The 72,089-nt window shown below is 35.0% G+C and overlaps 1 protein-coding gene across 1 annotated transcript; it reads left to right on the top strand.

Annotated features, from left to right (window-relative positions):
- The first annotated feature begins 29,906 nt into the window (after window positions 1-29,906).
- LOC114306648 (cysteine-rich receptor-like protein kinase 15) lies at window positions 29,907-54,420 on the top strand. Its single transcript, XM_082889624.1, has 7 exons — window positions 29,907-30,994; window positions 35,228-35,350; window positions 35,442-35,670; window positions 52,891-53,101; window positions 53,233-53,470; window positions 53,665-53,815; window positions 53,902-54,420. Exons 1-7 carry the CDS (start codon window positions 30,123-30,125, stop codon window positions 54,208-54,210), a joined length of 2,133 nt encoding a protein of 710 aa, XP_082745750.1. The 5' UTR covers window positions 29,907-30,122; the 3' UTR covers window positions 54,211-54,420.
- Window positions 54,421-72,089: the final 17,669 nt, after the last annotated feature.

The raw sequence follows: 72,089 nt of genomic DNA on the forward strand, positions 1-72,089 counted from the left end.
ACACGGGTCTAGAGTGTTTCGGGGGTAACTGAACTGTCCAAAGCAATTGTGATAAACTACCTTGCAAAAAGAAATAAAGCAAAAGGAAAACAAAAATCAAAAACCGCACAACACCTCAGCTCGAATGTGAACAACACAGATGTAATCAAAGCTGTTAAGACTGCACTCAACACTGATTTTTGCCCCCTAATCTGATACCCAAACTTGCAACTGATACGCACATTCCTGTAGAGTTTCACTCCAAAAGCACATACCAGTTAAGTGAGAGGCAAAATACCCCTATGAGGGGGGAGGGTTACCTTGTCCTAGTTTCGTCAGGAACTAGGGTTCACTATTCAAACAATGCGGTTTCACGCAATCCTGTACTCGGGTGAGCATCAAGTCCTAGTTTGGAATAGTCTCTATGGCATATGCAACTAAGCCAAATGGTCGAAAAGGGTACCTCAGCAAGACTACCTAGTATACCTCTCACACCTAACATTGAAAAGTGAAAGGCAGATCAAACGGTACAACGGTAATCCCGATCCAAGGGTCGGGTTCCCATCATGGTAGTGCCTGTGACCGATCAGCCTTTTGGCAAGCTTTTCCAAGAAAGCCTCCGGCAAACTATCCAGGAATAGCAAATGGAAAACACAGTGACTTAGACGCACCAATGCAAATGCAAATGCAAATGCAAATGCAAAGAACACATAAGCTTAGATAAAATTTCATATCATGAATTTCAAGTCAAGTTCTCTATGTCCCTAATGGAGTCGCCAGAAACTATAATTCGACTTTTTTGCGCCCTCTTTCGGAAGGTTCAAAAGAAGCCCTACAGTTTAGACTCCCACGGTTTTGAATCTAATCTCACAAGTGCAATGTGAAATCGACAAACACCAAAGAGTCCAAATCCGGCAAATCTTTTGGAAAATCATTTTTAAATCAAATTGCCAAAAATGGACTGCTTTGCTACATACAGAGTCGCTACCTAAATATTTTATTTTCGAGAAATTTAGGAAACCCATTACTCGTGCCAAAGGCCACATGTCCATCATCACCAAGATTGTCTCGGCTCAGGAGCTTAGGTACGAGAGCGGAAGGTCATGAATTGAGCACCCCTGCTCGCCCGATCAAAGATCGGGCTCTACTAATCATGATATGATTTTTATCGACATTATATGCTCTTATTCCGGTTTATTAGGCTAGCATTTACTATGTGATGTGCGCACACAAGGTATAGACTAGTTTGCTCAAATTAGTACAATTCAATTTTATGTTTGTTTTTCGTAAAGGGTTTTTGATTTTTCCACTTAACAAAGTGGGCTTAAAGTTTGTGAATTTGCCACTTGAAAAAGTGAGCTTAAATGTACATTCATTGAATCATTCCAATTCAAGCACCAAGCCTTCATCCACAGGCACTCAAACATTTTAACAAGTAAGCATTTAGCCTCATGGCAAGCATGTTAGTCATGGCAATCACTCACACTCATGCAAGTATGCTAAAGCACTAAAAACTCACCTAGTACTCCAAACTAAGATAAATCAAAAGAGTTAGAAAAATGCATGTTCCTAACTATGCCAAATGTTTAATGCAATGCATGCAATATGCAATTACTAGGTTCGGCTACTAATATGGCATATGCAACAATTTGGTAACATGAATTCTAAGCACGTATTCAAATAATATAACTAAACAACAGTGTAGCTAGAATGATAAACCAAGTTTCGGTGCATGCAATGTGAATGAATGGATGCAAACATGCGATATGTTAATTGTAACGTGATGTCCCTAATCTAACCATCAACAGCGGATAAATAAAATGGAGAAAGACGTGGGATTGGAAAACATACACATTATCACATTGTGCTCTCTTGAAGGAGTGTCCGAATGAACTAACTAGCTAACTAATTAAGCTAAGCTAATTATTACAACACAAATTGAATTAGCTAAACTACTTAGCTAATTATTACAACAAATTGAACAAATTAACGAACTATGCCAGCTAACTAATTATTACGCACCGAATTAATTAACCATTCTAGCTAATCAATTATAATTACAACACAAAACGAATTAGCTATGCTAACTGATTAACACAAAAGCCACTAGTCAAGCATAACACCAATCTATTACAACATGGATCCCAAGGATCGATGAAGAATTCGTGCATGAACGCGGTTTCCACCCAAAGAGCCACTGTTTTGCTGTTGCATGCCTCTGTTGCTCAGTAGGACACTTACACTGATTTCCACTTCTAGACTAGCTCTGTTCTGTCTCAGAAGGACACTGTTGAATTTTCAATGGTGGCCGACAGGGAGTTGGTCGGCTATTGCTGATGGTCGGTCAGCCACTGATGGTGGTCGGTCGGCCAGTGATGATGGCTTGTCGGCCACTGCTGGCTTGTTCTTCCTTGCTGCAACAGAGGAGAAACAAAGTAAAGAGAGGGTATTCTTACAGGTTGTATGTACTGTGTATCTCTCCTTATCATCAAAACATCTCAAGGGAGTGATACACTTAGCTCTTAAACCATCAATCAAGCAATTTCATTGCATGATGGCCAAAGAACTAAGATGTACATGTTTAATAAATGCAGAAACAAGGCCAAAAGCCTTCACCCTATCATGCATGGTCAAAGGCAATGGAGACCTTGGAAACTTGGCACATTTCATCACTTTGAGTAGGAAATGTCCCAATTTTCCTTACGTTCAATTAACGTCTGATTGAACACACCAAAACGAAATCAAATTCTTATCTTGCATCATTTTGGTTGCAACTTTTTAGTTATTTTAGATTACTAATCATTCCTTAACCAATTAAGTCCATTAGTGAATCAAGTCATCTAAAGTGAAGGAAGTGTCAAATAATGGGTGGTTTAAGGCAAGAGAGAGGTGTCATACCGTTGGTAATGAACCTCCAAAAGAGAATTAAACCATTAAGCATGAACCTCAATCTCAAGCTTAAACAGTCCTAAGGTTGAAACAACCCTCAAAGCAAGTGAAAAAGTCAAGAAATAAGGGAGGTTGCAGAGATCAATAGTGCTGAAATTAAGTGAGAAAAGCACTAACACATGGCAATCAACTTAAACAAGTGGGGTCTAAAGGCCTAAAACACCAAGCTTGTGAGGACACTTATACCACAAGCATGCAAAACAAGACTCAAATGCACCAAATACCCAAAAATAGAGGCAAAATGGTCTTAAACAGAGCCTAAAACATGCTGGAATTAAGCTACAAATGGCTAGAAAAATAAACCAACACATAGAGCTAACTACGCTAGCAAACAAGACAAAAAGAGGGGAGGCTAACCGCTCAATATTTGGACTTCAAAACATGATTTTTCACACTGAAATTACTCTGAAATTCAGTGTTCAAAGGCCCAAAAAAAGATGATTTGAAAGTGGGATACAAATGTGGAAAGGCCTTATGAACAAGGAACAATGAAGGGTGAACCACCCCATAACCTTAAATGGCCTTTAACCACCAATTTTGGCCCGTAAAAATAGAGTTTTTACAGTTCAAAAACATCCAAAAAATAGTGGGAAAAGATAGAAAAACAAGTATGTAAAGCAAGTTAAAAAAAGGGAGTGTTATACCTCTTGAAGCAAAGATCAACTTTAGGCAACAATTCATGCCAAAACCACCTTCAAGAGCTCCAAGAAGGCCTCAAGGAACTTCAGCTCAAAGATGATCAACTTTGATTAAGGAAGTGTAGGCAAAAGTATAGTGTATGTAGGCTAATATCCTCAAATTTGCAAGAGAGAGAGAGAGAAATGTAGAGAGAGAGATATTTTTGTTTAAAAAATTCTAACCCTCAAAAATGGGGGAGGAGACCCCCTATATATAAAAAATATGAATTCCATATAAGGAGATCTAGCCCTACACGTGGGTGCAGATGCATGCATTTGTGCAAACAACTGGCACAGTTGGCATAAAATATCTGCAAAACACACTGGTGGCCGTCGGCTACTACTGGTGGCCGACTTGCCACACCAATGGCCGACAACCAGGATACATGGTCGATATCCTATGGTGGTGGCCGATAGGTCACCAAAAAGTTCAGGCTTGAAACACCAAGGTTTTGGTCCAAAACAAGGCATAGAATAGACAAGGTTTAAAGGATCAAAGATAGGGCATTCCGCCGAGGCCTTCGGGTACTAAAATGAGCACATGCAGTCAAAATCATCGAGTGCACAAGCGTTGACGTCCAAGTCTTAAGGATGGTAAAAAATGGGGTGTCTACAATCTGGCAATTCTATTTTGGAAAATCTATGTTTGAATCAAATGCCAAAAATAGACTGCGTTGCCAGATGTCAGAGTTGCCACCTAAATATTTTTGGAAAATTTAGGAAACCTGAGTCTCGTGCCAAAGGCCATTAGTCCATCGTCATGAATTGAGCACCTCACTCGCCCGATCAAAGATCGGCCTCTACTAATCATGATGAAATTCTTATTTACATTATATGTTCTTCTTCCGATTTTATTAGCTATTTTTTTTCTATGTGATGCACACAAGTATAAACTAATTTGCAAGAGTTTGAACATTTGATTTCATGTTTGTTTTTGAAATTGGTTTGTGAATTTGCCACTCGAAAAAGTGGGTTTTAAAATGGATATTTTATCAAACCATCCCAATTCAAGCAACTAGCCTTCATCCACGGGCATTCAAACAGTTATATCATTTAAGCAATTAGCCTCATAGTGAACATGCTTTGACATGGCAACAACCACACTCATGGAATTTATACTAAAGTTGAAAATTACTCACCTATTATTCCGAGCCAAAACAAAGCAAATTTATTAGAAAAATATGCATGTTCCTAGTTAATGCAATATGACTAATGCAACTCACACATTATGTATTTTATAGGCTCGGCTATGAGCATGGCATATGGTTTCAGTCAAGACACGTGATAAGGCATGTATTCAAGTAATTAATTTGAACATTTGATATCGGGTTAGTATGATGAGCCGAACCTTGGATGCATGTAAGACAATGGATGCAAAGCATAAGAATGCTAATGAAATGTGATGTCCTATACTAACCATCATAAACAAGTAAGTAAAAGGGAGAAAGATGCGGGGTTGAAAGACATGCAACTTATTGCATAGTTGCCCTTGTGCAAGAGGGTGCGAATCAAAGTCCGAAAATCCAAGTTAAACTAATTATTGTAAAACCAAATGAATAAATTAAAGTATTAACTAGCTAACTAGGCTATTACAACAAGGGTAATAATGAGAAATAAACTAGGTATAACAATTACAAATAAACAATTAACAAGACTAATAAATTAATTACAACAATGCATAGAGCATTAATACACAAGGGTTGCATGCATAAGGTCCCAGAACATCACCGTCTGCCTTGGCATGCTATGTTTCACCTTCAGCCACTGTCCTCTGTTTTCGGCAAAAATACACTGCTGACCAAACATTGATGACCGGCCGGCCCTTAATGTACCCGGCCAGGCCTAAAGAAGGCCAGTTGTGCCTCAATTTTGTGCTAAATTCTGTTTTGTGCTTTGAAGTGAAAACAGTGCTAACAGAGTGTTTTGGACTCTGTTTATCACTCCTACACTTCTATATCATGGGAAAGCCTCAAGAGAAGGTTAGAATTGTTTCCAAAATCATGAATGAGCAAGTTGATTGCGTGATGATTTCGATGCACAATTTGGACAAAAATCAATAAATGAAATGAATAACAACCACCCTTCCCTCCTATCATCGAGTGAACTCAGAGAGGGAGGTAGACACACTTGAAGATCCATCAAAACATCATGAATTGATGTAAGACAACTCTTGACACAACGGATTCGGCATAACGTCTGGCCGAATCCCAAGCAAGATAACTCATTTTCTTTATGTGAGTTGGTTCATTTTAAGCCAAATTCATTAGTCTTTGCCATCCTTTAATCTATTAAGTCCAAGATGATTGTTACGTCCGTTAAAGATTACATCCACTAAGTGAGAAATATGTCAAACGGGAGATGATTCTTAACATGAAAAAATGAGACTACACCGTTGGCAATGAATCTCCGTGGAGATTAAGCCATTAAGTGTAAATCGCTAGTTCACGTTTTGAATAACCATCAACCAATTGAAACAACTCTCAAATTAAAGAGATGAAAGGAAAGTTGATTATTAAAATGAGGTTCTTAAACATGGAAATGGATTGAAGAAGAGCCAAGAACAATGGACAACAAGCTATGTATGCAAACTTATGAGACAACAACTAAGCTAATCGAAGCATTATTTAAATAACTTAGAACAACCCTAAAATAGCCCTCAAAAGATTAAAAAAAAAATAGTGGCTAAAAATGCATGAAAATAGCCTAAAAAGCTAAATAACAAAGAGAGGAAACAAGGCTAATAAGCAAGAACAAGGAGGGGTGACTAACCCGTCTTCTTTTGAAACCTCAAAGCATGATTTTTAACCTTTTTTTAACTCTAAAATTCAGTGTAGAGAACAAAGAAAAATAGTGTAAAAATAAGGGTTTAAGCTATAGGTAAAGGTGTAGAAAGAGTAAACTGTCTCTACCCTTCTGGTAGCTTTCCAAACCAAAACTTAAACCCTTAGAATAGGATCAAAACAACACAAAACAATGAAAACTAGGTAGCAAATGAAAGAAATGAAAGTAAGAGGGAAGATAGTAAGCTTATACCTCTCAAAGAAGAAAGCTTTTGATTATGAACCAAGCCAAGTCTCAACACACTCTCAAGCTTGAATTATGATATTCAAGGCTCAACCAAGGTTTCTAGGCTAAGGTATAAAGGTGTATATGACGTATGGATATAGGTTCAAGGTAGTAGGTTAGTTCAAAGTGTTGCTTGCACAAGAAGAACCAGAAGAAGGAGCTCTCAAGGTGGTATAAAGGATTTCTTGTAATTCTTCAACCCTCAAAACAGAGATATATGGTCATTTTTATAGAATTTGAGCCAGAAATATCATAAATATCTTCAAAAATGAATAGTTGGTGGCCTCTTGCCCAAAACAATGTTTCTTGCTACCAAGGCCTGGTCGACCCTCAAGAGCCACAGCCGGCCCTCAATGAGGCACGGCCGGGCCTCAATTAATTCCCCTGTTTTTCTATTTCAGCCTTAGCAAAGGGTGGCACAATGTGTAAAAATGAATTTCTTGGGTATAATCAGAGGGAATATGGGAGGTTTGGGATTGTTTCGGAGCTTAAAACATGGCCCCTCCGTTGAAACCTCGAACCACGTACAATACCACTTTCATCATTGAGTGTACCAGACAAAGCGGTCGAGCCTTGTGAGTGGTGAAAATGGGGTGTCCACAACGTGCCTTATTTTGTAAAATTATTGGGTTGGTGAAGGACACAAAAACTAAGAACATTTAAAAACTAAAATGGGCCCGTAATATGTGGGCGTCACCGGAATTGTGGGTCAAAGGTAGGACTATGATTTTCAAAATTTTTTGTTTAAACAACTTGGGTAAATGAGACTAACACATAATTTTTCAAATTATTGTTTAAGAAAATTGTACAAGAAAAAAAAAATTTACATGTTCCAACAAATGGTTACAATCGATGACATCAAATTTTCAATTAAGATGTTTGTCGTTTTTTGAAAAAAAAAATAAAATAAAATAAAACCGAAACTATCATTTTTCACGTCATTTAAAAAAAATAAAAGACAAAAAAATAAAACCGAAATTATCATTTTCCATGTCATTTAAAAAAAAACATAAAAAAAAGCCTTTCCCAACAAAAAATACAATTTAAAAAAAAAGACAAAATAATAAAACCGAAATTATCATTTTCCACGTCATTTAAAAAAAACATAAAAAGCCTTTTCCAAAAGAAAAAAATAAAAAAAAAGAAGAAGAAAAAATAAAACCGAAATTATCATTTTCCATATCATTTAATAAAAACATAAAAAATCCATTTCCAAAATTAAAAACAAAAAAAAAGACAAAAAAACTAAAACCGGAATTATCATTTTCCATGTTGTTTACCAATAAAAAATAAAAAATAAACAAGCCTTTTCCAAAACAAAAAACAAATTAAGAGAGAGAGAGAGAGAGAGAGAGGAGAGAGAGAGAGAGAGAGAGAGACTATAACCATAATTATCATTTTCCACTTCAATTACAAAAAAAAAAAGAAGTAGAAAAAAAAAACCGAAATTATCATTTTCCACGTCATTTACAAAAAAATAATAATAAATAAAACAAAAACAAAAAAAGCCTTTTCCAAAACCAAAAAAAAATAAAAAAAAAAAGAAGAAGAAAAAGAAAAAGAAGACAAAAACTTCAACCGAAATTATCATTTTCCACGTCATTTACAAAAATGAAGAAAAAAAAAACATAATAAAGCCTTTCCAAAAGAAAAAACAAAAAACAAAAAAAAAATGACAAAAAAATATAACCAAAATTATCATTTTCCATGTCACTAAAAAAAACAGAAAAAAGCCTTTTCCAAATATATATATATATTAAATAAATAAAAAAACGAAGACAAAAAAAACTGAAATTATCATTTTTCACGCCATTTAAAAGAAAAAACATAAACAACCTTTTCCAACAAAAAAACATATTAAAAAAAAAAAGAGAGAGAAGAAACTACTCAGCTGAGGTGTCGGCTTCTTCTGAGCCGCCCAGCAGTGGCCAACTTTCACCCCAAGGACAGTTGGATAATTTCACACGTGGACACCTCACTAAAAAACCAAAAAGTCAAAAAAGCTAAAAAGCCTATTCCAAACTAGGCCTTTTAGCCTTAGGCTAGAAAAGGCAAAAAGCCAAAAAGCCAACCCACTTCTTAAACGAACCCTGAGTGGCAACATAAATTTCTAAGGAGTGAAAACACAGACAGATACCCTCGAGGATCCACACCACTTCCAAAAGAGTATGTATGTATAATTTTCATAACTAAAATGTTTAATATATATAGATTCATAAATAATAAAAATAAAATAATATTACTAATAAGATCTTGATGTAATTAACCCTAAAAATTATTTTACGTTATTAATTTTGTTATCGGTTATGTGTCCCTATACTTGTGGATAAATTATACTTTGTCCTTTTTATGTTTGGCTACTTTTCTACTTTGTCTCTTAAATTTTATTTTTTTCCACTTTGACCTTTTATGTTTCAAATTTTTTTTCAATTTACTCCTAACACTAATTTTTCTTCAAAATTAGACAGAAAATATCACGATAACTGTCACATAACATAAAAAATATATTATTATATTAGGGTTTGAATTTGTGTCAGAGGTGTTAATTATATATAATAAAATATTTTTATGCCACGTCACTGTCAATATGTCATTTTCTGTTTAATTTTAAGTAGAAATTAGCTTTAGAAGTAAATTGGGAAAAATTTAAAACATGAAAGACTGAAGTGGGAAAAAATAAACTTTAAGAGCTAAAATGAAAAAGAAGCCAAACATAAAAGAGGCAAAGTATAATTTACCCTATACTTCTATAGAGTTTTATATAGGTTTGGGCTTCTCTCCAGTCCTTAATTGGATTGGAGAGGTGTTGTTCAGACCATTGGCCCACTTTTGGACCTCGTTTTTATAATCTGAACCGTTCATATTTTAGGGTTCGTCAAATATATCATTTCTACAAAAAAATCAAGTAGATCATATATCGAAAACTACATGTTCGGATCTATGTTTTATGTTACTCCATTTCATCTCTACTGCCACAACCCAACACCCTCTCTACCATTGCTGAAAATATATTGACTTAGCAGCACCACCTCCACATCACCCATCCCTCCAATTGGCACTACCCCTAACCTCCATATTATCTCTCAAAAATCAAGAAATTGAGTAGAAAAAAATAAATTCAATTTGTAAAGATTACTTGGGAGATCGAACCACCACTATGGCAGTGATCAATGGTACGATTTAACACCACGATTGTCAGCAAGGAAAGGAAGTGGTGGTGGGAGACACTAAGAGAAGAGGGGTGTAATAGTGCACTGCATTGAAGGAAATAAAGGGACATGGGTAACTTCCTCAATAGTTGGCAACATCATGAAATTGAGAGAGCAATGCTTTCTCACCAACTGCAAATCCAATTACATCATCACTTGTTGGAAAAAAAGCTATATTTTTTCCTTCTTGAATAATTATAAAATGGGCAACAAACCACGAAATACAATCAATAATACGGCTAAAATTAAAGGCAATAAAAATAATCACAAGATACTAAATTTACGTGATTCAGCAAAAATGCCTACGTTCACGAGTCCAACTCCGAATCAACTTCCACTATAAAATAATAGGGTTATAATGGTTCATCTCTAGTTACTACTAGAGGTATAAAATCATCAAGTTATATTATTGGATCGCCAACAGTATTTATATCATCATCATAAAGGTGGATTTCAACAAAATCAACAAAAGATAAAATTTAGATCTCACCAAAATGGATATCCCAAACTATCAATCGAAGAGAGCTTTGACAAGATCTGCTCTGATCAAAACATAGAACTCCTCTTCATGAACAATCCATTGAAATTTCATTGAGATCGGGCAACAAATGACCATCCGATCTTGTCTTCAAACATACAAGAAACCCTAAGCTTTTCTCTTAATTTTTGGCTCTCTCTCTCTCTCGGCACTCACTCTCTATTTTTGTTGCTGTGCTCAAAATGACTAAAAAGTCTCCTTTCCCATCCTTAAGTCTTTGGAAGTCACCAAGCTTCCAAGAGAAGTTTCACCAAACTAATAATAAAGTAAAGCAAATAAAATAAACTTTGACCCATTTAAGGTCTTTGTGTGGGACCCCCAACAAGGAGGGAACCACCTAACAAATCTCCCCCTCTCAACTTAGGTAGGGCCACAACCAACCTCGTTTTGCTTCTACAAAAATCATGCTTCACCTTGGACAACGATTTAGTCATCATATCTGACCCATTCTTATCAGTGTGAACCTTTTCAAGTTGAATTAATTTTTCATCTAACACATCACGTATCAAATGATACCTCACATCAATGTGCTTCAACCTTTAGTGGAATGTTGGATTCTTGCTCAAGTGGATAGCACTTTGGTTCTCTCATAAGAGAACATACTTCTCTTGTTTTAACCTAATTCTTGTAGAAGTCTTTTAATCCACAACTCCTCCTTGCATCCCTCTGCCACTATGATCTATTTAGCCTCTATGGTAGATAAAGCAACACATTTTTGCAACTTTGATTGCCAAGAAATAGCTCCCCCTGAAAAAGTCATCAAGTACCCTGATGTGGACTTCCTAGAATCAATGTCTCCAGCCATGTTTGCATCTGTGGAGCCTTCTAGTAGAGATTTTCCATCTCGAAAATGTAAACACATCTTGGAAGTGCCTCTAAGATACCTGAGAATCCATTTCACTACAGCCCAATGATCTTTTCCTAGATTGGAAAGAAATCTATTCACAATGCTAACAGCATAAGTTATATCTCCCCTGGTGCACACCATAGCATATATCAAACTACCAACGACGGATGCATAGGAGACTCTCTTCATTTCATCCTTTTCTTTCTTACTTGTTGGACACTGCTTTGAACTAAGTTTGAAGAGATTGGATTACACACCGATTTCACCTTGTCCATGTGAAATCTCTCAAGCACTTTCTCAATGTAGCTCTCTTGCAATAGCCAAATCTTGCAATTCTTCCTGTCACGGGTAATCTTCATGCCAAGTATTTGCTTCACAGGACCCAAATCTTTCATAGCAAAGGACTTGCTAAGATCTTTCTTCAACTTCTCAATTTTGCTCACATTATGCCCAACTATCAACATGTTATCCACATAAATCAGCAAAATGATGAAGTCGCCATCTAAGAATCTCTTCACAAACACGCAATAATCTGAAGTGGTCCTCTTGTACTCATGATCAACCATGAAGGAATCAAACTTTTTGTACCATTTTTGTGGTGCTTACTTTAACCTATACAAGCTCTTCTTTAGTTTGTAAACTAAGTTCTTCTTGCCTTTCATTTTGAACCCCATTGATTGCTCCATGTAGATCTCTCCCTCCAAGTCACAATGAAAGAAAGTTGTCTTTACATAAAGCTGCTCAGCCTCTAAGTTTAAGCTTGTGGCCAAACCAAGAACAACCCATATAGATGACATCTTCACTGCAGGTGAGAAGATTTCCTCAAAATCAATTACCTTTTTCTAACTAAAACCCTTCACAACCAATCTAGACTTGTACTTAGACTGTTAGCTTCTGCCTTCTATCTTCAATTTATAGACCAATTTGTTCTTGACTGCTCTCTTCTCCTTAGGCAATTTCATCAAGTCGTAAGTATGGTTCTCATATAAGGATTTATCTCTTCTTACATGGCTTTCAACAACTTCCCCTTATGCTTGTGAGTTATAGCTTCTTGGTAGCACTCTAGTTCTTCCACATTTGGAAGCATCACATATTCATTAGGAGAGTACCTTGTTGAAATCTAACGCTCTCTAGTAGATCTTCTCAATTGTGGTTCTGTTAGTGGTTTAGGACATGCTTGTTCCTCTTACTTTTCCTCTTGGTCTTCTAAATCTATAGCATCATCACCAACTATATCACCAACATCTTCTTGTACATGTCCCTCGTTATCATTATGCACCGTGGGTGAAAGAACTAGATCCAAAGTTTATTGGATACTCATTTGTTGAAGCTAGTTTCTCAACTCTATCAAGACCTTTAATGGTTTGATCCTCAAAAAAGATTACATCTTCGCTCCGGACTACCTTTTTGTCTACTGGATTCCACAATTTGTACCCAAACTCCTTATGGCCATACCTAAGAAAGATGCATGCTTTGTCTTTCTATCAAGCTCTGATTTCTCATCTTTATGAATGTGCACAAATACTCTACATCCAAATACCTTCAAATGCCCATAAGAAACATCTTCACCATTAAGTGGAGCTGAAGGAGAAAGGTTGATTAGATCAACCACAGTCCTCATTGCCTTACCCCAAAAGGATTTAGGCAGCCTTGCATGAGAGAGCATACATATGATTCTTTCAACAATTGTTCTGTTCGAATGGACCCCTATATTCACCACCATTATCTGACCGGATACATTTTAATGATCTCCCAGTTTCCCTTTTAACATTAACCAGAAAAGCTTAAATGCTTCCTACACACAATCTTTAATTTTCAAAGCATAGGCCCAAACTTTTCTAGAATGAATCAACAATGAAAGTAACAAAATAATGTGCACCACCAAGTGTACTAACTTTTATTGGGCCACAAACATCAGAGTATACTAAATCTAGAACATATGATTTTCTAGATGCAGGAAATCTATTGAAATGAAATTTATGTTGTTTTCCGACTAAACAATGAACACAAGTTTTAAGTTATGTACCTTTCACCTCAGGAAGGATATCTTTCCTGGCTAGAACTTGCATGCCTTTCTCACTCATATGACCAAGCCTCTTGTGCCATAGCTCTATAGATATCCCTTTTTGAACTGCATTGACATTGCCTTTGCTTAGCTTTGCTCGCATCATATAGACAGTGGAACATTTCTTTCCTCTTGCCACTATCAAGGAACCTTTGGTGAGCTTCCAATTTTCCACCACCAAATTAATTTTTGCAGCCTTCATCATCAAGCTTTTCGATGGAAATCAAGTTGAGACGAATGTTTGAAACATGTCTCATGTTTTTAAGAACCAGCATGCAACCAGTGTTGGTCTCCAAGCAATCATCTCTCATTCCCACAATCTAGGACACACCATCATTTCCCATCCTCACATTTCCAAACGAAGTGTATAGGATTTAAAAAAAATCCTCATGTGAAGTAACATAGAAGGAAGCACCTGAATTAATTACTCAACTAGAACGATCATGCCCTGTGAGCCCAACAAAGTCATCATTACTAACAATGATAATATCACCATCCTTAGAAGCAACTGCAATTGTTTCTTTCTTATCTTTGTTATCACCAACTATTTATTTATTTATTTTTTTTTTTTTTTTTTTGCTCTCTTTTAAGCTTTCGGTATTCCTTTTTCATATGCGCCTTCATACCACAATGATAGCATTTAATGTCTTTCTTGGATTGAGATTTTCCTCTAGACTTGTCCCTGAACTCGTCTTTTGATTTGTCAAGGTTGTAGATTCATATGTTTCTACTTCTTCCCCTATTTTCAATAACAAAGGCCTATGACTCACTAGAAGTACCTTGCTTCTTTCTTCTAGCTTCTTTATTAAACATGCTATTTTTTACCATATCCATAGTGACTACACCATTTTGAGCTGAATCGCTTATGGTCACAACCAATGTTTCCCAACTATAAGGCAAAGAGTTCAACATCAATAGTGCCTGCAACTCATCATCTAACACCATCTACACATGTCACGACCCAAACCCGCCTCTATAGATTTAGCATCATGACCGGCCAGTAATACAATGATAGGGGCTGCAGAAGCCAATAATTAATAAAACATAAAGTCCAATAAGTTGTGCAGACTTAAATTGAATAAAATAAACCATTATATAAACATATATACATATATACATAAGTCCATGTCAAGCTTAGGTACACAAAGCATAAACATGACTTAGTGATTAAATCCCATTAACAAAATAAAACCAGTCATGACAAAAGTCTTAAGACTAAACTTTACACCTGATCATAATTTCAAAAGAGTGAACTCTGAACCACCCAAAAAGCTTTGACGCTTGACAGTTTGAAACCTCGCGGTGAGGCACGGTATTTGGCTTGACAAAACAGAATTTAGGTTGACGCCACAGTAATCTGGGATTACTAAAGGCTTGCTTAATAGTAATACAATGATAAGGGCTGCGGAAGCCAATAATTAATAAAATATAACGTTCAATGAGTTGTGCAGACTTAAATGGAATAAAACAAAACCAGTATATAAACATATATACATATATATAACTCCAGGTCAAGCTTAAGTACACAAAACATAAACATGACTTATGGATTAAATTCCATTAACAAAATAAAACTAGTCATAAAAAAAGTCTTAAGACTAAACTTTACACCCGATCACAATTTCAAAAAGGTGAACCCTAAGCCACCCCAAAAGTTTTGACCCATGACAATTTGGAACCTCGCGGTGAAGCGCGGTGAGGCACGGTATTTGGCCTGACAAAACAGAGTTTAGGTTGACGCCACTATCCCACTCTTGCACTTGATCACCTACATACATATATACATATATATAAAATTATGAGTAGAGCCCAGTGAATAACGTCAGTGTAAAAAGGTTAACTGAATGAGATCCATAACTTATAAAATCAAAACAATGTAATGTTCTTGACTTAATTAAAGCATACTTCGAAAATGTGTAATAGCAAATATGGATAATTTAGCCCTTCATAGCTTAATACATTTCATCGTACCCAATAGCCTTATCAAAACTTAACAGAATACTTCACAGAATGTTCACTGTGAGATGAAGCATTTATTAGATAGATATATTTAGAATTCATAAAGTTCATCAAACCATTCAGAGTTACTTACATTTCATGCTATAACCTGATAGTGCTGAACAAAATATTAGCAAGACAACCACAACAGACTGAGGACATAGGCATAACGATCACAACGGATTGACATATACATAACGATCGCAACTGATCAACATATACATAACAATCGCAACGGATCAACATATACATAACGATCACAATTGATCGACATATACATAACGGAGATTTCTGAACATCCAAGCATGTTTTCATGGGTGCCACATTCGATAATCAAAAAGGGAATCTCATTTATTCTATTCAAAATCTCATTTTCGGAAACATATCGTATCGTACACAATTTAGAGTTTCAAGCATAACTTACGGTTCCAAAGTTCTTGTTCAAAAACTTATTGTATCAACATTTCATAACAAACAGAGGTTTCACAAATTATCAGATAACATAGTCATTTTCAAAGTAATTCAAATACGAAAATATATTTACAAAGACATTACTCACTGTGCTTGGTCGGATAATACTCCTGGTGCAAGTGTCCTGCACAGCACATTCAGACAAAACGTCTCTAAACACATTTCATTCATTCAATCGGTTCTTTCATTCCCTAATTGTTCGGTTATTCATATCCGTTCTTTAATTTCTTTCGTGTTCATGATATGCATATGAACTTGAAATACACATGAAAACCATGCAAATAGAGGCCCAAAAGTGACCAAAAAAATAAAGAGAAAACAAATCGAGACTACCCTACAGACCACACATGCGGTGGCCTGGCCGCTTATACGGTGTAGTTGGTCGCACTAACGGCGCCAAAGTAGAATGCATTTTGAGTAGAGGAGGACTGGCTGCTCGTGCGGTGGCCCAAGTAGCTCAAGCGGTCTAGGTGCAAAGTAGTTCAAAAATCTTCTTTGTATTTGGAACCCAAACTTTTCAAACACCAATTTCATTTTCATGTATTTCAAACCCCAAGATTCATAAAAACAACTTGAGTTTGGAAAATCATAAGTTCAAATAAAATAAAAGCCCAAGGTTCCAAGTAAAAGATCATAATCGAAACTAAAAATGGTAAAATCGTAATACATCTAAGTTTGGGTTCCAAACCTTTCAAATTTATGGAAGTTCCTTCTCATTTTCAAAAATCATGCAAGAAACAAGTGATTGAACATGAAGAATGCCATGTATATCAAAGTCTTAAGCTATTTCTTACAATTATTCTCTTTAGGGTTCTTAACCATAACATACACCACTTAACCTCTTAGTTCAACCTAGATCCTTTGATTACATGGGTAATACAACTTGGATTCATGAAATTAGGGGAGGATTCTTACGTTAGATGGTTAATTTGGTGAAGATTAGCTCAAATCCCTTTCTTTTTCTTTTTCTTTTTCTTTTTCTTTTTCTTTTTTCTTCTTCTTTCTCTTTTCCTTTCTTGAGTTCTCTCTCTCTCTCTCTCTCTCTCTCTCTCTCTCTCTCTTTCTCTCTCAAAATATATATCTCCTCCAACAAAACCCACTTAGTCTATTCTTCTCTCTTAATTGATGAGTGAGCTTAAGACTTAGATAATTACTACTAATTGTTATAAGTCCTAATTAATTCCAAGTTTAGGTGAATAAATCAAGTTCACTTAATCAACATCATATGCTAAATTAAATTGTATGAAATTTAATCATACTAGAGTGATTTAGGCTCCAATTTCCTATTCCAAATATTTAATTATAGCCTTAGAGTTTACTGATTCAGACATGTTTAATTCTCATTCTCTATATATCTATTTATAGTATCACAATGTAAATAGCGTATGACACATAATTTAGCATATAAACACATAATAAAGGCAAATCACATAATTAGCAATTAATTAAGGAGGTGGTTGTTACAACATCGTTGTAAATTGATTAATCAAGCCTTGGAAATCACTCATGTGCTCTATAACATTGTGCCCGTCTTTGTATTTCAAGTTTACAAGCCTTCTAATTAAAGAAGCTTGCAATAGTTTTTCTATTCATTATCATCCAATTTTCAATATCTATGCCATCCAGCCTTTTACTTTTACCATAAATCGGTCTATACAAGTCCTTAGTGTAAAGGGCATCCTCTATTCGTGGTTTCCAAATTGCATAATTCGAAGAGGTCAATTTTATCATAGTCCCCAAATTATCGTCCATTCTAACATCCACACAACAATTTTATCAAACACTTTATAGGTACAAAACCGTGTGCTCTAATGCCGCTAACCCATATATTTTTCCCTCATTGTATAATTAGAAAATGGGCAACAAACAACAAAATATAATCAATAATATAGCTGAAATTAAAGGCAACGAAAATAATCACAAATACAAAATTTACGCGGTTTGGCAAAAATGCCTACATCCATGGGTTCAATTCTGAATCAACTTGTCACAACCCAAACCCGTCCCACTAGGTTTAGTGTCGTAATCGGCCAGTAATCCTTGGATTACCAAAGGCCTTCGAACAGATTATCACGTAATAAGGGGTTGCGGAAACAAATATAAAAATATACATAGTCCATAGAGCTGTGCAGACATACATGGGACAGATAATTTAAAACCTTGTATGCATATATGAAATCATATTCAACCATCCAACCTTGTCATTATACACAAAATAGAACAAAAGAACTGGTAACAAAACAACAAAAGTATTAAGCTTATGTCTTGGTTTACAAAACTCGACCATTGGACTCTTTCTAGAACCTCCTCATGAGGCATAATGGTTGGCCGATAACATAGAGACTCCAGGTCATCAACTCTAAGTAGTGAGTAAAAGCTTAGTGAATAATAATAAAGTAAAGATTTTAATAAATGATGTCCAATTTGATATCATATCAATCAGAGAGATAAGCATGGTCGTATAAAAAACAGAGTCATGTTCATAATCATATTCAAATCATATGTGGTACTTCCAATAGCATTAACATATCACTTTGGTCAAGCATATCAAGTTCCATAATGGAACCTCTGGTAGCGGGTAACATATCTCATATGTGGGCCACGGTATTGTTTTCCCCAGGTGGAGACCTGTACCACGGTATTGTTTCCCCCGGGCAAGGGTCTCATGACCGTAAGTCACAGTATTATTTTCCCTGGGCGAGGGCCTCTGCTAAGGATACCAGAAGAACATGTCAAAGATATGGATCATTATTCATGGAATCACAAAATAGCCTTTTGTATCATTTAGAAACAGTTCATATCATATCATAATGTCCAGAAAGTACTTCATATCAAACATAGCTTTACTAGGTTATTACTCACAGATAGTTGCACAGATAGCTTGATAGCAACCAATGGATCAACAACTCATGGCGCGTGACCTACGCAAACATAACAGATACACATACTAAGACACACACTCAGATTGTACTTAACTTATTTCATTTCGTTCTTAGTGTGTTTCTAAGTCTTATCCTCATTATTATGTCTTAATTAGGGCTTAAGAATGCTTAAGATGCAATGAGGATGCCAAAATGTGATTCAAATCACTTAGTCAATTTTGCTGAAAATAGGGGCCTCGCTCGAGCGAACGTTCAAAAATGTGAGAGGTCGCTCGAGCTTAATTCTGGTCGCTCGAGCGGTCTGTAAATTTAAACTTTGCAAAAGTACTGGTTGCTTGTTTTTTCCACTCGACACACGCTCGACGGTCACTCGAGCGTGAGACTGAGGTCTTTACTCGAGTGCAACTCTGGTCACTCAAGCGGTTTGCAAAACTTGTAAACTTCTGGTAGCATACATTTTATGGTCGAGCGAACTTTTGGTCGCTCGAGCGGAGGTGCAACAATAAAGGTGGTCGCTCGAGCGCAGGTTTTGTCGCTCGAGTGAAGGAGCAAAATTTTAGAATTTCCAAATTTGCTCCTAAGCTCAAAACTTGACTCCAAAGCCTGCAACTCATGCTCGTTTGGGCCAAAAATTTAAGGAAACTTATATAAATTTGTCAAGCTTCATGAATTCAAAACCATTTCGCAAAATCAAGGCCCAAAAGTATGCAAATTGTGCAAACTCAAACTTAGAATTTTAAGAACATAGCATGTATGAATTTATCTTGGCTTCAAAGCTTTTCAATACATGAGTTATTGAGGTAATTTGGTGTGAAACTTCATGAATTCTCAAAACAAAGGCAAGATGAACACATGCATGTGGAAATTCTTTGAAATGAAACTCAAAACTTCATGAATTATGCATGCATGCAATGACTCTTCCCAAATTCCTTAATCTAAGCTCAATTATCATGTTTAGCCATCTTAATTTCTTGAACTCTTTCACATATGTCTAGAATGGAAAGTTAGGGACAAGATTCTTACCTAGAGTCTTAAATTCACAAGTATAGAAGCTTAACCTCCCAAATTCTTCAATAATTCCTAGCAATTCCCCATTTTCCTAGCTTTTGATCTCAATTTTCTTCCTTCTCTCTCTCTCCGACATTTTTGAGCTTAAAGAGTATGGAATGAAGGTGCAAAATGAACTAATGGAGTAAAATTAGCCTTATATAGGGTCAATTAAGGAGGCTTAATTAAAGTTGACTTAAGTTAATCAAATTGATATTAAGTATTGTAATTTAATTCATTTTGAATCGGATTTCAATTCAACCAACCATAAAATTCTAAAAATTCTAAATAACAAATAACCGTAGTCAATTTTGTGATCGGATGCCGATAGCGCATTCAATTCGCAGAATAAAATAGAAACACAAACATATATTCCTATAACAAACAGATATAAGCACAAATACCATATAGTTCATGCAATTAACACATAATTTTAGCTTAATTACTTATTATGCATATTTAATCATGGATTAATAGTTAATCACGAGTTGGGGTTGTTACACAACTTCCATTGTAAAATAATGGGATTACAATAGTTCATCTCTAGTTACAACTAGAGGTATACAATCATCAAGAAATATTCTTAGATCACCAACAATATTTATGTCATCACCATAAAGGTGGATTTCAACAAAATTAACAAAAGATAAAGTTTAGGTCTCACCAAAATAGATATCCCAAACTACCAAACCAAGAGAGCTTTGACAAGATCCGTACCAATCAAAACGTAAAGCTCGTCTTCATGAACAACCCATTGAAATGTCGTCAAGATCAGGCAACAAATGACCATCCGATGTTGGCTTCAAACATGGAAGAAAGCTTATGGTGACATTTATGACACAAAAAAGCTTTCAACAAGTAATGAATATAATGATCCAAACCTTATTTGATAAAGCAAACATGGAACTACCCAATATTTTCATTATTCTACTAGAAGTAACCCGTGTTATGCACGTGCAAGTAACAAAAAATAGTAAATAATGTTGAACATGTTAAAAATTAACAACTAAATACTATGATATTAATTTAGAAGGGTATTTAAATAATTTATTTGAGTGATCTCACTATGTTTATATAGCTATGCACCACTAATTCAATTTTTTAAAACACAATCAATTGGATAAATTCAATTGAAAATTAAGAGCAATAGTGGAATTATATAAATATAAGTTTAATTTTGAAGATAAACTATAAGAATATAGAAACTAAAAATTAGATAAATTTTAGGAAAAAAATAAATTCAACAGAAAATCAAGAGCGAGAATGGATTCAGTAACTATAAGATAAAGAAAAAAAATTATTTTTAAATTTGAAGATAAACTAAAAAAATATAGAAAAAGAAAATTAGATAAACCCCTAGAAAAATGAGGTAGAGAGAAATTCAATAAATATCAAATGAAGATTGAAAAAAAAAAAGAAAAAGAAAAGAAAAAAGCTTGAAATTTAAAATTTCAAAAATATGATAATATAAACTTGAAAAGAAAAATAATATCTAATATTACTCTAATAATAGAAGAATCAGAGAGGGTAGTAGTTTAAAAATTAGATAAAAGTGAAATGCTACCTGTAATTTTTTAATATTTTAAAATTTGTAAAAAATTAACTAAAAAAAGAACTAAGGTAGTAGGTTAAAAATTAGATAAGAATTAAATTTCACTTATAATTTTTTAAAATTTAAATTTTGTGTAGTTAAAATATAAGCAATTATGTTATCTTATTATACAAATTTTAACTCTAATTTAAACAATTTTTGTATCCTAAAGCTATTTAATTAAAATTAAAAAAAAAATCAAAGGACTACCTTTTTTTATTTTTTAAATTTGTTTTGTGTCTATAACTTATAAATTTTAGTAACTTTTGTATTTTGAAACTACTAAATAAAAAAAATAGTTTCGCTTTTCTTGTTAAAATATTAACTAATTTTATTTTTACTTTATGTTATATGATAACATGATCATTTATTTTAAATAATATTGTATTTAGCATAGAACGCGCATGACTTGAATATATTCTCCAACAATGACACGTGTTATGCATGTGAATATAAAATTCAACAATCATAGAAAAAAATTCTTATCTATGATTTCTGTTTAAATACATAAAATATATTTATTTAAATTAATTTTTAAAATTTTGATTATGAATATGTAATTGTTTATTATTTCAATACAACATAGATGAATAATAATTTTGTTTATAAGAAATTAATAAAATTTTTATTGAAGTATTCACGTATTGAATCCAGTCTATTTAAAAATTACATGACATTCAATAACGTAATTAAAATTAACTATCAAATAATAATTAAGTAAAAAAATTGATTTTTTGTTATCTATATGTAAAGACTATTATAAGTTGAAAATAAAATAGTTTATTTGCATATTTATTAAGGAATTTGAGATTCAATCTTGCGATTCAAATGTTCAATTGTGCAAAGGACTTTTTATTGTAAAAGAGAAACTCATCTTTTAAAAAACTAATCCTACTTAATTAGTGTGCTCACTACATATATACAAATAAACAAATTTAAACCCATGAATATTAAAATAAAAATGTAAACAAAAATATTGTAAAGTTACATAATTAAGTTTAGTTACATTTGGATTTAAATCGAGTGTCCTCCTTATATATTACAACAAATAAATTAATATAATTGAAGCAAAAAAAATAATGAAAAATAAATGGGATTGAACATAAACTTCCTTTAAACTTGTGAATATGTTCAAAAAAGAAAAAAAAAATGTGCGAATTCCAATTGCATCGTAAAACATCACTCTATTGTGTTGGTATTTTAACCTTTCATTGTCACTGTTATTTTTTTCCTGTATGTTGTAGTTGTAAAATTTTTTAAAAAATGAATAATAGATTTTGGAGACATAAGCGCATCTATTACATTATTATAATTTCAAAAACTAGCTTAAATTATGAAGCAAAATAAATAAATACACTAAATAAACTAAAATTAAAACAAACAAAAAAAATCTATAAAAGAAAAAGAGAGGAAAAAACACAATATGAGATTTAAAACATGTGATTCTTTTCACATAAGATTTCAAAAATCTTGCATAATTGGTTAAATTACCTGTTTAATTTCTTTGCAATGTTATTTTTGTTCTCCAATCTTTATGCCTAATTTCACATTGTCATAAAAGTTAGGTTTTGAGATTTATAGGTTTAATTTATTTTATTTTATTTTTTTTTTGAAATATCTTTGGCTGAGATATAAACCTGATAAAGAAATTTGAATTAGAGTCAAACTTATTTTTTTATCTTTAAATATTTTAAAAATCTTTAATCTTTAAATATTTTGAAAATCTCTTATCCATATGATATCATAAGTGAAATAAAAAATAGAAAAAATAGAAGGAAAAAAAAAAGAAAATAAAATAGAATGAGAAAAGAATAGATGCGCCATGTAAAAAAAAGTTTTATGAAATGTTAGGATTGAGGGTTTAGAGTTTTTTAGGATACCACTACATCTACTTATATATATATAGTATAGATTTCTATGAAACTCTGGAACTTTTTATTTTATTTTTTTTTCTTATTTTGTTTTATTTTATCTAAACCTAGATATTTTTTTCTTTCAATTCTTAATGTAATAAGGCCTCAATACAAAAATAAAAAAATTTTAAAAAAAAATTAAAAATCAATGGAATAGGTTGTGTTTGGTTGCGGAGATAGTGCATTATTCCGAGAGTATAGACTTTTAGGCCCCGTTTGTTTTGGGAGATAGAATAGAGGGGATTGTTAGTGAGGGGATTGATAGTGAGGGGATTAATAGTGATGAATTGTTAAATTATTTTTATATAAAATAATAAAACAAATAAAAAAATATAAAAAAATAAACATTATATTTAAAAAAAATTCCCAATATATAAAAAATAAAAAATAAATAAAAAAATTTCTAATCCTCTCACTATTTTTCTAATACTATCTCTACCTTCCTCCTTACCAATCCCCCTTCCTCCTCCTTACTAATACCAAGAGGCCATGTTTGATTCACAACACTAATAGTGAGGTATTAATAATCCTATTAAATTAGTGTGGTATTAGTTATCCCACCCCTACCCCATTACTAATAATCCTACAAATTTGTTGGATTAATTATCCATTGGATTAATAATCCTAAACTAAAATGTCAAAACAAACATAGGATGATTGGGCCCACGAATTAATAATCCCAATCCTATGCTTTAATCCTTCCAATCAAACATGCCAAGAGATTACTAATCCCCGCTTTATCTCTCAAAACAAATACTCTATTTTTAATGCCCTCCTCACTATCAAACCCAATCCCCTCCCCATAACCCCAAACAAACGGGGCCTTAAGGTATAGAATCCTACAACTTTTCACTTGTCCTTTATCACAAATTTATTTGTATTTTTATATTTTTATAATTTTTTTTTGATAACACTATATACATTAATTAATATATTAATTAGTACATTAATATATCATGTAATATTATTATTTCAAAATTAAAATTCTAATTATTAATATTTAAATTTTTTGAAATTATATCAAATCATCTATTAATATATTAATTAAAATATCGATTGATATATATATATATATAGGGGTATTTTGAAAAATTAATTATTTTTAATTTATTTTTGGTCACATTATTTTTATATTTTTTATATTTTTTATTTTAAAAAAATTTAAAAAATTAATTTTTAATCAATTTTTTAAAATGCTCATCGAATTTTTTATTTATTTTTCCACGCCAAAGTCAATTAATTCGGCCAAATTCGTAGTATCATTATCACCATTCCACAACGACCCGTGTCCGCGTCCGCGTCAGTCGTCACTCTCTCCTAAATTTCCACAAGACCAGCCTCATTTCCTCCGTCATCTAAAGCATCCGTTTGCGAAGTTAGTTATTTTAATTTGAGCTAAAAAATTTAATTTAGTAAGGATTTTTTAATTTTTTAACTTTTTTTTATAAGAGAAAAGTGTAATAATTATGGATTAGATGTGATATTTTGTTTGTTATAATTAAAATAGCCTGTTTTTCTTTTGTGGCTAAAATAGCCAAAGTAGCTCTTTCCAAACGGATCCTTCGGACGTCACAAAATTTGCTTAGTGCTACGCACAATAATTGTTAGAAAAAAATAATTGAAGGCACTAAAAGTAATATTTTAATAATATCATTAATGATGTGGTAGTGGATTTTATTTACTGTTTATGACTTGCTTTTTTTTTTAACATTCTTAATACATTAATAGTATTAGTGATTTTTTTTTTTAGTAGTATTAATCATTATTGTTATTGGACAAGTGGAGGAGACGAAGGATCAAACAATATTAAAATAGAAAAATGTTTGGGAGCATTAGAAATAGAATAATAAAAGGAGCACTAATGATGTGGCAGTAGGTCCTGCCCACTTTCTATGTCTTGTTTCTTTTGTTTTTCTTTTTTTTTTACCATTCCCAATACATTAGTGCTATTAGTGATATATTTTTTAGTGGTCTAAATCATTGTTGATTAAAATAAGGAAACTGTGCATCCAGTCACATCTGTTTAGACGATCGGTCCGATCGATAATCATCTGAACGATCTGTCATAACTTGTCGATTGTGGTTATTATGGTGTCGATCATGAGCAAGGATCCTCTCCTTCATCTCTCTTTCATTCCCTCTTTGTAGGGGTCTTCGGGTTCATTTTGAGGCCCAATTTTGATAATCCGAACCGTTCATATTTTAATATTTATTCAGTATATCATACTTGTAAAAAATCAAGTTGATCGGATATCAGAAAGTATGCGTTCAGAAAATTGGGACTACAAACTATTTTTTAATAAACAGTTTTCCGAACCCATACTTTCTGATATCCGATCAACTTGATTTTTTACAAGTATGATATAATGAATAAATCTTAAAATATGAACGGTTCGGATTATCAAAATTGGGCCTCAAAATGGGCCCAAAAGCCCTGCAAGAAAGGAATGAAGGAGAGAGATGAATGGGAGGATCCCAATTCTTCGATCATCACTGTTAGGCCCCGTTTGTTTTGGGAGATAGAATGGAGGGGATTGATAGTGAGGGGATTAATAGTGAGGGGATTATTAGTGAGGGGATTGATAGTGAGGGGATTATTAGTGAAGGGATTGATAGTGAGGGGATTAGTAGTGAGGAATTGTTAAATTATTTTTATATAAAATAATAAAACAAATAAAAAAATATAAAAAATTAAAAATTATATTTTAAAAAAAATTTCCCATATATAAAAAATAAAAAAAATAAAAAAAATTCTAATCCCCTCACTATTTTTCTAATACCATCTCTACCTCCTCCTTACCAATCCCCTCTCCAAGGGTATTAGTAATACCAAGGGACTAATAGTCCCAAGGCATTCTCCCAAAACAAACAAGGCTACTACTAATACCTTGGTATTAGCAATCCCAATACCCTCTCTTTCACCCAAAACAAACGGGGCCTTATAGTGTTTTTCGATCATGTAAACGGACAGTCAATAATAGTTTTGTATTTAATTTTTGTGTTTCGTTTTTTTTTGTATGCCTAACATTACTAATAATTATTATATTAATAAATATTATAATAATATAATTTTAAAATTATAAACTCTACCCAGTGTATAAGTTATAAAAATTTAAAATTAATAAAATTATAGCATATTATTTATTAGAATATTAATTAATACGTATAACTCTATTCAATTTGCTTTCGATCTTCTCCTGACCATATATATGTGTACGTACGAATTGGGTCACGCCATCTATTTCTGTTTGAGATATTTTAATATTAATACGATTCATTTTACTAAATGTATTGATTATTTTAATACTAAGAAATTATTTGGAGTTTATTTATTTAATTTTTTTTTAATTTTTTATAATATATATATATATATATATATATGTATATAAAGAAATTATATAACCTAAATAAGTGAACTTATCAAATAAGTGTACTTATCTAAATCATTTCTAAACAATCCTTAATTTGATCTATTTATAATTATATCATTTCTAACACGACTTACTTAATATTGTTAACATAATAATTTGTTTTAAATTATATATTTCAAGCAAAATGTCACAATATTATATACATAAACATCATCCACATAAGCAACATCAACGACATCATCAACATCAGCAATATTAGCAACATCAACTAGGGTTTTTTGTGGGTCGTGTGCTATGTTATTGTGTCATTCAATATTGGAGAGTCAACATTGCCAAACGTGATTTTTCAGTTGGGATACAAACCCAAAATCTTTCATAATATCTTGACCGTTTTGTTCAAAAAGGAGGGATAGCCCAATTTTTTTTTTGGTTTTTTTGGTATTTCAAGAACCCTATAGTTTACCTGTTTAATGTTTATTTTCCTATAAAATCTCTTCAAATATATGACTTTAACAAATTGACTAGTATGATGGGTATTTATTTTTTATATATAGTCATGCTATGAAAAATAAAATTTTTAATTTTTTGCTCGAATATATTTTGACTAAATAAAATAATATATTTCAACTAAATTAAACTGAACCGATCCGAGAATTATTTGTCTTAATTTTGCATTGATCATGACTCCAACCCTGTATCTACCTTAAAGATAAAAAAAACACTAAAAAAAGATCATATATTGTAATTATTTCTATCATGGTAAAATTATAATTTTAATAAGGGCAAATTACAAACACCCCCTCGAGGTTTGGTGAAAATGCAGATTCCCCTCCTGAGGTTTGAGAAATTACATCCCGCCCCCTGATGTTTGTATTTTCATAACAAATTGCCCCTGAGGTTTTTATTTTCATACAGATTCCCCTCTAATTTTCCCTAATTTGTTATGAAAATTTGACCCTTAGGGGGCAATTTGTAATTTGTCAAACCTCATGGGGGAATCTGTATTTTCACTAAATCTCGAGGGGAGTGTTTGTAATTTGCTCTTTTAATAATTAATATTTATAAAATTTACTACTTATTTGTAATTATTTTTAAAAATTAAACTGAATTAAAATTTTCTCAAATCTTAATCTAGTGTGTACTGTATCATTAGACTTGACCATTTGCCTTAAAGTTTTGCATTCTTCACCAAAAAAAGTCCCGACTCTCTGCGACTGTATATACCCTTGTTTAAGTGTAAATTATAACATTAGTTTTTATAGTTCAAACAAAGTGTTGTTTTAGTTTCTGTTATTTTAATTTGAATAATTTATATGTTACATTTTTAATTTTATTGCAATATAATCCTTTCATTATGCACTGTTAACGATCTAAATATAAAAATATCAAGTGTAAAATTAGAAAGACTAAAGTGAAATTCAAAATAAACTATAAGACCATTAGTGTAATTTATTTATGGCACCGATAGTCCTGTACTTTCTTTTGAATTCCACTTCCATCTTGTAGTTTTGCACATAATTTTTTTCATTTAAAATTCTAACGACAAGTGACGAAGGAATTACATTGCAATAAAATTAAAAATGTGGGGCTCAAATTGTTCAAATTAAAACTACGATGTTTAAAGTAAAATTTTGCTCAAACTAAAACTTTCATGTATTATTCCATTCTTCAAAAAACGATTTGCAGATAACAGAGATGTTTACCTCTTTCTATTAAAATTTTTAGAACATGGTTGTGAAGTGTACAAAAGGGGTGGTATTTATTAAAAATTTGCGGATATTGCTATCTCTCCGTCTTTCCCCTATTGCGTTCTATTCGTAACAGAGTCGAGCTCTATCAAAATTTTAATTTTTCATTAAATACATTAGATACAAAATTTAAGCATGATAATTTCCTGATAATTCTCTATAGGCAATCTATAAAATAAAATAAAATAAAATAAACCAATAAATATTTGTGTAACAAATTCTAGGGTAAACTATCAATAATGCTAATAGTTGAACTTAATTACCATCAAGTTCTATTAAAAATAAGACTTAATAAAATCGTCGTTAAAATAATTTTTGTGTCAATTTTTTGCATATGTCACTAAAAATTGATAATTAATGACTTTTTTTATTTTTGTCACAGTTCTTATAAATTATCGCTAAAATTTACAATTAGTGAAGTTTTTCTATAACGAATTTTTTTAACTATTGCCGAAAGTTGAAAATTAGCAACTTTTTTATGACGATTTTTTTTAATTGTCGCTAAAACTTATAATTAATTAAATTTTTTGTGACAAAATTTTCAAATTATCGCTGAAAATTAATAATTAGTGATGTTTATTAATAACGTTTGATAAAAAAACACTATTAATTATCATAGAATCTATTAGATAATAAGTTCACCTATTAAAATCGACACGTAAATCATCCAAATTCTATTATAGGGTTTTCATAGACTCATAATTACTGTGACAATTGAAATGGAGAAGGATTTTTTATTGAAGTGAATCCATATTGATTTGTGTAATTTACCCCCTAAAGATAATTATAAATTATATAAAAAAAGTTTAAAAGAAATATGGACATATTACACTTGTTGTTTCTATATTTCGGTCATTATATTATTTTGGTTTTTATAATATTAATTGTCTTAATTTTGATCATGAATTTATGATTTTATCTCAATTTATTCAAATTAATTAAATTGTTACTTTTTTTTTTTTTTTTTTTTAGATTTGCTTTTCTCATTCCACTTTATTTCAAACACACTCCGTTCTTTGCTCAAAGTACATTAATATTCTTGAAATTTTAGTTTTTTCAGGGAGTGTATATTGTGTGAAGGAATATTAATGTAACTATGTATAATAAATGATAAACAAAGAAGTGTATTTGGAGCAAAATAGAGTGAGCATGGCAGTTCACTTATATATATATATATTATTTTTATTTAATTTATTATTATTTTTTTTTTTTGGGAAAATACTCGTATGAACAGGATGTTTCATGTTTTTATAAACAAAATCTGTGAACTTATTCAACTCAATGAGTTAATTTCAATCAATTCAGTGACAATGTTTCTTCAAAATCCTTAATTGACGATATCAATTAAATTAAATTGATACAAAATTTAAAATTAAAAATTAAAATCAAGTTAATTAAAATTAAAAGGATTAAAATAACACCAGAGATGAAAAAGCAGAGAGTACCGATATAATTTACCCAAAACACATTTAAATAGTGAGATTTACTCATGGCATTCAGTATTTTATTATTAAACGATGATATCATGTGTCAATGTGAAAGCATGTACTGAAGTTTTTCTCATTCAATTTGCAAGTTCAGTGAATATATTCTTCGCCCAAGACAAATTGTCCATCAATCTAGAATTTTGAAAGATCATGTCAGTTTGATTAGTCAAAGTAAGTGCTAGGCAATCTATATGTGTACATGTTCTTCTCTTCAACATCTTTCGCTGCAAACACTTTAGCTATTATTTTCTGTGTTCTTGAAAAAAAAGTTGCAAGGAAACATAATGATGCCTATAGTTGTAATAACTCCCTTTTTTTTTTCTCTATTGCTTCTGCTTGTTATCCTCCCACACCGTCTGATCAGGGCACAGGTTTCCTCCATAGATGCAATATGCCCGGGTGCCACTTTCTCTGCTGGTAGCCAATTTGATATCAACCTGAACAACACCCTCAACCGGTTACCGCTTTACATTAATAATGGTAGTGGCAAAGCGATCTACGTCTACCCCAACGTGACAGAAGGGGATGACCCGGACAAAGTTTATGCTCGGTTCCTCTGCATCGGTGAGGTTTCCCTGAGTGACTGCCATAATTGCCTCAAGCAGGCAAGCAGTGAGATTGTAAGAAGATGTCCCTTCAGATATGAGACATATATATGGCATGAGGTGTGTTTTATTCACTACTCGAACAGGTCCTTCTTCTCTACCATGGATATAAACCCAGCATATTGTGTTTTCAACACTGAAAATCTAACTAGTCCAGGTGATGAGATTTTGGGAAGTATGTACAACGATTATTTGAATAATACTTTACATCATCTGAATAGCGAGGCAATTTCCAATACTTCTAAGCCTACCATGTACGCAGCCGACGACACAAATATCACCACTCAATTGAAGTTGTCTAGCCTGGTCCAGTGTACAGCAGACTTGTCAAGAAACAGGTGCCAGGAATGCTTGTCTTTTGCTGTTCGTGCAATTCAAGATTGCTCTGGTGGAAAACCAGAAGGGAGAACTCTTACACCAAGCTGTATCGCAAGCTATAAGTACCACTTCTCTGGGAGCCTTCCTCCTCCTCCTTCAGTGGAAGCTCCTCCAACCAACTCCTCCAATGGGAGCCGTCCACCTTTGTCTGACAACGGCTCGAGCGGTGAGTTTTGATAAATGACATCATGTATTTGATTTATGAATTTGGAAACCGATTTGAAAAGAAAAAAAAAAAAAAAAAGAGGTGTGTGCAATAGTGCAAATAAGAGAAATGTGGATATATTTTATTTGTATTTTACTTATTTTTTTCTTTTTTCTTTTCAAATTGCTCTCTAAATCTATGAACCAAATACAAGCCTAATAAATTTTTAAAAAGAACTTTAAACTTGGGGGTGATCATGGATCTGTTCAACTTGCCTAATCAGACCGATCTAATCCAACCCAATTGATTTTGGGCGGATGCGTGTCTATTGGTAGACGGATGCAGATGAAATATTTTAAAATCCATAGATACAGTTCGAGTGGTGGACCATCCATCATGCACCCACAGGAATCCCGATCCGTCCGTTGATAAAGTTCAAAACAAAAACAAAAAAGAACTGCAAACCAATTACAACATATAGTAGAAATAATAAAATATATATTTTTGTAAAAATGAAAAACAATACCTTAAAAATATACATGTATGGTGTCATCGCCTATTATAGATAATACATACTTTCTCAGATTAATAGTTTTTGGAGATTGTAAAAGTAATGGATTATAATTCAAAAAAATGTCCAAAATTTGTAAAGTCCAAACCGCCAAACCGATTGCATCTATCTGCTAACCCACATAGCCTGCTCAATTCACATCCGTCAAACCGGTGGACGAATGCAGATTGATTTTTTTCAATCCACCTAATTTTGGACGGATGGCGAATGGGATGTCACCCGACCCAACTCCGATCTGGGATCACCCCTACTTTAAACTAAGAAAACCAATATATAAGTCCATTTTCTAAATTTATTTTTAGATTGACAAAGTGAAAGTTAAAAGAAAACTATTTATGAACGTAGCACATTTTTTAAAACTATTTAGCAAACTAACCAATTTTTTGAGATTTCATTTTCAAAATGCAATTTCATGACAAAATTGCATCTTCAAAGTGCACTTTCATGGTGATATGGCCACCTTATGGTGCAATTGTGGGCATGTTAAAATTACATTTTAAAAATACAAGTTTACCTTGAAGTTACATTTTCAAAACACAATTTCAGCCCTGACATGAAATTCAACACAGCCTACTCATTTTGAAAATTATATTTCAATATGAAATCTCATTTTGAAAATTTGATTTCAACATAAGATTGGTATTGCATTTTAACAATGAGATTTCAGTTGAATGACATTTTAAGTGTATTTTCAAGAAATCATAATTTAGGAAACACGATTTTTTGGAATCATAAATTGAAAATACGAAAGAAAAAAATGACTTGTTTAATTTTTAGACTATGTTTTTATTATTATTGTTTTAATAAATCAAAATTAGTTTGACAAAAATAAACATCAAAAATAACTTTTGAATTTTTTAAAATTATTTGCACTCTTAAAAAGATAAAATCATGTGAAAGTAATGAGTGTTTTTTATTTTTCATTTTTTACTAAATTAGTTTCAAGGTTTTTTTAAAAAAATTTAGAAATCAAATTCTCAAAATGAAACCAAAAGAGTTGGTATACAGAGTTGGTATGCGATTCCATATTGCCAAATATTTAAGATAGCAAAATTTTGTTTAGTACATAAATATGATTTCTTCAACATTTAGACGGTTTCATTAAATAGTTAAGATAACAATTTTTTTATTTTTTATTTTTTATTTTTTATTTTTATGTAATGAAACCGTATGAATTTGGATCATGTACAAACACAAAGTTTGTTATATTAACTATTTTCCAACATATAATTGCATTTTGAAATTATAATTTCATTATTTTGCGTTTTTAAATTGTGATTCAATAAAATTGTGTTTCCTAATGTCACAACCCAGTCCTAGAACACAAAGGTTAGGCATGGCGACTAGTCAATAACTGAGGTCACTTCAAAATTTAATAAATTAATAATACAACAAAATAAAAAAAAAAGGTACTCACATATTTATTTAATTATAAATATACATTGGATTTTTTATTTATTGTCAGAGCTAAACTACGATTACAAAGTGCCATATGCCTACTCCACGCCTTAGTTCTGTTACTTCCAACTTATAAACAAGGGGTTTCAACCCTTCCGTAAGTCTCATCACCTAAAAGTGTTTAACAGCTATAAGCACATTGCCGAATGAGAAGTATTATACTGAGAGCATAAATGTATAAAAATCATCATGGATAATTATTTAGGCTAAACAAAGTATAGTTTGGTTTGAATGAATAAATCATTTTAAATAACAGACATATAGTGCAGATATTATATAAGCAAATAATCATAATTATAGTATAGAACAGAACAGATGTCAATAGATCCATGACAAACAGAGGGTCACTTAAAGTGACTAATCAGAGGGCCAACAGATATTAAAGTCCTCCAAGGTGTGGGACTATAAGAGAGTTACAAAGTGACTAATTAGCGGTACACTGGTTATTTAAGTTCCACAGGACATGAGACTTTCGTGATGATACTTACAAAATAATTGCTCAAAAATATATAATGATATCCATGAATTTCCCTTCTAAGCAAAATAGTTCATTTAACAAAGAATATATTTTAAAAACTAATGTAATTTTCAAAACATATTTTACGTAAAATATTTTATAATAATTCAAAATATAATAAAACTCACTTTAATAGCGATTGCTATTTTTTTATTTTTTTTGCTTCACGGCTCACTGGAACTCACTTCCTTTACTGATTGACTATATTTTCTGTTTCACTAAGGCTCTCGATTTTCCTCAGATTGTTTGTTTGCCTCTGCATTTCGTACCGACAAATTTAATCTCCTTTATATAGGATAGGATTGATCATGGCCACGTATATTTGCCACTACAGCCTATTGCCTTTCTACAATAATTGCCATGATATTTGCTTTCATCCTCCGCAAACATGCTTTCATCCTCAGCAAGAACCATAACATAAAGCCACTTGCCAAACTTCTGTCATTTAATTACCTTTTTTCTTTGACCCACCTAATTCCAATCATCGCCTTATCATCTGTTTCGTAATACACAAAGATTCTTAATTTTAAATTAAGTTATATTTTAGCACATATAATTATTAAATATATATTTTTTATTTAATTATGATCAGTTGACATTAACGCGATATTATAATTAATTAAACATTACTAGGATTTCTTGAAAATCGATTTAACTGAAATCTCATTTTCAAAATGTGATATCTAATCTTATTTTTTTCATTTTCAGAATGACATACCCAATCTTATGTTGAAATCATAGCCCAAAATGAGTATTGAAATATCATTTCGCATTAATGTTGAAATAGCATTTTGACAGAGCAATTTCATGACAGTGTTGAAATTGCATTTTGAAAATGTAACTTTACCTTTTCAAAATATCATTTTCACATTACTATTGAAATTGTGTTTTCAAAATACAATTTCATGGCAGTGTTGAAATTGGTTTTGAAAATAAAACTTTAAGGTAAACTTGCATTTTCAAAATGCGATTTCAATACAGTCAAATTGGCAACTTCATGTGGACATGTCACCGTGAAAGTGTATTTTAAAGATGCAATTTTCTCATAAAATTGTATTTTGAAGACACAATTTCAAAAAGTATGTTAGTTTGTTAAGTAGTTTGAAAAATGTGTTATTTCTATAAATAGTTTAATTTTTTTTAGAATATTCTGGAAAAAAAAAAACTAGAAAAATTTAGTAGTTAAACTATTTTTTTTCCCTCCCTTTCTTGAATCTTTTTCTATTTTGGTCTTAAACTATCAGATTTTTGTCAAACATTTTTCCTTCAAATAACTTCTTTTCCTTCGTTAGTTATTATTAACCGAGTCATGTTAACAAAAATTCACAAGGTTAAAGACTAAGGGGGTGTTTAGAAAGAGAGTTTGGTTAACATAATTCACTAAAAGACAATAGGTTAAAATAGTCGATAAAATAAAATGTTATATCCAACTCAAAATCATTTCATTTTTTCTCTCACAATTATCAAATCAACTACAATAAATAAATAAATAAATAAAAGCTAACCAACTTCTCAAACACAACTATTTTAATCATGCTAAAATAACTAAAAAGCCAAATAGCCAATTCAAATATCCAACTTCCGAAATAAGGCCTAAATTTAGAACTTTATAATAATTTAGTGGTGAACAATGTAATTTACTCCTTAATTTTTACTGTAAACCAAATGGCCATGATATAAATAGTTGTTAAATGAAGATTATTTGCTTTTTGAAGGAAGCAAAATAAAAATAATTACGATCAGTATCAGCATAAGTCTATCAGTATTCCTAGTGGCAAGACTGCTTGGTTCTTGTATCTACTACCAAAGGAGAAGGAAAACAACACTTGTACAGACAGGTAATTATAGTCTAGTGATTTCCACTATTCAATTACAATTACAACCCACTATTAGTTGATTCTGTTTTATTCTTTTTTCTTTTTTTCTTTCTTTTTTATTTTCTCCCATAGAAGATAATGGAAATAGCTCAGAAGTTGAATTGATTGACTCAGCTGGAGGAAGATTTGGCAATGACTACGACAGTGAAAATTCGCAAGCAGAGAAGCACGCGAAATTGCAAGACTTTCCTTCATTTCAGTTAGATATTATACTTGCAGCAACAGAACATTTTTCTGAAAAAAATAAGCTCGGAGAAGGTGGATTTGGTCCAGTTTATAAGGTACTTGCGAAGTTCAAGACAAATATTTGAATAGTGAAAAATCTAGATTTATTAAAAAAAACTCTTTCGGAAAATCTAGATATGACCCGTGATAAATTGATTATCGATTTAGACAATCTAATTAGAAATTAATGCAACCATGATCAATATAGAGAAGAGAGAGTAAACATAAACCACTATGAAAGAAAATAGTACAAGAGATATCTTACAAAGACCACTCTAGGCACACGCGTTTGTTCAACCTACGAGTAATACTTCTTTTTTTACTGGATCTCTGCTACGGTTTTCAAATTGCCACAACGCAAATCATTCTGTTTGGTTTCAGTTTTTAGAATTCACTTCTCATAAAATTCTACATTTTTATTTTCCGTATTTTTTTGTTTTCACTGAATTTTTTTAATATTTTAAGCAATTTTTTAAAAAAATTTTGGACACACCTAACATAAATACACTAAAAAGTATAACATTTGTGAAAAAAAAAATCTTTAAAAAATTCACTAAATACCAAAAATACAAATATTTATATATATATATATATATATATAAATTTAGTACATTTTTCATATTTTTGTGTGTTTATTAATTTTTTAAAATATTTTTCACAAATATTTTACTATTTAGATACATTTAAGTAAGGTGTATCTGAAAAAGTAAAAAAATTGCTTAAAATTTTACAAATATTCACTAAAAATAAAAAAATACAGAAAACAAAAAACTCAATTTCTAGAAAACTGAATTCAGAAAACTGAAACCAAACACATTGAATGACTTCAGAATCCACCGAAGTCTACAATGAATCCACCAAGAAGGTTAACTTTTTTGAAAGATGTAAAGAACTTGTTACAACTTGATGATTATATTTGAAGCTTCTAGATGCTAATGAATCATCAAGTAAATGAGAGAAACAAATAAGCCTCCTTATAAGTCCACTCTCAAAAATAAACTCTCTTAAAATATATTTCTCTAAAAAATAAATTGTCTCTAATCTTGACAATTATGAGCTCTTGAGAAGTATGAGAGATATACAATAAGTTGGGAGAGGTTTTCAAGAGGTGCACAATCAATTCAGCAAAGGGTCCTTTAAATAGACTTTACGGGGAGGAAATATTCTTAGCTCTCCATACTTCCTCATGTCTAAGCTCCGCTTCACTCCGTGTAGCCTGAGAACACAACAACGGTGAGCTACCCGGCAGGTGGTGGCCAGAATACGCCTTCGACGGTCAAGTTAGCACAATTTTAGAGAAAGAGAAGACAAAAGAGATAGAGCTCTGAAAACCAAGAAGCCTCAGTGTGTTAGGATTCTAGACCTATTGTATGGAGGCGCCACACAGTTTAAATAACTTATGCGCGCACCACTCTGCTCGTCATTTTCTGGACGCGTGACTGTACTGCCCTCTCTATTCCTTACACGTGTATGTGTCAATAGTGCTAAACAATATTTGGCCAAACCGCCAAACGGTACTGATGCGCAACTTTAGTGGATTCCTCTCCTTGCATTCCTATTGGGCCATGTAGCAAATCCAACTAAGTTACTTCCTGCATGGCGCTACAGTCTCCCCTTTGGAACCGCGTTACTCTTGACCGGCCAAAATTTGAGACATCTAGCTGACTTTTTCAGCCGCACCCATTCATCCCTGCTAACCTTGCTCGGCTTTGGTGTGCACCAGGTATGTCTAGTATGGTCGGAAGCACCATCGCTTCACCTAGCCCAGCAAAGGATCCACGCCGAGCAACTAGCCCAGCTAATGATCCACGCCGAACAACTACCCCGGTCCAATTTTCAAACGTTGAGCTAACTCAGCTGCGTGATTCAGAACCTCGGCCAAACTGCCCTCAGTTATGCCAACTCGGTAGTGTAACACAACGACAAGGCCCAAGCTGTAACTTGCTCGACCTGTTTGCTTAGCGCAAACTCCTCTCTCATTTTCCCCTTAATTCCGTCCACACACGCATGATTGGAATTACAGTACTAGGCTGGGCTAGACTCTTTGCTCGTTGGTTTACTTTGCTCAACTCTTGGCTTTTAATCCCTTCTGTTGTAACACGATTGGGACTACTGAATTTCAACTCGGTTTAGTGTTCAACAATGGGATAGCTCGGTTATGACATTCAAATGCCCCTTTCAACCATCACACTTGGGCAGTGGAAGACCAACTAAGCTACCATGCGCGAGTCCGAATGGGTAATGATAACTGTGAATCAAGCCAGTCCGCGACGAGTGTGACCGAGCGACAATGATAACCAACCAAGCTATAACATGCATGGGGTAGGTTAGGCTGGGCATAGAATTCGTGGGCTGAAATGAATCAAAGAGGCCACCCATGCGCGACTAATCTCTCGTGACCCAACGATCAGTGAGACTGAACAAAGTGGTACATGATTGAGATATTTCGCAAAAAGTCGAAGAGCTCCACCAACTGAGCAATAGACAACTTTCATACTTTATCAAAATCGAACAAAACTGTTTGAAAAAATGTGCAACCCAGTTGGTGATGGCCAACTAATGTATGAATAATTAACTGAGCAAGACATCGACACTTGTGAGCTTTGGCAGCCGTGCAATAATTTCTGCAACTTCAACTGAGCAAAAGCTTAGAATGAAGCTATCTCAAAACCAAACCAACAATCCAGTTTGAATGGCCTTGACCACCGAGCTACCAGACCAAACAGGCTGAGCAGTGGGGCCGAGCAAACAAAAGCAATAGTTGATCAGACAATTGAGGAATTGCTAACAATAGTCAACCGATGTGCAAAGTAATCAAAACAAATGAATATGCATGGCATAACTGTGCAAGGCATACAAGGCAGGGCCCAGGCCTTGAATTTTCCAAAGCCAGACCAATTGTAATGAAAATGCTCGGTGCGTCCTAATTGAAAATCTTGCCCGTGCATTAATTCGAAAACGAACATATTAATTAATGTGTTTGTGCCTGGAGGGTCCCACCATGAAACTTTGGAAACAATCTATTGCTTTGATGTAGAATTCCATTGGCGACCGAGTTGCTTGCTATGTTCTCAATAAACCAAATTAAAAAATATCCACTACCGAGCAAGGAACTATGCACATAGTTGAGCTATAATTGCTCCGTGCTCTCAACCGAGCTATGGGCTTCACTTGCTAATTTTGAAACTGAACTAAATTCCTTTAGCTCTACATTGGAGCTATGAATATTGCCTTTTGCTCCAAAATCGAGCTAAAGTCTTCCCCTAGGTCTACATTCCGAGCAAAAATGCTTTTTTAAAAAAGTCGTCTACCCGATGACCGGGCTAAATTTGAGCTTAGATTAGCGACACCACTACTTCCCGACCGAACCTAACCAAACAAAAAATCTCATCATAGTTCCATCACCGCGCTGAAACATATTTTTAGCTCCCAGGCCGAGCTAAGAATGTTGCCCCTGGCTCATGATCAAGCTACCTCCAAGTTATCATCTTGTGGTGCTCTACAATCAAGTAATCAGGCTATTTTCTTAGCAATTTTTTTTTACCGAGCTCTATGGCCCAATTCCGCTTTAGAGTGAGCTCACTAGGAGCAATTGCTGATTTTCGTGAGAAATTTGCAAATCCCAGATGACATTCACCTTGAGCAAGCCAGGAAAAGGGATAGAGCCTTGGGGCCGATTAGATTCGTGCCCATTTACATTCGCCTTGAGCTAGCCAAGATTTTACACTACTCTTTGTTCTAGAGCTTTATGCAAAACTCGAACAAATCTTCAACTTTTATCTTGCCAAGCTAATACTACTTTGGCAAGAAGAATTAATTAGTTGAACAAGACACCTATTCTTCATCTTGCCGAGCTAAATCTGCTCTAGGCAAGGAATTCACTTGGACAAATCACCAACTCTTCATCTTGCTGAGCACGGTCTGCTCTAGGCGAGCAATACACTTAGTTGGACAAATCACCAACTCCCCTTCTTGCCAAGCTGAATCTGTTGTAGGTAAGGAATTCACTAAGTTAGATAAGACATCTTTTCCTCTTGGTGAGCAGAACCCGCTTCGGCAAGAAATTCCAAAATTGATAAAAACCATTAACAAAAATCTTGTCGAGCAAAATCCACCCAGTAAGGAACTCCAACGTTTGGCCAGCAAAGTCAGTTCGACAACTTGCTTCTTGGCGAGCAAAATTAGCTTGGTAAGGAATTCCAATGTTGTCAAGTAAATTCAGCTCGGCAACGTACTTCTTGGCAAGCAAAATCATCTCGGCAAGGAATTCCAACGTTCATCAAAACCATCAACTAACCTCTTGCCGAGCAAAATGTGTCTGACAAGGAATTTTAAAGTTGGTGAGCAAAATCTACTCGGCAACTTGCTTCTTGGGGAGCAAAATCTGCCTGGTAAGGAATTTTAAAGTTGGCGAGTAAAGTTCGTTTGGCAACTTGCTTCTCAACCAGCAAATTCAGCTCGTCAATGAATTCTAGAGTTGAACAAAACCATCAACTAACCTCTTGCCGAGCAAAATTCGCCTGGCAAGGAATTTTAAAATTGGCAAGCAAAGTCCACTTGGCAACTCGCTTCTTGGTGAGAAAATTCAACTCGTCAAGAAATTCTAGAGTTGATCAAAACCATCAACCAACCTCTTGCTGAGCAAAATCCTCGTGGCAAGGAATTCCAAAGTTGATAAAAATCATCAACAAATCTCTTGCCGAGCAAAATTTGTCCGGCAAGGAATTTCAAAGTTAAGCAAAATACCAACTTTCATCTTGCTGAGCAAAATTAACTCGGTAAGGAATTTTAATCCATTAAAGGGATCGTCAGTTACCGCTTGGACCGCGCTAAATCCACTTGGCGAGGCAGAAATACAACAATTTCCAAGAATATTGTCACCACCCTAACTCGTGCTATAGGTTTAGCGTTGTAACCGACCAGTAATCCATGACTACCAGAGGCCTTCCTGTACTAATCAAATGATCGGGGCTAGCGGAAGCTAAGATATAAGAAAATAAAATGTCTAATGAGCTGTGAAACCTTACATGAGACAAAATGTATTGTTATTATATATCTATATATACACATGTACATCAAGGTAGCTCAAGATTGCCAAAATACAAACCAAAGAAAGATTACATCCCATCGACAAGAGATGCACAACCAATATAAAACTGTTCATAAGAGTGATCTCCGGTCACCTCAAACCTTGACAGATAGGAACCTCGTAGTGAGGCACAAAAGGTAGCTTAACAAAACTGAGGCAAGAACGCCGCCAGTAAGTCCCCTCCTGAACTGGATCACCTACATATATATCAAATCATGAGCTAGAGCCCAGTGAATAACAACAGTGTAAAGAGGTTATGAATGATGTCCTTATTGTAAAGAAAATCATATACTTAATAGATTCTTATCTCATACAGGTAACATAAATGTTATACGTGGTACATCCCATAGCAAACTAGTACAGGCGGTCTTGAAGACCGAAGAGACAATCATGAAGACCGGTAATCAGGTATGATGGCCATCAATGCAGTAAACAGTAGTTCTAAGAATTGAAACTGATAGAGATCTCTGTGACAATGTAAACAGCTGCTAAGGATGCCATGAAATACAGTGTAAGAAAATAGGATCATCATTCATTAAGCAGAAGAAGAAACATGTCAGAACAGAGGATAGTATAACGTAGAAAAGAAATACTTTGAGTTAAACATATCTTTATAACAGTGTTACTCACAGTTGGCTCCGCGAATCTGTGGCTGGGACGTGGCATTTGACCTACACAGACAGATACAAGCATAGCACGTTTACCCCATTGTGCAATCAACTAGTTGTTTTCATTGTTTATTGATTGGTTGACCTAATTGTCCCTTATTCTTTTTGAATGCCCGTGCAATGCATATAAATGTAAACTACATGTGAAAACCATGCTAATGAAGGCCCGGAAAAGGGGTAACTAAAGCAAAAAAATGAGATTGGGCCTACCAAACAGCCGCACGTGCGGAGTGTCTTGGCCGCACGTGCGGCACTCCCCACCGCACATGTGTCGGAACATGCAATTAATTTATAATGCTTAGCTCCTCTCCCGCGCGTGCGGTCCTCCTTGCCGCACGTGCGGTTCTGGGTGTTCCAGAACCAAAAATTCTACTCTGTTTTGAGCTTCAACCTTTCCAAAAACCAAACCCAAATTTGTACAAAGCAAGGCTCAAAACTTACTAAAACATAGTAAATGAACAAATTCTAAGTTCAAGCCAAGATCATAGCTTTCAATCCAATCCCAATTTACCATTCATAAAATCATGGAGGAGGGCAAACAAGAGTTATGCATATGGAGTCTTATGTTCCAAAAATTCATGCAAACTCCATCAGTAACTTCAAACTCACGCAAGAACAAGTGAAGGATTATGACAGATGTTGTGTATGACGAGATTTTGAACAAGGTGTACAATTTTTCTTACATTCACCACCCAACTCCCTAATTCCACTCAAATTCTCTAACCACATGTGGAAATTAACTTACTGTTATGGGTTTAGACAAGAATTCTTACCTTCTATGGTTGATTTGGTGGAGTTGCTTCAAGCTCCCTTCTTTCCACTTTATTTCTCCTCTTCTTCTCTTTGTTCTCTAAGACTCTAGAACGCTCTCTCTCCCACTTAAGTTCAAACATATATATCTATTTTCCTTTGGCTTAAGTTAAACTAAATTGAAATTACTTAAATTAAATTATTTCTTACTATAACTTAATTTACCTTAACCCAACTTATTTTCTTAAGGTAAATTAGGCTCTATCTACCTAGTCCGACATTTGATTTGTAACCTTAGAATTTAACGAATCAGACAGGTCTTTTTCAGAAATTAACGTATCAGTCAAGCAAAACATAATGCACATAACACATGGCACATACTTAGCACACAGATAAACATTAAATTCACATATACATACATACTGAAGGTAGACCACAGAATGACCAGCTAATTAAGGAGGTGGGTGTTACAGTCTCTCCCCCGTAGGATGTTTGGTCATCCACTGTGAAGAGTGTACGGTCTAATGGGAAAAGCTCGGGGTATTTCTTCTACATATCTTCTTTTATTTCCCAAGTTGCATACATGCCACTGTGGTTTTGCCTATCTACCTTTACCAACGGTATTTCCTTATTTCTCAACTTCTTGATACGACGGTTAACAATCTGAATGGTTCGTTCTTCATATGTATAGTTGTCACTCACAAGTACCTGAGTAGGGTCAAATGCGTGTAGAGGATCTTGAAGATATTTTCTAAACATGGAAACATGAAAAACATTATGCATGTGCTCTATATCAGGAGGTAGAGCTACCCGATAAGCCACCAGATTAAGTTTCTCAATGATCTTATATGGTCCAATATACCGGGGTGATAACTTACCCTTGGCTCCAAAACGAGTTTGTCCTTTCATTGGAGTAATTTTGATAAAAACATGGTTGCCCACTTCATCGACTTTGTGCAATTTTCAATCGTTGCTGGATAAACTTCACTTTCTCAGTGGTTTCTTGCACAAGTTCAGGTCCTAATAACGGTTTATCTCCAACCTCAACCCAACAAATTGGTGACCAACATTTCCTACCATATAGAGCCTAGTATGTGCCATGCCAATGCCTGAATGAAAGTTGTTATTGTAAGCAAATTCAACTAAAGATAAATGAGTCTCCCAACTCCCCTGAAAGTGCCACAACCCAAACCTACCCCTAAAAGTTTGGTCCAAGACCAGCTTGTACTTAGGCCTCAAAACAAAATTTCAATAAAATGCATTCGACAACGGGGCCTAAAGCGGAAGCAAATAGATTATAGAACGTCTATTGAGCAGTGCTTATATGCCAGGATTTTAAACATATACAATTTATACATATATGCATACAAGTCCATGTTATAGGTATATACCAGGAGTTAATAACCAAAAATTTACATATTACTCAAGGGTTTAACAAAAGCCACCAAAAACTTGATAAAACATGTGACATCAAAAGAATCAGACAAAAAGCTTCAATTGTGGAGACTTAACACAACAGACCAACCAAAAGGGGCTCCTAAAGCTGACCTAAGGCTGTCCTCCAAGCTGATCACCTACATAAACATATAAAAACGAAGTGAGCAAGGCTCAGTGAATAATAATAATGTAATGAAGTTCGGGTGAATAGGCATGTGTCTTGGAGAATATTTATCTAATGTTTACATGTCCCCTTCGTCATATTCCAAAACGTCCTTGGGCCCAACGTAATACACAACGGCCTCAGGCCCAACGTAATACAAAACGGCCTCGGGCCAAACGTAATACAAAACGGCTTCGGGCCCAACTCATGTATGTATGGACCGAAGAGGTGGCTCGTACGGACTCTAGAGGTGGCTCCCACAGAAGCACTTAGTTCTGTACCGCACTTTGTTTAATACCAGAAATCAATAGGTCTTACAGACCGAACAATTCGTATCGTGTCATAGCATAAACAGAACGGATAAATAGAACAATTTTAGATCCATTTCTCATGCCATGGCTCATGCTTATGTCATTGCTCAATCGTTTTCATTCCCTTAAATTTATTTAACGTGTGCCACTCACATGCAAAAATACATAAATCATAGCACCATTTATCCCAGATATGCCATTCGTAATCAGAATGCATAAATCATGGTATAATTTATCTCGAACGTGCTAATTATAATCAAGATACATAACTCATAATTAAAAAACACAGAAATAAATATATAAGTCGTTACACTATTACTCACAGTGGTTTAGACGAGCAACGGTCTTTTTCCGCAAGTGACGTACACATAGCACACATATACAACGGATAAATAATGCATTCTTCCTTTAGTTTATTTCTCTAATCATTTGTTCGATTCGTTTAATTCCTGTTAACTTTCAAGTATTTTAGAGGAATCAAATAGACACATTAACAATTTTGAAGGGCCAAAAAGAGCAATAGAAGTTAACAGAATTCCCCCATTAGCCGTATGTGCGGAAGTCCCCCACCGCATGTACGGAAAGGTGTGCTGCACGTACGGCTTGCACGTGCTTTTATTGTAGAATGCCCCAATTTGTTCCCCTATTTTCCGCACGTGCGGCTGTGCCTCTCGCAGGTGTGGCCATGGGCCCCGCACATGCGGTCCTGGGCTCTGTTTGAGCAGTCCGCAAATCCAACAAATTCAAGCTTTCCAAACTCAATTCCAAGGTTCAATTCAAGCAATTCCACTCCAAAAACATAAGATATGAACATAACAAAACATAGATTCAAGTTCAATTTGATCAAATTTCCTTTAAGTTAACACCTAGGGCTCTAATTTCCATATTTTCTTTATTTTCTTCATCTTTTCATGGCATATACAAACATATATACATATATAGGCTCAAAATATACAAAAATGTAAGACCAAGCTAAACAAAAAGGCAATTGCTCAAAATCTAAAGGATAACTCATAACATAAGAATCAACCCTTTAATTAACCAAATCCAAAGAGTACATGTTCAATTTCATGAAATATATTCACTCAAGATCATCATTCATAAACCCTAACTTCAATGGATGTAAAAGCTTCGTCTTCATCCTAGCCAATTGAAGAAAATTAAGAGAAGTCTAGTGGATTTTCTCACTTACTTTGAGCTATATATTTGATTTCCCCTTCTAATCTCTCAAGTCTTCAAGCTTTGAATTATGCATTCTTCTTCTTCTTTCTTTTTCTCTTCTCTTGGGTGACTCTCCAAATTTTTCCAGTCACCAAAGTGAGAGAAGTTGATCTCAAAAGGGACTTGTATTACATATATAGCTAGAATACTTGCCAAACAAGCCTTAACCAATCAGACTAAATCAATTTTCAATTAAACTGCCCAAATGGCTCTAAAAATTCCCATTAGCATAATCATGTACTCAATTTTAGTTTCTGAACTCACTAAGGTCTTTAATTTCAGTTCCAAAGTGTTAATTTTAGGAGTTTTAACCAAGTAAAGCTAATTAATTCATTACGAGTCAAATTTTTACAAAACTCCATATAATATCCTAAAAATCATGCTAATCATAACTGTAAAATCAATTTTGGTATATCGCACTTCTAAGGCCCTCAATTTGCAGTCCAAAGGTCACAATTTTAACAGATTTCTTCATAACCGACAGATACAAATTTATAAACGCGTAATTCACACATTAAAACATGGAATTTCACATCAAGCACATAATCACACATATAATCGCACATATATTTAGGGGATTAAAGCATATGGAGCATTTGAAATAATCGGGTTATTACAAAAAGTCTAGTACAAACATATGTAGCATATCCTCTAATGTCTGTATTGTCATTTCTAATTGGCGATCTGTTTGCAGATGGTATGCTTTGCTCAATCTCAGTTCATTTCCTAATGGCCTTTATAGACTCTTCCAAAATCTCGAAGTGAATTTTGGATCTCTATCGGATACAATTGATACAGGCACTCCCTATAATTTCACAATTTCACTAAGATACAGTATAGCCAACTTATCGACGTTATAAGTTGTTTTAACGGGGTAAGAAATGAGCAGGTTTTGTTAATCGGTCAAAAATTACCCAAATGGAATCCATACTTCTACTGGAGCAAGGCAAGCTAACGACAAAATCCATTGTGATATGTTCTCATTTCCACTCTGATATCGGTAACAGTTGAAATAAGCCTGCAAGTCGTTGATGTTCCGCTTTCACTTGTTGGCATCGTAAACATTTGGACACAAATTCAGCAATCTCCTTTTTCATTCCTGGCCACCAGAAATTTTTCTTTAAGTCTTGGTACATTTTTGTATTTCCTGGATGGATAGAGAATTTGGAACTATGAGCTTCTTGGAGAATCCGTTTCTTCAAGTTACTGTCATTTGGTACACATAACCTTCCCCTGAAATTTAAGCATATCATTTTCAAAAATAAATCCCGTTCTTGGTTTGGAATCCCGTTCATTCACAATTCGTTTCAGGAAGTCATCTTGTAATTGTTTTTCTTTGATTTCTTCAAGGATTGCTGGTTGGATAGAAATAGCAGCTAAAATCCCACCTTGATCACTCAAGACAATATCAAGTTCAAATCTTTCCACTTCACATAGTAATGCCTTCTATCTGGTAAGCAAGTAGGTTCCATTTCCAAAGGACTTTTGACTGAGGGCATCGACAACGGTGTTAGCTTCTCCCAGATGGTACAAGATTTACAAATCATAATCCTTAATAAACTCTAACCATCTACGTTGTCTCATGTTTAGTTCTTTTTGGGTAAAGAAGAATTTAAGACTCTTACGATCCGTATACACCTCACATGTTGCCCCGTACAGATAGTGGTGCCAAATCTTTAATGCAAAAACTACCGCAACCAGTTCTAAATCATGAGTTGGGTAACTCTTTTCGTGCGGTCTTAACTGATGGGAAGCATAGGCAATTACTTTCCCATTCTGCATCAACACACATCCCAAACCTTTGTAAGAGGCATCACTAAAAATGGTAAAGCCATCCGTGCCGGAAGGTAACGTGAGAATTAGTGCAGTTACAAATCTAGTTTTCAATTCTTGAAAAACTGACTCTCTCTATTCAGTCCATTCAAATGGTGTTCCCTTTTGCATTAACTGTGTAAGTGGCAAGGCAATTTTTGAGAAGCCTTTTTGAGAAGCCTTTTACAAATCTGCAATAATACCCGGCCGAACCCAAGAAACTGCGGACTTCTGTGACATTTGTCGATCTAGGCCAATTCGCAACTATCTCTATCTTTTGCGGATCAACAGAAATGCCATCTTTCGTTATCACATGTCCTAGAAACATTACACTATCCAGCCAAAACTCACACTTCGACAATTTAGCATACAGTTTCTTCAACCTCAACGTTTGAAGAGCAAGTCTCAAGTGGTGTTCATGTTCCTCTTTGCTTTTAGAGTAAATTAAAATGTCATCAATAAACACCACGATGAACTCATCAAGAAATGGCTTGAAAACTCTATTCATTAAATCCATAAAAGCAGCAGGTGCATTTGTAACCCCGAATGGCATGACAAGGAATTCATAGTGGTCGTATCTTGTTCGAAAAGTAGTCTTCTCTACATCTTCGGCTTTAACTTTTAGCTGATGATAGCCGAATCGCTGATCAATTTTAGAAAACACTTGCGCCCCTTGCAATTGATCAAAAAAGGTCATCAATACGTGGCAATGGGTACTTATTCTTCACAGTCACCTTGTTTAACTCCAGTAATCCACACAAAACCTTAAGGATCCATTATTCTTTTTCATGAATAACACTGCAGCACTCCACGATGACGTTCTAGGCCTGATAAATTTCTTGTCTAGCAATTCTTGTAACTAGGTTTTCAACTCTTTCAATTCGGTAGTCGACATCCGATATGGGGTCTTAGAAATTGGCTGGGTACCTGGTACTATCTCAATAGTAAACTCAATTTCTCTGTCAACTAAATTCCCTGGAAAATCGTCTGGGAATTCTATAACTATAGGAATACTATCCATATTAGATTTCGCAACAGTTGGCACAATTAACACAGAGCATAGAAATCCCCTACAGCCCTTATTAATCAACTTATTCGCTTTCATGGAGGAAATTAAATATAGGGGAGGTACAACACTAACTCCATGACATGTAAATTCAAGTAACTCAGGTAATCGAAACACAACTTATTTAGTCAAATTGTCAATAGTAGCACAATATTTTGCTAACCAGTCCATCCCCAAGATTACGTCAAAATGAGTGATATTTAATGGCAACAAATCAACATATAGAGTCATATCCCTAACAATAACATCACGTGCAGGATACACATATGCACAAGTCATAGACACCCCAGTTAGAGAAGATACAGCTAACAAATAATGCATTGGTTCTAGCGATCTAGTTAATTTTGGAGCAAAAACACAGGACACAAAGGAGTGTGTGGACCACGAGTCAATCAACACATATGCATTCTGGGAACTGATAGGAAGAATACCTGACACAGCTGTCTGCATGCTGTACAGTACTAACACAAAAACCCATCCTTGTTTCAAAGTTTCCTTCCCTACAGTCACTTTCGGATTTACCCTTGGTGTCGAAGCTGAAGCGGTAGAACATGCCATAGGCCGACTTGTGCTTTGCGACCCCAGTGGACAATCTTTAATCATGTGGCCTATTTTCCCACACCGAAAACATGCACCAAAAATTCTACGGCAAACTTCCCTTTGTCGTTTTCCATATTCCAGGCAGATGGGTGTATCATTCCCTTGGCTTGAGCTAGTGGATTATCCCGTATTCTATCTCTTGTTTGGTAAAGTGGTTGAGTTGTTTCGACCCTTCTTAAAATTAAATCTCTATCTCTTGCCCTTCCATTCATTCATTCACCGGTGTCTTTGCTTGTTTATTTGCAACAATATTCACCTCAGCCATAATGGCTCTATCCAAGACATCAACATATTTGACTAACTTTAGGACATTGATCCGGTCAAGGACTTCAACATCCAGGCCACCTTCAAATTTTCTAGCCTTCTTATAATCGGTGTCTACCATGCGTGGCGCATACCGCGCAAGCTTAGTGAATTTAGCTTCGTACTACGTTACCGATATAGTATCCTGCTTTAGTTTCTCAAACTCTGTTACTTTATAGTCCCTTACACACTGTGGGAAATATTTTTCATAAAATGCCTCTTTAAACTATGCCTAAGTCATGGTAGTCTGCTGATCACGGATAATCATCCACCACCTTCTTGCTTCTTTTTGCAATGTGAAAGTTGCCATCAAGACTTTTTGCTTTTCAAAATAGGGAGACACTTCAAACAACTTCTCAATCTCTAAAATCCATGCTATAACCTTCAGCGGTTCAAGGCCCCTAAAAAAAGTAGGTGGTTTCAGTTTGTTAAACTTCTATGTCAAAGTAATAATGTCACCGTTTTTAGGTGGCTCAACCAGGATTGGGGGCAGAGAAGGAGATGGAAATGGCTGTCTTTGTTGTCGTATTAAAGATTCTGTCAATAATTCCACCATTCGCTGTAACCGGTCCATTCTCGTATCAGAAGACTCAGATGTATTTGTAGGTCTTGTCTCCTCCATCGGTCTATATGTAAACGGAATGATAATAAACATAGGACAAATAGGTTTCACATTTGCATTGTCATCACATAGACACATAAGAAACCCACACACACTCACACATGCAAATAAAATGCCCTAATTTCTTTTCTAGGACATCATATAGTTCATTTTAGATTGGCAAAGTTTGACATTCTGAAAATAGATTGCCCATTTATATATTGCAAGTTTTATGCGCCTTTTCCTCAACCTTCTTTCTGACGTCTTCCAAAACTGAACTCCCTAGATCTCTTCCATGGTTGTTTGCATGGCCATCATCTGGTCCAACTACTTGAACCTTTCCCGCTACTCTCTTGTCCTCTACTCCCGGACTTGTCTTTACGGTAGTTGCAGTTGTATCGTCTTCAACTCGAATGTACTCATTGATGTGTTGAATGAGCAGTTCCATGGCTAGCAGTTAATTCATTGTGAACGAGTCTCTCGGTCTATGTCCAGCTAGAAGACCGCGCTTATGCTAGGTAATTGCTAGGTTCATCAGCCAATCAAGAATCCATTGAATGTCTCCCAATACTTAGCATTGTACGCCTTCAGTGAGTCGCTCAGTTCCATCTTGATTCCTAGAAGGTGGATGACTTTCTTGGGGGTTTTGGTAATGGTTTTGAATCGGGTCACGAATGCCTCTGCTAGCTGCTGCTACCCCTTGATACTTTTCTTCGCCAGCCTCTTGAACCATTTTAGGCCTAATTCACCCAAACTCAATAGGAAAATAAGACACATCAATGCATTGTTGCGTCGGTGCCCTGTCATAACTTGTCAGAAATGGCTCACGTGCATACACAGATTAGTTTTTTCGTCATAGAACGTGAACTTTGGCGGATGGAAACCAGTGGGGAGCAGCGTGTTCTCAATCTCTATGGAAAAAGGGATGACGCTCAGCCTTGCCAACTCCTTGTCTGCTGATGCGTGTTCCACCAGGCAGGGTGGAAGCATTACAACCTTTTCACTAACACGCTTCCTAGGGGCCAACCGTTGTAGCGCTGGCACCCTATTCGCCTCCCGCTGGTGCACTCGTTCCGCCAGTATGTCTCATAAATCTCCCGATTGATCCAGGTAAGAGCACCTTGACATCGCTGACGGACGCAAGGGTTTGTAGCTACCATCCGGGGTGAAAGACACCTCCGCCGGTGTAACGGAGTCATTGGGTCTGAAACTTCTGGTGATGGAAAAAAAAGGAGTCGGCCGCCTGCTACGACTGCCTGAATGGTGGGACTGGGCATGCTCACTGTGGTTTCCCACTCAAGCAACGCCTTTTCCCTTCAGTTGACGCTCCATAGCCTCCATCTCTGTCACCATTCTCCTAATGACGGTGTCTTAGTCTCTTAACTTGCTCTCCCGATACTGAGTGTACAACTCACGTCATCAGCAGCTTCCTTTCTGGGCTCAAAGAGCACCTAGAACTCCTTGTGTGTTTTCCTCGTGCGTGTCTAGAGGGTCTTCGCATGGAGGTCTCCAAGCCAATCATACTCAGAACGGCGGGTAGGTCGCCTTACCGCCGAACAGACTCTGGAGTAATGCCGTCAACAGTGGACAACGAGGTCTCATCGTTGTTCACCATTAAAGTTGAATAGAAAAGCTTGGAGAACAAGGTTTTTTCTGTCGGTTTCCCATAGACGGCGGCTTTTCGTACTTCCTCGTGTCCATGTTTCGCTTCACTCTGTGTAGCCTAAGAGCACATCAATGGTGAGCTACCGACAAGTGGTGGCCGGAATACCCCTCCGACGATCAAGTTAGCATAGTTTTAGAGAGAGAGAAGACAAAAAAGAGAGAGCTCTAATAATCAAGAAGCTCCAGTGTATCAGCATTACAGACCTGTTGTATAGAGGCACCGTAAAGTTTAAATAGCTTTTGCGCACACCACTCTGCTCGTTCTTTTCTGGACGTGTGGCTGTACTGCGCTCTCTATTCCTTACATGTGTACATGTCAATATTGCTAAACAATATTTGGCCAAACTGCCAAACGGTATTAAAGCACAACTTTAGTGGATTTCTCTCCTTGCATTTCGATTGGGCCATGTAGCAAATCCAACTGAGTTATTTCCTACATGGTGTAATAGTCTACCCTTTGGAATTGCGTTACTCTTGACCGGCCAAAATCTGAGGCGTCTAGCCGACTTCTTCAGACCGTACCCGTTCGTCCTCGCTAACATTGCTCGGCCTTAGTGTGCAACAGGTGCATCTAGTCTAGTCAGAAGCACCATCGCTTCACCTAGCTCGGCAAAGCATCTACGTCGAACAACTAACCCGACTAATGATTCATGCCGAACAACTAGCCCGGTCCAACTTCCGGACCTCGGGCTAACTCAGCCGTGTGATTCAGAACCTCGGCCAAACTACCATCGATTATGCCAAATCAGTCGTGTAACCCAACGACAAGGCCCAAGCTATAACTAGCTTGACCAGTTTGCATGGCGTAAACTCCCCTCTCATAGACCTAAGGCAGGGCACCTTTACGGGTACGTACATGATGATCGCAGGCACGACATATGCGTTTGCGGCCGCAGTAAGCTGTTCGGGATCACAAGTACAAAAGTACTAGGAGTGTGATTTTTGCAATCTTCAAATTGTAAGCTAATCGCGGATGAGAGAAGATACATCGTAAGCGCAATGTGAATATTTGTAGGCGCCATGAAACATGCGTGCTCTGCTATTTTTGTAGACTTTTTGCGGCTGTTTTCTTCCATAATTTTGGCCCATGTTCTGACAATACTCTTTAACGAGCTCAGCTTACTTTTGGGCTAAAAAATCTTGTCTCTCCACATGCTTAATTGCCAACACTGATCAAACAAAATCTTTGGCCCATTTCATGTCAACTCATAGACTCAATCAGCCACTTTTAGCATTCCAAAGTCTTTCTTTCCAAATCTGAAAATTCATCAACATTATTTCCATATTTTTACAATCTTGAGCCTCCAAAAAATCTGCTACTTTTGTTTTTTGAAACTTACAACCATCATATCAATTTGTAAGACCAAGAAGATAATGTTCAAGAAATGAAAATTCATCAAATAACTAAGGAATAAAAATCTTTGGATTGGAATTGCCAAACCATAATAAAATCACATTAGGATTAAAAATCCTAACAGATCATATATAGCTTATCAATTGTATACATTGTGGATCAAGTGACTGACAATGCAATGTTAGCTTCAAAATACCATTATTCGAGTGACTACATGGCTTGAAATTTGTTTGCAGGGTACATTACTGGATGGCAAAGAAATTGCAGTTAAGAGGCTCTCAAGAACTTCCGGCCAAGGACTAAGAGAGTTCAAGAATGAAGTCATTTTAATCGCAAGGCTACAACATAGGAATCTTGTCAGACTCTTGGGTTGCTGCTTGAAGGAAAATGAGTCATTGCTCATCTACGAGTACATGCCTAACAAAAGCTTGGATGTCTTCCTCTTTGGTTTGGACTCTTTCTAGTCTAGTCACTTACTATTTGCTAATTAATCCAATTTTAATGCAACCAATAAAAAATCAAAGATCAATATGAACATATATAGTAATCAATGTGAATTTTATTTGTTTAATTGCTAGATTCAACTAGAGGTGAACAGCTAGACTGGAAGAGACGCTTTCTTATAATTAATGGAATTGCTCGAGGCATACTATATTTACATGAGGATTCTCGACTTAGAATTATTCACAGAGACCTTAAAGCTAGCAACGTTTTGCTAGATCATGAGATGAATCCAAAGATATCAGATTTTGGAATGGCAAGGATTTTTGGTGGAAATCAAAGTGAAGCCAATACAAAAAGAATTGTTGGATCATAGTATGTTTCCATACATTTACATATGTAAATCTATAATTTTTAGTTGAATCATGGTTTATGGTAGTGTAGTATAGGAAAAAAGCAGTAAGAATTTGGGAATGAAACTAGGACTTCATCACATATGATCATGGCCTTTCTAAAGTGCACGTTTGTTTAACCTGATATTATTTGTTTGATGTTCTAATCTACAACAGTGGATATATGGCTCCAGAGTATGCTATGGAAGGATTATTTTCTATTAAATCAGATGTTTTTAGTTTTGGGGTTATCCTGCTCGAGATAATAAGTGGGAAGAAGAATAGTGGCTTTCATCTTTCTAAACACGGTTACAGCCTCCTCACTTTTGTATGTTTCTATCTCTCCATCTGTTGTTAAATGATGAAGCATAATGAAAAAAAAATATATTGATTTTAACTTGAATAATGTCACAGGCATGGAAATTATGGTCTGAAGGTCAAGGATTGGAGTTGATGGACCCAATACTGGTGCAGTCATGCGTGGTAAGTGAAGTGTTGAAGTGCATCCATATTGGGTTGTTGTGTGTCCAAGAAGATGCAGCAGATAGACCCACTATGTCTTTTGTAGTTGTTATGTTGGGAAGCGACACCGTGACACTTCCTCAACCAAAACAACCTGCGTTCTCGGTTGGGCGACAAGTCTTAGGATTAGCTGAATGCTCACAAAATCTTAACATACTCTCTGTTAATGAGATAACTGTTTCAGATGTATCACCTCGGTGACTTATATAGTATTAAATTATTCTGTTCTTGGTTCTGTGAAGTGATTCATGGACAGTCACACATTATATTGTTCAACTATTTTTGAGAGATGTACAGTAAGTCGGATAATTCACATCTATTATAGTGTGCCAGTTAAGAATATTTACATATTAGAAAGAACAAAATAAGCTTATTCTGCTTATACACAATATTAAAGCCACTGCTGTACAATTCGATCTTCGTATGATGACTCTTTATATATAAAAATAAGTAAATGTTACTCTTCTTTTTCGAAGTGGAAAGTTCAAGTTTGAAAATGGAATTCCTGATATGATTCTTGGATTACAGGAAATAAATAAATAAATAGAAACAGTTGTATTTCTAGATTCAATGTTCCCCCCCTCCCCAACGAATGGAAAAACTGCTAGAAAATTAAATTGACATAGTATATATGCACCTTAGATAGAATCTTTATCAAATTCAGTTCATATGATAATGATTAGATTTTTTGTATGTTTCTGTTGAATAAAGTATGTATTAATGTTGATGCTGATGTGATTTTCTCTACTATTTGTGAGATTCAAGAGATCTCTGTTCCGGTGATTTTCTAGGTCTTAAACAATTGTTACTAACCCATCATAACAGTTTTAGAATAGGTATCAGTACTAGTGATGCAATTATATATTCGTGAATATTGGTACCGAAAAGTCCAAAATCTTCATATGTATCCACTGATATTTAAAGAAAAAGATTAGAGATATACTGTCACAACTCCATTCCGTTCCTAATAGAATGATGTCATGATGGCTACTAATCCGAGATTACCGAAAGCCAATTTACAATGATTTATACAAATAGAGTATACCTATGAGGCATACATGTGCAGGAGCAATATATTTAAATCTAAATAGTCCATAAAAGCTGTGCATAGATCAAATGAAATGACATACATATTAACATATTTTACAAGTTGAATACAAATAAACTAAACTTGAAATTACATCTTGATCAAAAGGCTTCTCAAGCCCAAAACATACAAAAGAAATGAACTATGAAGCTAAGAAGCATAATCTTCAAGATGCTACAAAACATAAACCAAAACAATCTTCCAACTACGCTTAGGCGTCACCGCTTTCTTCCTCATCACCTACATATATATAAGGGAAAGGGGTGAGCTGAAAACTCAGTGAATGATATAAGTAATAAAGGTTTGAATGGATGATATCCAAGATTTTGCCAAAACAATACGTATCATAACTTGTAACAAAACAAGGGATGAACCAAGTCCATCAATCAAAGTCTTTCAAAACTTCAAGGGATGTTTACTAACATCTAAATAATACAAGGGATGACATTCATTGACAATACAAGGGATGACATTCATTGACAATACAAGGGAATAACTGACCCAGAATCAATTAGGCAAACCCCCCCGTCGGTGGCAAAGGGAGATATCTCAAACAAGGGTACTAGTTGTATTAAAGTCCCCTAGCACACAAAGACCTTTCAAGAATGTCATCAAAACAAACATAATATTTGATACAAAAACTAAAGGATAATCATTCATGCTTGATCAAATATTTTTCCAAAACAAGCAAGCTTTTATCAAAACATTATAACATAACTTTATTAAAAATACCACTCACAATAGCTCTTTCGATCTAGGGATTAAGGCAAAGATCTAAGAACTACAATCACATCGTAATTCCATTGAATGCACTTCAAGAAGGTAAGAAGATATGCTCAAAGATGGTTATGAAATGCACTCTCAAAACAAGCTTCAAATGAGTAAAATAGATCCTGGCATTTCTTTCCAAAATCAAGTCAAGACAAAGAAAAACATGTGCTGGGAGTCAAATCATTGTTTTTCTTCTTGGAAAATCAATCTGGGTACAAACCAGGTCTCAGAATGGATGCACAAAGATGAGCTAGGCCAAAATGGCCTAGCTGGGTGAACTTAGGAGGTCTTGGCTGAGGTGTGGTCTCCTTGGCTGAGATGTGGGCTGCCCGCCTGGGATGTAATAAGGTATCGACAAAGGTGTACTGTGGTCGGCCTAGGTGTGCATACAAGGTAGACTAAGGTGCAAGTGATCATGCAATGTTTGCCAAGGTGAGATGCAATGCTTGGCTTAGGTGTGAGGTCTGGACAAGAGTGGCTCTCGATGACCACACTTAGGGAAATAGTGAAGTCCGAAAATCTGGATTTCCTCTTGAAGAACATAAAGATCATGGACACGAAGAACATGAAGAACATGAATGCTAAAATCATAAATTTTTATTAAAAATCTGAGATTTTATGATATGAGTTCAAAAACATGGACTGGGATACCCATACTTGGAGATTTCAAAAAAACAAATACAAAAACATGGAACTTGATACAAACTTTTGGATCAAAACATGATTTTTCCTCAAGAACACAAGAACATCACTTTCTCTTTTTAAAACAAAACTTTAAATCAATGCATGGCTCATGAATCATGCTAGATCATGTAATGTGATTAGATTACCATAAAGAACAACAAGAGTAGATCAAGAATCTAACCTCAAAACACAAATCCAATGGTTCAATGTATGAAAATCAAGCTTAGAAATCTAGTTCTCACTCTAGGAACTTCTTATTCTTCTAACTAGAGCTTCTCTCTCTCTTAGACAAGGATATGGCAAATATATGCGCTCTCAACTACTAATCTGACTTAAACCCACTATTGGGACACGTGGCATCATCTAATCAATCACCTCAAAAAGGTGCTAGAATAAAAAGACAAGAGTAGGTCAAAGTGTGTATAACAAGTAAGGTGGCATGGGCACTCTGACAAGGCAAGGATCCGAGATCAAAACATAGGCTTTAGACGAGTGAAGGATAAGTGAGGTCTTCCTGATCTCGGTTAGGAGGGGTAACACTTGGCCTAGGTGTGACACACCTCCGCCTAGGTTGTGCAAGTCAAGGAACAAGATTGTTAGGAGTTAGCTAAAGTGCACAACAAGGTTGCAAGGTTCAAGGATCAAAGATTTCAAATGCCTAAATGATACACATCTCTGCCTAGATGATACACACCTACGCCTAGGTGATGCACATCTCGGCCTGGATGATGCACATCTCGGCCAAGATGCAAGGGTGAAGGCGGAGGTCAACCAATATGGTTCTAAGATGATCCTAGGTGTTGATGCTCAATGGCCTAGGTGTAAGAGGTTCAAAAGTACAACCTAGGTGTAAGGTAGCAAAGATAGATGGCCTAGGTTCAACGCACAAGCAAGGAACAAAACACAAATCTTATACTTAGACAAAATGCAATAGCACAATGACAGGAAGCTTTACTTAGACAAAACAAATCAAAGTATGCAAATGCAAGCTTAACAAGACAAAATCATGTCATGAATATGACTATGGCAAAATGAGGGTTGTTATATATACCATTCTCGACGGTCTATTCATAATTGGTATTGTGAATAAGTGACATAAAATAATATGTCTCTTCATAATCGTTTTGATGGAGTTCCGGGTACACTTCGCCATCTTTTCTCCTTTCTCCTCTAGCTGCGAAATAACTTACTTTACACTTCGAAACTTCCCAAACAAACTTCCTAGAGAGAAAAAATGGACAATAGATACACTTTCCTTCACTTTTTCCTTGAGAAGGAACTGTGTTGGTAGCGGATTCACAGATCGGGAGGGCAAGGGGAAGTGCTCCGTGTTGCATCACTCTCTTCCCCACCACTTCTTCAATGGAAAATTACCCACAAGTCTTTTTTGAAAAGTGTGTATTCTATTTAATCCCAAAACCTTTTAGATAGACCCAAAAGTCCAATACCCATTTATCTTTTTCTCTTTCCCTACATCTTACTTCTTCTCTTTATCTCTCTTTCTCTGAATTGGCGACGATAATGACGACCACGACCACACTTTCCTTCTTTTCTTTCTCTTTCAATTTACAATCATCGACGACCGGCGACCGGCGACCACCATTGATTGGGGTTCACGGGCAACCACCAAGTACCAACTTCTTGCTTCGTGCTCATCGAAAGAGATGAGTTTCCGATGAAGAAGATGAGTAGATTTACTCAAATCTGTTATAGATCTAAATTAGATCTGAACAGATCTATGTTAGATCCAATTATATCTAAACCATAAAAATAGTTGTTGGAGTATAAGCATCTCTCTATATCTATCTCATTCTTTCGATCTCTCAGTTTTAATACTTTTTTTGTACTACACATTTCTATTTTTCTGTTATAATGGAGAAAATTTTCATGTTCTAAATAAAGTTGTTTTTGAGTTTTAATTTGAGTTTTAATTACAGGTGGTGAAAACTGTAAAATTTTACAATTTTAGTTTTCTTTGGTGCTGAAATGAATCATTCTTTAGAATTGTAAAATTTTGTAATTTCATAACTTTCTTTAGAATCGTAAAATTCTGTAGTTTCATAACATGTTTTTCTGTTTGATTAATAAGGATAAATACTTAATAGAATCATACTTTGAAACTGTAAAGCTTGCAGTTTGATCAATATTGATAATTATTTGGTTGAATCCTACCAAAATTGATATAACATATGTTTTTTTCATTGTTACTGTTTGTTGTTCTTAGGTTTTTTTTCTTCTTCTAGTTTATCAATATTTAGCAAAATTTACTATATTTTTTCACTTTAATTTCTTAGTTTATTCTTCCTCTTATTTTCGGCAATATTCTAGACATTCTTGTGACTTTCCAGCGACATTCTTAACGTCCAATGAACATTCTAGACATTCCAACGACTTCTGATAACATTCAGAACATTCTGGCAATACTCTGGTGAATTCCTGGTGATGTTCCGGCGACTTCCCGGTGATGTTGAACATTTCGGTGAGTCTCCGATGATTGTCTGACGAAAGTCTGGCAGTGGTGGGATGCAACATCTTTAAATTTTTATATATAAAAAAAAAAATTATGATTTTTGGTAATAATTAAAAATATATATGACTAATTAGTTCAAGTGTCTTGTTTTGGGATTAGATGGATTTTAAACTTTGTGTATGGAACTTATCAGTAAGTTCCCCCTCTTCAAACCAACCTCCTCTATTTAGGGGTGGCCATTGGCCCATTCGGCCCAACTTTATTTTTCTAGGACTGGGGAAGTTATTTTAGCCCATAGAGTTGGGCTGGATCAATATTTCCAACCTAATATATTAATGGATTGGACTTGAAATTTATATTTTCCACCCAGCCTGACCTGGCCCGGTCTACTATTAAATTAATTAATTAATTATAATACATTAAAATATTTTTTTTTTTGTTGGGATGTAAATTTTATCTTTGTTAATTTTATTGAAATTCACATTTGTGATAATGTGTGATTGAATTTATTTAAGAAATTATTCAATTTATACAACAAAATGTTTTAATTTATAATTATGTAAATATATTTATTTAAGAAATATAATGCATGATTGAATTTAATTATATAATGTTTTAATTGTTTTTAACATATTGCCCGATCGGTGGATTTGATATTTATAATTATTTTTTGGGCCGAACTTGAACAAATGTAAAGACCTGATGTTAAAACCAAGCAGAAGTTGGATAAATATAAAATCTCTTATTATGTAGTGTCCGTCCAACCTAAACCCACTCCAACCCCACATATGCCACCAAAACCCAACTACAAATTATCATTTCATACACTTGTTCCCTACTTTCTCACTCTTGATTCAACCCCAACACAAACCCCATCAAAACTGAGCCCCGAGAACTATGGATTAATAACCATCTATCAATACCCACTTGTCCGATCCAACATTTTTTTGATCTGTCGATAAACCCTTCTTCAAATTCCCAAAACAATGAACTTTGGCAATACCCACCCACATCAAAACCCACTTCAAATCTAATATTCTCTCTCCAAATCACCATAACAGGGAACTCAACAATTCCTACTTGCTGGGTGTATCTAAGAAATTGGACTCCATGGAACCTGGTTGGGGGGTGCTCTGCTCTTGCTCTGCTTCTGCTTCCGAGTTGCAAATCAATTGGAACTTCACAAAATATTTGTAAATTTATGAAAAAGTTTATAATTTTAATTATTAAAATTGAATGATTGTTTTCATTGTGAATGTTAGAGATACTGGATGATTGTCAAGGAAAAAAAAGTAAAAGTGAAATACATAAATTTGTTTTGGTTGTGAATGTTATCAATTTTAAATAAAAATTATAGTATCAAAACAAAAAAAAATGACAATGTAAAAAATTATTAAGAATCTCAAATTATCACTCAAAAATGAATTTATTTTTCTCTTTAAATTATCACTCAAAAATCATTTAACCCCATTCTTTTAATAATATTAATTTTATACTAAAACTTTTTAAGATTGCATCAATTTTATCCATGTCGTTAAATGAAAGTTGCTGATATTGCAACCAAACCTATTTTTGAAATTTCATTTTAGCTCCCAAATTAAAAAGAGGAAATATCATTTTCCCCCCAAACTACCACGCGTTTTTCATGTTGACCCCCATACTTCAATTAATTTCAATTTAATACCTGAACTTTTCACAAATTGATCAATTAGACTCCTGTCGTCACCTTCTATCCACAATTGGATGAAATGTGCTGATGTGGGGGCAAATTGATTTTTAAAGTATAGTTTGGGGGGTAAATTGATTTTTAATTTGGGGAGTAAATTGAGTTTTAAGATATAGTTTAGGGAGTAAAATAAAATTTTAAATGAACATTGGTGCCACATCAGCACATTCTGTCTAATTGTAGGCGGAAGGTCACAGCAGAAGTCTAATGTGACCAGTTCGATTGAGTTACAAAGCATGGTGCAGTGTACGCTTGATCTGTCACCAACGAATTGCCGTACTTGCCTAAATTTTGTTGTCTCTAGACTTCGTAGCCTCTTGGACAGAAAGAAGGGAGGGAGAGGTTTGGCACCAAGCTGTGACATAAGTTATGAATTGTACACCTTCTTGCTGGACTTGCCAGTTACAGCACAACCTCCTGCACCCAATAGGCCTAATAGTGATGGCGATAGCGGTGGCATTCACGGTGAGTTTTGAATATTTTTTTAGAAAATTACTGAAACAACTCTATCTAACTTTTGGTAGCAGGAGATGTCCAATATATTATTTTCTTATTAGTTAAGATCCTCCAGCAATATTATTAGAGAAATTTCAATTCGTTACAGATAAATTTAAAATTTCTATGTGAATCTGTAATTTTTTTGAAATGAAATTTTTTTGTGCCGAAATTTTTTTCTCAAAAATGAGGAAAGTAAAATTTAAATAATATTTTTTTTAAAAAAATAATTAAAAAATATAAAAGGCTTCATTTAAAGTGTCTTTTTAAGTCTCAAATTACCTTAAGCTGTCTTGGAGAAACTAATTGAGTCTAAAATTCCTAAGTCTCTCCCTCTCTCCAATTGTAGTTAGTTTATTTACCAGATTAATTCCAATAGGATTGATTGACTATTAATAGTTTCAAAATTGTTTTAGACCATACTTATTCTTCTTCTAACATTTAAAAAAATATATTGAATGATGGAAATGAATATCTCGAGATCTCTATCTAAAATATCGATATTAGTACCTACCTAGCCATTTCATCAATTGAATAACACTTCAAGACAAACGTTAGCAACAACTCTCTTGGAGATTACTCAGGCCTCGTTAGGTAACCATTCCGTTTACAGTTTACAGTTTATATTTGCAAAAATTTTAAAAACTACAATATAAACATGTTTGGTAAATTTTTAATTTATAAACTGTAGGTCTCAGTTTTTAAATTGGGCTGGAAATCATAAACTAAAAAAATCTATTTATGTTTGTTTAAAAATTTGAAAATCATAAATTTCTTTATTTACATTTGTTTAAATTGGTGATTTTGTTTTGGAGGCTAGTTGAGGATGAGTATGCAACACGAGCTGCCAAAGCTCAACAGTGGTGGAGGTGAAGCTCAATAGTGGAGATGGTGAGATCGACGACGCGTAGTGGCAGATGATTGCCTCCCTACTTCCCTTGCAATGCTCAGTGTCACTCTTACATGGCCGCCAAACCCCCAAACTCGCGGCAAGGGAGACGGAGGAGGAGGAGCTGCCTAGGCAAGCCGAACACTGAATGGTAGAAGAGAAGATATTGGCAGCAAAGATAACAAGCGTGGTGGTGGAGAACTGGATGATAGCAGCGAGGGATGGTTGATTTGCGGCGGTAGAAGAAGAAGATGAGATGTTGACGGCGATGGTGTTTTGATCGGGAAGAGATGAGGATGAGAACGAACATGTTTTTTGATCGGGAAGAGTAGATTTCCATTGGTGTTTTGATCCCATTGTCATAAATAATAAAAAATAAATATAAATATTTTAGGCATTAACGAACATGTTCTTTAGTTTATGTTTTTCTAAAAATAAACAAAAATCAGTTTATAAATTTTTTGTAAACATAAATAAAAAAACATAAACGTTAACAAACACTACCTAAACAACACAAACACTCAAATCTTTTTTTATTTAAAATTCATTCTTCTCAATTTTTTAGATAAAAAAATTATTATTAAATATTTTATTTTATTTTATTATTTTTTTTATATTCAGGGTTCTAATTGATTTATAAGAGATAGTTTGAGTGGGTAAAATGAAATTTACTGTCACATTAGCATATTCTATCTAATTATAGGTGACAATTGACGATGGAGTGAAAATGATACATATAGCGATCCTGGTTTTTCCTTTCTTTATTTATTATATTCCGGACATATATGTCTTGTTGTCATCCTTTAATTCCCTATGTTTGAGTTTTAGGATGTGTTGGGCGTGTTTCGAACAGGTGGGCTGAACCTTATTTAAAATTCTTGTTGCCCAGTTTTTGAGTGGTCCGCTCGAGCGGGTCCTTGTGCACTCGAGCGGAGATTCCATACTTCCAGTATTTCGTGCCTCTGCAAAAACTTCTACAGTGGTGTTTTTCACGCTCGAGCGAGTTTTCCTGCGCTCGAGCGGGTAACTTGGCGCCCGAGCGGGTAGTTCAATGTCTGTGAAAGTTCTGGGAGGGGGTAATCTACGCTCGAGCGGACTGGTTTTCGCGCTCGAGCGGATGTATTTTGTTTTTGTGTCTTGGCGCTTGAGCGGGATTTCTTGCGCTCGAGCAGGTCCAGTTTTTGTGTTTGACCCTCGAGCATTCTATTCTCCGCTCGAGCGGATCATGCGTATATCAGTTGGCAGCTGGGCATTTTTGAATCACTTTTCAACGTCCACTCTCTTTCTTACTTTTCCGAAAAGCCATTTTTGAGAGCTTCTCTCACTACTTTCTCCCTTCTCTCTTAGGATTGATCTAGTTAGAGTGTTCTCCTACCCTTTGGCCTTTACAAAAAGTGTGTTGATCGTCGAGAACTACGTTTTGATCCGAAAAGTTTGGAGTTTGGAGCACTTTGAGTTTGGTCTTCTTCTCCGTTTGAGCTCTAACTTCGAGGTAGGGATATCCTACTCCATCTTATGAGCTTTGTCTTTAAATTTTGGTATTTCGACATGTTGGGGGTTGTTAGGTAATTTTGAGAAAGTTTGGGGTCTTTGTGTAATTTTCAAAAGATGGGATTTCAAATATATAAACCCTTATGTATGTAATACATTGGAAAATGGACTTGGTGTTGGATTATTGATGGAAAATGGAACCTTAGGGTTGGTATTGTGAATTTGGGAAAAGGCCTTAATTGTTATGATAAATTAATTTGTATAATTAATTTAGGGAAATGAGAAATTGAATAGGAAATATTCAAATTGGAAAAGTGTGGATTAAAGGGTGTAGTTGGATTATTTTATCGCTCACCTAGGCAAAATGTTGATATTTTATCCATTTGGTGCATTTATTTTCTGTTTAGAAATAACTACTTTGGGCTATCGGTGGAGGATAATCTTGATTGTTGTAGACAATGCATGATGATTAGGTAAACTAAAACTAATCAATTGAAAGTGTCATCGAATATGACGATTGGAATAATACATTAACCTTATGTATTGATTGAACGTGTATATGATAATTGCTTATATACATTGTGTTGTGTGGGAGGAGATAGGGGATGTACTCCACGGTTTAGGGAAAGATAGGGGATGGACCTCTAAACCAGATGTTGCTTGACATTGATACAGCACTAAAATATGTATCATTTGTGAAGTATTGAAGTGTTTTTACATGTTATTGATACAACACTAAAATGTGTATCATTTGTGAAGTACGGAAGTGATTTTGTTTGAGATTGATACAACACTAAAATGTGTATCTATTATGAAGCCTGAAATGTTTGACATGAGTTATTAACTCACCTGAAATAGAAATGTTGTTGATAGGAGATGAAATCTCACTTAAAGTGTATGGCCAGGTTCTGAGCCAAGGTTGTGAATTGAGAAATGGAAAATGAAATGTAACATGTACATGATTGTCATGAAACGGTAATATGATATGAGTTGGAATATAAATGTGGACCATCTAGCGAATACTATTATTTTTAGTCAATATTTGTAGTTGGTTTAGTATATTTCTACTGGGATGTGGCTCACTCTATATAGCACATCATTTTCAGGTGCAGGTGTTATGCCACCTCTAAGGATGTAGCTTGGAAAGCTCAGGGCTGTTAGACTGCCTTTTATTATTTTGTTGTATTACATGTATATCAAACCAAGGACTTTCTTTGCATAGAGTTAGTACTCTCCTTTTTTTTGTAACCAAGTGTTGACTTAGAAAGTTGTAAGCTTAGAGCGTTTACTTTTGTTGTCAACATGTAATACATTTTGTAATGAATACTCTAATGGAATACATTTATGCTTTATTCTCTTATGTCTAAGCATGCTAATATTGGATGGTTTATGGGTTTATTTTGAGGACGTTACAATACAAAATCGAATAATTTAAATATAAAATTGATATAATTCAGAAAATATGAATTATATCAATTTTTGACTAATAATACGTGGGCAAAATAAAATTTTCTGTTATTTTTAAACTTAAACATACATCCATGTAAGGAGTGCGTGTGTTGGTCCCACATAAATGAGGCAGCTACTTTATTTATGGACGTGTGTTTGGGTATTAGGTGGTGCTCACGGATGCGATCAATTCGTTAAAATTGACCGAGCCCGACTTGATTAATCCATTTTAAAGTAGTTTTGATAGTATGGAAATGAATTTTTTTTTTAAATATGTTTATGTTCAAATGGATGGTGGATGTGAAGTCACTCGACTCAACTCGATCCGTCAACTCTCTTAAGAAAATCATGTTATATTTCTATGCTTTGTTTGTTAAGAAAATGATATTTATTTAGTAATAATATTAGTCATTTATGAAATATGAAAAGTTTGGTCTTTATTTTAATTATAAAAAAAACAAAGAATTAAAAATTTGGAATCAAATAAGGCCTAAAATAATAAAAAAAAATTACTCTAAAATAGTTGTAAAAAAGAGACCATAAAACAGTAAAGCTCAATCGCCAAATCTGTAACGCCCCAAATTTCTAGTCTAAATGATAATACAACAATCATGGCTCTTTCAAGGAAAACCGAATATAAATCTCCAAACTTACATTACATGATACAATAGTTCTTCATGCAACAATACATTAATCCAACAACAAGTAAATAAACAAATAAATACCCCCAAGGATTTACAAGTTTCCAAGGCTTAAGCCTGGTTACACAAAACGGTTATTCAAACCCACAAACATACACCCCTTGGCTTACACACAGAGTCACAGCAAAATGAGAGTCTCGTACTCTCAACACACATTTCTTCGCTTTTAGTGAGGCGGCATCACCACATCTTTTCCTGCACAAAAATCCCGTAGGGTGAGCATAAAGCCTAGTAAAAAATCCTTAACAAAGTATATACATTTTATACAAGTCTCAAGAGATGAAATGCACATGCCATGCTATGCCCTTTTGAAAGAAAATCATATCTTCATCTTTGAAAACCATCATGCTCAATGATGTCATGCAATTTTAATTTTTCAAAACTTAACAATTCGTTTCAAGAGCAGTAAATACGACTCTGGTAATCCTTAGGTCGGTGTCTGGAAGTAGACTATACAAATACTACTGATTTGTTATTTTTACCGGTATTAATCGGAAGGCTCGACACCTATCCGCGCAGGTTTTCTGTCTTTCACCCTAGACTCTCAGGCCAACTTATTCAATATCATCTACACCACCTATCAAGATATACCAACGTATTTACCCCAAAACCATTCCATGAAAACTTGTCTCTCAACATTCTTTTCTCAATGCAAGTTTTCAAATCAACTTTCATAGTTTAATGTAATCAAATGAATTGATATGCCAATAGCACAAGATGAATATAAATACTTTTATTCCAATTCATCATCTAAGGAATAACACAATTCCCTCTTCTCAAGTATACGCAACAATTAGTCATTTCAAGACTATTTCAACATTTTGAACAATAATTTTCAAAATGAACAATAATTCTCATATTCCCTAAAATTCATCATTTATATAAATATAAATAAGAAATTTTCCAAACATCCAATTATTTTGACACACAAAATAAATATAACAATATCATTTATGGATTTTCAATCTCTTAAAAAAATCTCCAAATTCTAGGTTTTCTCACCAAAACTATACAACTCAAATTTTTTGAAAGAAAACTTTCCAAAATCATCTTTTCTTCAATCAACAAAGATCAAAATCTATAAGATCATTTTAAAAGAACAAGAGACAAAGCCACTTTCAAAATCGCCCAACTTCTTGAATCAACAATCAATTTTCAATGCTATCAAAAGATAATTTCGAAAATCATATAGATCTCGCAAAAATATATATATAACTCTAAGAAAATCCCTACCTCAAGTTTTGAAGAAGAAATGAGATGAAACCCCAAAATTTACGGTGTCGAAACTTGATCTCCACCTCACACAATGAAGCCCTCGAGAAGTTAAACAACTTTGATGAAGAACTTCGGTCTAAATCCTAACGGATCTTGAGAAATCAAGGTTTTGATCCAATTTGGCGTAGGGAAATGTAGAGAGAAGGGAGAGGAAATATTTTTAGAGAGATATACAAAAGTGATCTGACATATCAGATTCACGAACTGATATAACATGGTCGCTCAAGCATGGAGAGCCCCGCTCGAGCGTCGAATACACCTTCCCAGTACTTTTTGAGATAGGTCAAACTTCTGGAACCAAACATTCTCCGCTCGAGCGGACAAGCAACTTCGAATGCATTTTGCATTTTTGCTTCGAGGGCGCTGCCCCTTGACCCCGCCAGAGTGTTGCCCTCGGACTCGCCAAGGGGCACTACCCCCTAGACCCCCGCGAGCTGACCGGGCAACTCGATCCCCGACCTGCCCAGTCGAAGTGCCAAAACATAAAAGAAGGGTTGAAACCGGGATCACTACAACCTTCCCCCCTTAAAGAATTTTATCCCCGAAATTTCAAATCAAACTACCTAAACAAAGGGGTTTCTAGCGATCAAAACCACGGTATTTCATTTTCAAATCACAATACTAACTCTCAACCAAATTCTACCATTTCCACCATGGTTATCGCATTAACAAGAACCTCCCGAATACGCATAAACATAAAATTTCCTAAAAAGTAATGGCAGCTCTCAACAACCTTGTGCTTAAAACAACAACACACATATCAACATGTGGTTAACAACTTTAAATACATTTCCCTCAACACTAAGGAATATTATAAAGAAAAGCAACTTAAGCATTTTCAAACAAATCCGGATATCTAGAGCGGACTTTCACCTCCCTGTAGACACCCCATTTTTGACCGACCTTAAGACTCAGATGTCATCGATTGAGCACTCAGTGATTACGCATGTTGTGCTCATTCTGAGGTTTCGGAGTTTTCAGTTGAGTGCCTTGCCTCCGGGCCTTTGAACGCTTTGTGCTTTGGCTCGGTTTGTGGACCGAATCTTGTGTTCAATTCCCTAGAGGAAGGGGGTGGTCTTGTAGACCATCTTTTTGTAGTCGTAGAACGCTTTTCGCGGTCGTGGACCACTTTTCTCGTTTGGAGACTAGTTTCCGATTTTCGGAGTCTTCGGCCGCGCACTTTGTCCAGGGACCGCTTAACATTCTTTGTTTGGCTTGGTTTTTGAACCATCCCTTGTCGCCTCTACCTAGACAGAGACTGTGGTCCGGGAGACCACTTTTGATGCCCGTGGACCAGTTTTCGAGGCTCTCGGCTGCGCGCCTTGCCTCCCGATCTCTCGTCTTGCATTCGTTTTGGTTTGTTTTTGGTGCAAACCTTGTTTTCCTTATTTGGAAGGTAGTACAAGGGTGGGAGACCAGTTCTTCCCCTTGGAGACCACTTTTCCTCCTGCCAGCTAGTTTTCTGGTCTGATAACTGGTTTTCTTGGTCTTTGGACCACCTTTTCTGGTCGGCCACCACACCACTACATTGTTTTCATGCTCTAGACCTTCTCTCACCATGGCCGACCACTTGTTGTCTTGAGAGACCACTTGTGGTGGTCGGCAAACCACTTCAAGTAGCTGGTCTATCACTTCAAGTGGTCGGCTGCTTTTTATCACCTTTTTGGAGATATTTTCTTTCAGCTGGCACAACTGGAAGGCATTGAAACCATCCTCCATGTGTATGGAGGGATGGCCTTGGACCTTTAGCTTCCTTAAGAAGCTTGAGCTTTTGTTCTCTATATAAGAGAACCTCCTCCTCCCTCCTCTAGGTTCAGAAAATTGTGCTTGAGAGATATAGATACATAGTTGTCTCTATCTTCCCCTTTGCTCATTTTTGTGCTCCAAAAATGTAGTTTTATCATACTTTTGTACACAAACACACACTCAAACACCATCCTTTGTTGCTGAGGCTTCTTGGAGTTGGTTTTAGAGTTCCTGGGCTGGTTTGAGCTCAGAAAAGTTGCTGGAGTTGCAGCTTTGAAGGTGGTCTTCAAGGGTGAACTTTTAACCTTTTAAATCCCCATTTTTGCTTAAGCTTTTAGCCATACTTGCATGCTGTTTTAAGCTTAACTTTCAACTACAAAAAGTTTTTTTTTTTTTTTTCAGTCCTTAAAATGTTTTTTTAAGGTCACTTTTGTGTTGGGGGTGGTCTACCCCCTCTTAGGCCTTGTTAAACCTTGTTTTGAACCACTCTTTTGAGCTATTGGGATCACCTTGTTTTGGCCTTCTCACCACTGAAATCCAGATGATTTTTAGTGGTGGAAATGGTGTTTTGAGGTCCCAAATAGGAGAGGGTCATCCCCTCTCCTTGTGTTTTGTATGCTTGCTTTGAATGCCTCATGTTTGAGCATGTTTGTTAACCTTATGTTGGTTTGTTCTTAGCATGTATTTGAGGTTATTTTGAGATGGCATGCCACTATTTGTGGTGGTCTTGATCATCCCTTGTATGCATAATACACTTGTAGTGTAATCCTCATAAACTAGTCTTGTATGCTCCATGAAGTAGTATGTCATTTTAGCTTGTTTTGAGTCTATCTCAACATGTTCTTAGTGTTGTTTTGCCATGTCATACCTCTGTTTTGGTTTGGTTTGATTGGCCTTTGCATGCTCCATACACTTGTAGTGCATTTCCATGAACTAGCCTAATGTGCCTCATGCTTTAACATGTCATTTTAGCATGCTTTGGGCTTCACTCTAATAAGCTTTTTTTCCATATTTTACCATGCTCTAGCTCTGATTTGTGTTTTGATGGTCATGCATGCGATGCTTTGTATAGCTATAATGCATTTTAGCTTGCTAGCTTTGTGTATCAAGTCCACTAGCATGCATTGCTTGGCCTAATTGAATGATTTGGCATCATTTTTTATGTGATTTCAGTCCATGTTTCATGGTCATACACTTGCATCTTTCACTTATTCAATGTGTTGGAGGGTTGGTCCTTTATGCCTTAAACATGGGTCATTGTGTATGCCTTCATGCCTAAGCTTACGAGCTATCATTTCAGTGTGTTTTTGGGGTTATTTAGCCATGATATAACTCTGATTTTTGTTGGCAAAGCCATCTCATGCTTGGTCCTAATAGGCATAGTGTAATCCTCCTTTTTGGCCTTGCCTATTCCATGCTTCATGCCCTTCATGCTAGCTTGTTTTGGCTTCCTTCCATACATGTTTTAGTATCATTTTGACATGTTCTAGGACTGTTTTGGGTTGCCTTTGCCATATGCTTCATGTTTTGCATAGTTGTAGTACGAATGCCTATGCTAGTCTCAAGCTTTGGGTACCATAGCATGCTTCATTTGCGTTGTGTACATGATTTGGCATCATTTACCATGATATTTTAGAGCATGTAGCATTGCCATGTTCTCACTTCATTCACCCTTTGAATGCCTCTAAGTGTTATGCATTGTTGCCTAGTTTATGGCTTAGCTTGTATGCTTGCATGCCTAGGCCTTTGAGCCTTCATTTCAGCATGTTTTGGTCTTTGTTAAGACCTATTTAAGCTTTGTCCATGATTAGTTCACGCATTTGTGCCATGTATTGCATGCCCCTTTGTAGTCCTCTATGCTAGCTTAATGCGTAAGGACCTTTGCATGCTATACTTGTATCGTTTGAATGATTTAGCATCATTTCATACCTTATTTCAGTGCATTTAGTGTTGTTACACTTCCACATTTGTTGGGTCCTTGCATGTGCATGCTTGTATATGCTTTTGTGCCTTAGTTTCATCTTTATGGCCACTGATTTGGGTATGACCGAGGTATGTCCATTTTGGTTTAAGTCCATTGAGCATTGAGTATGCCATATTGTTCATTGCATTGTGTATGCCATGTTCTTTGCATTGTGTATGCTTATGTTACATTGCATTGAATATGCCATGTTCTTTGCATTGAGTATGCTATGTTACATTGCATTGCATGTTTGCATGTTTGTTTTATTGCATTGCATGTTTGCATGCTTGAGTCTCACTATTATGTTGCATTACATTGAGTTGCAACATTGCATTGCATGTTTGCATGCTTGTCCCTCGCACGTTGTTTGCATGCTTGTTTTATTGCATTACATGTTTGCATGCTTGAGTCTCATTATTATGTTGCATTGCATTGTGTATGCCATGCTTGTTTTGCATTATTTTTTGGATTAAGTGTTAATCCGAGCACGAGAAACGAGGGATGTTTCATACTTGACGTGATGAAACGTGCCTCAATTCTCGGTCGCCGATGCTTTTGATCATATGTGATAAAGTTCTAGGCTTTATGTGTTTATGTGTGCATTCATTTCATATTGAATTGTGCAATTTGACTTCTCGGCCATCATGCATCGAGATGCGTGATTGGTGGCCCGAGGGTCGAGAACTATACTCCCTTGAGCTTATGAAATGATAGGGAGGGTGGTCGTGCACAGATATCTTGCAAATACATTGTCATACCCTTTCTTGCTCTCTGTTGTAGCAAACTGGAGTCAGGCAGCAACAACTGGTCGGCCAGCCAGTTAAAGTAGTTGGCCGACCACTTTTTCTGGTTTTCAGCAACGATAGGTTGTCGGCAGTGGCTAGTAACACCCCTAGGTGGTCGGCCACCCTCCCACAGGTCCCTAGGGTGAGTTGGAAGCTTTTTGGAGCTTTGTGCAAGGTTCTGAGAACAATTGCAAACAGAGGCAAGTTAGGGCATCGCAACGGATTTCTGAACGAGGCGACCGGGCATGCATATACTTCTCGCGTTGAGGCTCCTGCTTTACTGCTTTACTTAGCTAATTTGCTTAGCTAGTTTATGCCTTGGTTTTGTAATTAAGTAGTTAATGTGTTTAGCTACTCATTTGTTTTGTAGTAGCTTAATTAGTTAACTCGGATTAGTTAGCTAGTTTGTTGTGTAAAAATTAGTTTAATTAGCTTAGATTAGCTAGTTAGCTTCTTATTCGGACTCTCCCTCGAGAGGGCCAACTATTGTAATAAGCGTACGTGTGTGTGATGCATGTCTTCCAACCCCCATTTCTTTCTCACTTTTA

Source organism: Camellia sinensis, chromosome 9, assembly GCF_055761805.1.
Source record: "Camellia sinensis isolate YWXY chromosome 9, ASM5576180v1, whole genome shotgun sequence".
Classification (NCBI taxonomy): domain Eukaryota; kingdom Viridiplantae; phylum Streptophyta; class Magnoliopsida; order Ericales; family Theaceae; genus Camellia; species Camellia sinensis.

Excerpts from the sequence above, each read along its gene's own strand:
- LOC114306648 (XM_082889624.1), top strand. The coding sequence starts at position 30,123 with ATGATGCCTATAGTTGTAATAACTCCCTTTTTTTTTTCTCTATTGCTT. Across the intron at positions 30,995-35,227 it reads AACGGCTCGAGCGGTGAGTT|GAAGCAAAATAAAAATAATT; the intron begins TTGATAAATGAC and ends TGCTTTTTGAAG. Across the intron at positions 35,671-52,890 it reads GATTTGGTCCAGTTTATAAG|GGTACATTACTGGATGGCAA; the intron begins GTACTTGCGAAG and ends ATTTGTTTGCAG.